Source organism: Quercus lobata, chromosome 4 (genome assembly GCF_001633185.2).
Source record: "Quercus lobata isolate SW786 chromosome 4, ValleyOak3.0 Primary Assembly, whole genome shotgun sequence".
NCBI lineage: Eukaryota > Viridiplantae > Streptophyta > Magnoliopsida > Fagales > Fagaceae > Quercus > Quercus lobata.
In genome coordinates this window covers 19,075,498-19,147,586 of record NC_044907.1, presented here as the reverse complement: position 1 = coordinate 19,147,586, position 72,089 = coordinate 19,075,498, and the positions used below count along the sequence as shown (strand labels likewise).

The window sequence follows — 72,089 nt, the reverse complement described above, 5'->3', positions numbered from 1 at the left end:
TATACTTAATCAATGTGGGACACTAGGATCATAACATACCACCACACTCCACAACCGATGTTCATGATGACTCACTCTAGCGACATTGACCTGTTGGTAGCCCTTTCTCTTTTTTGGTGGCTCCACTCAACTATCAGTAATTTTAATCTAGCCTCTAAGTCGCCCCTTCCAGGATCCGACTACAAAGCCGCAACCCATTTGATCTCATACTCAATGAGCTACACCTGATTAATAGGGGTGATGGATGGCTCTGATACCAAATGTTAAGGTTTTGCTAGTGAATTGGGGTAAAAATGGTGTTGTTCACTTCAAGGGGACCTGACCTCCACGGAAGATTAGAGAGAGATAGATAAAAGAATAAGCAATGTATTATTCATCAATCAATGAATGAATCTGTTATAATGGTTCATCTCTTATACCCGTGGGTCATCCTAACTAACTCACAGTGCAGTACAACTAACTCGCACTCTTAACCACCCATCACTCTATTAACTAGTGTGGTAATCTTAACCCAATAGCAACTAACTAGTAACTATCTATTTGTTACAAACGTTAAAGCTCACATGTGTAATTACAATGCAATTAGAATATAGATTCTTAACATTATAATACCACTAGGCATTATCATGGTGGATAGCTATTAGGGCTGTCCACGGGTTAGGTCAGATCAGGTTTGTGCCCAACCCACATCCGACCCAACCTAATCGGGTGGAGTAGCCATCAATTTGCCGTCGATTGAGAGACTGATCGAGTTGGGTGGATCAGACCAACAAGTGGTGGATGGGTCAGTTAATTTGCTGGGTAATTTGCTGGGCATTATTAGAATTTTAGGCCTAGTGATAAATCTTTATCTGAATAAGGTAGTAGTAGATTATTATTGTTATTTTCTTGTATTCAAATTGATCTTTATGTTTTAGGATAGGGATTAGTTCCTATGTTCTACGATTTGTTGATGGGGTTATCTCATACTTAGTTATTTATGTATGTTAAATGCACCAATGAGAATTAAGCAGAAAATTAATCAAAAATGTCTATTTCCTCTCTCTAGTTCAGGAGATTGGTCATCTCGAATTGATTAACTAACTTTTACATTCAGTAAATTTCTTGGTTCACAACATAAAAGGCCTGCTAGAGAGTCAAAGAAATTTGAAGAGTGAAAATACATTACAAAAATAAACAAACAAGAAGGATGACGGTTTGTGTTAATCTTGGGTTTTTGTTGGCCTAGTACTTCTGATTCAGTTATTAATGGAGTACAAGTGATGAACTAATGTATTTTGAGCAGTAATATAATGTTTGGGGCGTGTAATGTGACTTCTAATTTAAAGTGATCTGAACTAGTTTTATGAATTATGCAATGTTATGGTTTGTTGGCCTAAAGTTTTGAATTAACTAATATTTTGGTGCATGTAAATTGTAAACTTATGGATAGTGAAATGTGTACACAATAGGCTATAAGAAACTACAATTTAGCTAGACGTATTATTTGCTGATGAATGTAAATTCAAATGAAAATTTAATAGTAGATTGCCCTTTTAGCAAAAAAAAAAAAAAAATAGTAGATTGCCCTGGCTTAATAAATATTTTGTGATTATTTCTCGAATTTTATTGACCACACATCCTCGTCCCCTTCCTCTTCTACAACTATGTATGTTTAAGGGGACTTTACTTTTTGAGAATCTATAACAGTTCACAATGCAATTGGTAGAATTTTTAGGGCTTCTACCATCATTCTAAAAGAAAATAATCCAATGAGCAGTATTGTCTAACACGCAAATAATATGAAAACATAATATTAAGGAAGCATTCCGAATTCCACAACCAGGAACATAAACCAGCTGAACATAAATTGGGCATAATCATGAACATGAATTTCACAACATAATTTTAACAAACTGAATTTAGTTTCCACCTACTGATCAAAAACAAAAGCTGTGACCTACTGACATTGTTAAGTTAATGTTATATACAGAGAATTTGGTGTTATGGATTGTTCCCTGAATACATCACAAAACACATAACAGTTACTACATCCCATCCAGCCTTCAACTGAACACTTTTTTCTTTCCCTCTTTCTTTGTTGAAGTTGATGTTGTCCCATCCTTGGCACTCTCACCTTTCACTTGGCCTCACAAAGGCTGATGTCCCATTCTCTTTGCTTCTAAACTATCAAACCAGAAATAATAAAACAAAAAATTTAGCTATGAATATGAAGATACAAATTATGATCACATTTAGCTTACATTATTTACATTAAGTTTTCGCCTTTTGTTAGGAGCAATTGTTGATGGGTCATCAGTTTCAATTGGCTTCTTCTTTGCCTTCTTTTTATAAATTTTTCTTGTTGGGTTTTCTTGTTCTTTGCAGGTCATTGCATTATGACCCCATGCATAACAATTCCCACATCTTACTGCTAGCCCCTCCCTAATGATTCTATAAGGATGCTTGTAAAAGTCAATGTTGACTCATCAAAAATAATTATTGCTTTACTATATAACAAAACAGATAAAATATATATATAAAAAATAAAGCATAACAAACAAACATTGAACACACCAGAGTTAATAAGAGGCAAGATAAAGAAGAAATTGAGAGAAAGTCCAAGAGAGTTTACTGTGTCTAAACTACTAGCTGAATATTTTGTTGCAAAACCAACAAAAAGAAAAATACCAAACAAATATTATAAAAGAGATTAGAGGGGAAACTCAGAATTGAAAAATGCAACAAAAGAGTACTTAAAAATTACAAAAGCATAGTTGATTTGCAAAACTTAAGGCTCCATGCATGCATCAAAATGAAACCCAAGAGCATATACCTAAACAGTATTAAACTTTATAAATGATCAATAATTCTGGCTTCAAATCCATAACCAAATTTGAGGTCCAAAAAAAATCCCAAAGAAGAGTACAATAGCCAATTTGTACTTAATCCCACATACCTCTAACTACCTTAATCCCAATTGGTTACAATGCCACCTTATTGACCTCAGCACTAAAATGCTTTTGATGAAACAGATGCTGTGAAATTGCTTAAAATTTTGTAATAATTTACCTTTCCTTCACCATTTCCAAATCCACACAATCAACTATTTGAAGCAGAGAAAAAGGAAGTTATGAATATGGATGCAACTAAGTCGTCAAATTTCTTGCGGATTAAGCTGCTAAATTACAGACATATGAAGGGATGAGGTGGATGAGATTTTACCTCAGAATGAATTCAGAGGAAGAATCCACTAAATCTTGTGGGCATGAAGAAGATTCAAATTTAAGTGTGAATGACCTCATTTCAGTTAATGTAAATTCAGAGAGAGAATCCTCTTGATTCTTTTGGGCATGAAGAACCATCATATAGACACATTACCCCAGAAAAAAAGAAAAAAGAAAAAAAAAAAAGAGGTACAAAAACCTACTACAGAAAATAACTAGAAACCCAAACCCAAAAGGAAATACATCGCTCTATCATCAACTTAACAAATCTCAAAAACCCTATATAGCCAAGGAGAAGCAATTAATAAAAGAAGAAAGAAAACCTGGGGACCAAAGGTACCAAAAAAGCCCTAAGTGGCTAGTGAGAATCAAACCAAATCATAAAAAATAGAAAATAAAAACAACGCATGAATCAATAAACAAAATTTGGAAGAAACCATGTGAAATCAAAATTTAAAGAAAGAAAAGTGCAGATAATTGAGGGTGATAGATTGGCAGCTTCCGTACCTTTCTTTATGGGGTCCTAAAATTGAAACAAAGCAATTAGTAAAAGGTGCTATGCAACTGTTAAAGAGAGAAGAGTAAGATAAATTTTCTTGCTACGAAAGATGGTGGACAGATACAAAGTGTTAGAGAACAACGCAAAATAAATGAAGGTTATTACTGAAGTGATAGAGTGGGTTTTGAAGAAATGGAGCCCTATAATAACTTCAAGTCTGAGAAATCTTTGAATTCTTTTTATGTTGCTTTGATTCCAAGAAACTAAGTGGTGGCATCAATATCAAGGATTTTCTCCATGTTAGCTTGGCTGGAAACGTCTATATACTTATGGAAAGTGTAGGCTGATCTGTTAAATGTATGATAGGTGTCTTGTGTTAGACCCAAATGCTTACAATGAAGGTTGGTAAACCTTTATTTGGTGTTTATTGCCAATGAAAGTCTTGATAGAAAACTCGATAGCAGTGTTATTGTGGTAATTTGAAAGTTGAACACTGAAATGATATATGATCATGTTAACTAGGCAATTTCATATATGTAGACAACCTCAATTTTGGTGAAAATGGAGGAAGTGGGTTTGGTTTTTCTATTTGGACAATTGGTTCTCAGTCATAGTTAATAGAAGCAGAATTGGCTTTTCCAATAGTTCAAGAGAACTAAGTCAAGGAGACCCTATATCCATGCTTATTTTAATTTTGGTTATGAAAGTACATAATGGGACGTTACACAATGTTGTAGCCTGCATTTCAAGTTGGGGAAGAAAGTAAGAGGGTTATGGAAACTCTCCTCTTTTGTTTGTTTGTGATACAATACTAACAGTACATGGGTTGTTAAAGTCATTGAAAAGTACGAGTCCAAAAAAAGTCTATCTCCTATTTTCTTAATTTGACAGCTTCCACTTTACAGCTTTTCTCTACAACCATCCCACCTAAAATCTGTTGTTCTTATTCCCTGTATCTCACAATTTATATTTAGCATGCTTAGTTTCTCTAGATTTGTTATCTTCTTTACCCACACCCCTACATTAAAGTATGGGACCACTTGCCCATTTCTCACTGCACCTACGTCCAATGTTCATTCAGGAAGGAGGTTTGGGTTTTTGAAGCTTGGTTTGTTTCAATCAAGCCTTGCTTGGTAAGTGGCTTTGGTGACATTTGACTGAGAAGAATGCCTACTGGTGTGTAGTAATTGCTTCAAAATATGGTAGCATGTGGGGTAAGTGGATGATAGATGAGTCACTGGTGTCAGTGTCCCATGGGGTTAGCTTATAGAAATACATTCAAAACGGGTGGAATAGGCTGGTCCAGATTTTAAAGTTTGTCGTGGTGAGTGGTGCTAATATTCTTTTTTGGTTCGATTGTTGTTGTGAGGACATGATGCTTTCTGAACCTATTCCAGTTGGCCAGGGATAAAAATGCTGCTGTGGCAGATGTAATGCAGTCACAGAATGGGTCCGTTTTTTGAAATGACATATTTACAAGGCCCTCTGAAGACTGGGAGTTGGAATCTATGCGGTCTTTCTTCAACTATTGATATTCTGCAAAAATAGGAGCTGCAGAGGATCTTTTTAAGATGGTCCCACTGACCACAAGTGGAGGTTTTGAGGTTAAATCTTATTATAAAGCTCTATCTCCTACTGGTTATTATTCTTTTCCTTGGAAGCCTATATCGAAGGCAAAGGTCCCAAGGAAGATAAATTGCTCTACATGGACAACCACTGAGGGGAAAATTTTAACCATGGACAATCTCCATGTGCAAGGATTGTGTGTGGTAGATTGGTGTTCCGTGTGTAAACAAAGTGGTGAGTCTGCTGATCACCTGTTATTCCATTGTTGTTTTGCTATGATATATGGTCAATGGTGTTGGTATGTTTGGGTTAGTTTGGGTGATGCCTCCGAGTGCTCTGGCCTCCTGGAGTGTTGAACAGGGAGGTTTGGCCATCGTCAAAATACAGTTAGTTGGGGTTCTATACCGTTATGACTCTACCTACAGTTACATGGCTAATACAACTTTTAAATGTTTGGCATCATCCTATACTTTGTTTAATTTACATTGAAGCAAAACATTTCATGAACAAAACAGAGTATCAAAAGGCAAAGGCAGATCATATCAGAAAAATCTTAGCATGTCTAGTGAAATGGAAAGAGTAAAACACATTTGATGTGACAAGTTCAGTGTAAGAAAAAGGGATCAATCTTTCATTTATATTTACCAATTCCAGCATGCAAAACAAAAGAATTGTATTTTAAAATTCTGACCACTCTTTTGATAACAAATTAACATCCAAAAACAGTATATTGAGGTTTGGAACTTCATGTTTACTTATAACCACACAATAGTATCTAGTATACACCAAGAAGTAGATAAAACGGAGATAAGCAAATGCTGAAATTTTGAGTTAAATCAAGCTTATACCTGCATTTCCTCTTCCTGCTCACTCTGCTTTCGAAAACTGTCTCATTTGGTTTGTCGAGTAAGATAAGGTTCTCCATATAATTATCAACATGAAAATTGCATGAACTCCCACAAATCCCCAAATTCTTAACTTGTTCACTCTTAGGGTCATATGAAGAGAGCTCACAACGACATGGTCTTGATAATTTTGCCTCCACTAATATATTACCGTTCTTTTGGAGACCTAATACCCTTATAATTTTTCCTCCTCTGTTGAGATTAACAAGTAAACTGTTTAGTCCAAGAATCAACAACTCCATACCCTTTCATCACCCAAATGGCACAACACTTGTACTCTGCATAACTACCACAATAAAATAATATAGAAAGCGAACCCCCAATTACTGAGGTATGAACACTGTTAGTCCTGTTGGATATACCTTTTGGCAATGATATCACATGAAAAACCTCATCAAGCAAATTAAATGACAAAACCAATGGGCCACCGGGCTTGTATTCATATTCTGCTGCAAAATGGACAGCACCATTTAAAAAAGCTGCTGAATTATGGTGACAATAAGTAACCTTAATACCAGGAGGAAAAGAGGCACTAGGAATTCTCCAACACCCCTCATTGAGAGAGTAAACCTCAATTAGAGGTGGTTTGGCCTCTTCAGGCAAATGCAATCCTCACTACCTTATAATCATTAGTTCGCGGAACAAACCCGAATGCATGGCGACAAAACCCAGTGAATGGGCAAGGCTTTGGAAAGGTAATAAATTTTCTAATAGAGGGATTCCAAAGAATATAGCGCTCTTGATCATATAGGCTGAACAAGCCATTCACGGAACCAATTAACCAAAAGCGTTGGACACGGCGACTCCTGCGTGGGAGCTCAATGTTTTGAATTTGATCAAATGAGTCATTGTTATCGTCAATTAATTTGAAGTAATTTACACACGAATTATCGTCAAGGCAGTGCCTAACAATTAATTTGTTGGAAGGAAGTGAAAGTGATAGTGATCGAGTGAGATGGGAATTGATGAAGGCAGAGCTTGTAATTAGAGAGTTCCATGATTTTGAAACGCACCTGAATCGAATTAGAGATTTGACGGGAAGTCTGTGCAGAATTTCCAGCACCACTTCCTCTGGGAGATAGTCTGACATTCCTATTCCAATTTCAAGCTTTTTCTGATATTTTCAATTCGGAACACTTTAGACAGATGGAGATGAACGAGTGTTTTGAAAACGGTGTCGTCGTCTCTCTTTTATTTTTTACTAAAATGAATATTGAAACAAATTAGCGGGAAGATTTTTAATGTTTATCAAAAATAAAATAAAAAAAAGGGGGGAAGACTCCCACCATTGAAACCCTCCTCCAATATCACACTAATATTTAGGCACAGTTTGGATCCAACGTTTACTGCGTTTTAGGGCCTGTTTGGGTAAGGAATTTTCGTCACTCAATTTCCATCACTCAATTTCCATCACTTATCACTCATCACTCATCACTCATCACTCAATTTTTCACATCCGTTTGCCTTCATCACTCACTATTTTTCACACTATTTGGAGGGCCCACACCTGTCACGGTACAGTGTTTTTTTTTTTTTCACTAGCAGCTTCTTTTTTTTTTTTTTTTCCCCTCCTGGGTTGGCTGTTCGGTCTGGTTTTTTTTTTTTTTTTTTTTTTTTTTTTTTTTTTTTTTCACTAAGTTTGGTGAGTCTAGGTACTAAAAAAAAAAAAAAAAAAAAGCCAACGCCAACCAGAAAAGAAAAAAAAAAAAAAAAAAAAAAAAGGCCAACGCCAACCCAAAAAGAAAAAGAAAAAAAGAGACAGCCAACGCCAAAAAAAAAAAAAAAAAAAAAAAGCCAGCCAACGCAAACCCAGAAAAGAAAAGAAAAAAAAAAAAAAAAAAAAAACAACAGCCAACGCCAACCCAGAAAAAAAAAAAAAAAAAGTCAAAAGGTGGTCAAAAGTTGCGGCTGTGGGTCCCTCATGTGTGTTTATTTACGGAAATGCCATTGAGTTATGAGTTATGGAAACTGAAAACAGCCTTTTGTTGTTTTCAGTTTCCATAACTCATAACTCAAAAATCAGAGAATTGAGTGATGGAAACAGAGTTATGGAAACAGAGTTATCGTTTGGCCAAACAACCTTTTTGCTATGGGTCCCACCATTTTTGAGTTATGAGTTATGGAAACTGAGAATTGAGTTATCAAAAAACTCAATCCAAACGGCCCCTTAGTTTCTGCGTTTTTTTTTTTTTTTTTTTTTTTTTTTTTTTTTTTTCACGCCTTTTCCCCAACAAGCGTACTGTTTATGTACGGTACATAAACGGTAACCGCAATTTTTGATTAGCCTTTCATGAACAGTGCATCCGTGCACTGTTTATGGACCCACAAATTTCATTTTTTATCAAATTTTTCATTAAAAATAGGTCTCACAGTATTATTCACACATTTAAAAATTATTTTGCTATAGTCTTTTCAGTTTTCAGTTTCAGCAAAATAAGTTCTATCCAAACAGACCCTTAGTGTTTTTTTTTTTTTTAAACTTTGTTTTGTATTTTTTTCCCTCTCTAGAGCCTTATATTGGTGCTCGTGTGATACTTCACAATGTGTTGCTTTGTGAGCTAGGATGCATGGATACTAGCAATGGTATGGGTACAAGTGTAAGTACAATACGGTAACATAAGTAATTTTTTAAGATTATAATATAAAACAGCTACTACAACACCAATATGACATAGATACAACACGAGTACAACACCTTAAATGAAGTACATGTGCTTCTAAGTTCATCAGATTTGCTGGGGGTTGTGATTGCAACAATAATTGCTATAAGGATAGTTGATTGGAAGAGAATTTAAGGCTTCTATTATATATAAGAAGTGCATTGGCTTCAAGAGCAAATGAGTTAGTGGAGTGGTGTAGTTGAAAACCAATATGAGTTTGCTTGTAGATTTTGGAAGGAGGTAGCTAACCACTATGAGCGGTAACTTGATGTTTTGAATTTGATGAAACGAGTCATTGTTATCGTCAATTAATTTGTAGTGCTCTACATAGGGTTTATCAAGGCAATGCTTGAATCGAATTAGGGATTTGACGGGTAGTCTGTACAAGATTTTCAGCACCACTTCGTCTGGGAGATAGTCTGACATTCCTTACTTGAAAAAAATAACAATTGTTGCCTGTCTCTGTTTTTTGGCAAAATTTGCCAAACAGTATAATTTTGGAAACAATTTAAGCGGATGGCATGCGTTCAAAGTTAATTAGTTAGTTGGACTTTCTTTGGAAGTCGAGTATAGCAAAATTGACTTTCTGTGGAAGTCGAGTTTACTATACTCGACTTCCTATCGAAAATGGATTAAAAAAAGAGGAAAAACTGATTTTGGTTGGACGACGAGTTTACTATAATCAATTTTGGCTAGAAATCGAGTTTCTTGAAATTGACTTCCAAAAAACAGTCCAACTAACTAATTAACTTTGAACGCATGCCATTTGCCTAAAATTTTTCCAGAATTGTACTATAAATTTTGCCCTGTTTTTCTGCATAGTGGTTTGGTATTATTTATAACCGGCAAATCAATTACCATATCTTTTACTTTTACTTTCCCACTATTTTTTCTAGAAAATTTTACTTTCCCACTCAAAAGAAATAGTTTAGCACCATGATTTCGTTCTAAATATTTTTACAATAAATTGTAAGTGATATGTTATTATTATTCTAGTTTGAATCCAAAAATTAAATTAATTTTTTTTCTCACTCATTACAACCAATAAGTAATAGCATCCTACCACTTAAATTTTGTTCCCACTCATTATGAAATTATGAAGGGTCATGCTAACAAGTGCCCTTAGGATAATGGTTAACAATCTATTTTAGGAAAGTTTTGATACAATTTTTATGAAAAATGGAAAAAGTTGTCAAAACATTAATTGCTTTTTTTTTTTTTTTTTTTTCCTTTTCCTATAAAAAAATTCTTTAAATGGAATACAAATTATTCCTCTAAGGGCATCCGTTAACATTTCCTATGAAAATATTATGGATATAGCATTTTTCGTTTCACTTTAACCAATGCAATTCAAATAATCATTTAAGAAATACTGAATAGTTGAACTTGAAGTTATTATATCACATTTATTGTTACATTAATCTGTAAAATTAATGAAATAAAACTTGTAATATTTTTTACATTTTTCCAACAAAATTACTGAGAAGATTTCCAATTTTTTTTTTTTAATTTTAAATCTCCACCAATTAAACCATCCAATTCTTTTCAAATTTTAGTCATAAGACACTAATATAATTTATTTGATTTATTTGTGGTTTATATGAATTTTTTTAAGCCATTGATTTTTTTTTTTGAATTAAAATAGAAAGATTTGAATGGATGGGGATTCTTTCTAAGAAAATTAAATTGTGCTCTTCTTTTGCAGTGATTAATGTGCATTAATACTTATTAAATAATTTTTATATGATTGTTAAAAAATACGACAAATTCTGCACATATATCCATGAAAGTACGCATAAGTACAATAAATTTGTGTGTGTAAAATGAATTAGGAGAGGGAGAGAGTAAGATGATAATATTTATTTATTTGAGAGACCGAGAGAGAGCTAATAATAATATTAAATACTTATATATGAATTGTGTGGTTTTAAGTATGAATACACAAGACAATTAATTTTAAATTGTCAAGTATACAACCATTGGGCATTATCATGGTGGATAGCTATTAGGGTTGTCCACAGGTTGGGTGGGATCAGGTTTGGGCTCAACTTACATCCGACCCAACCTAATCAAGTAGAGTAGCCATCAACCCGCTGCCGATCGAGAGACTGATTGGGTTTGGCGGATCAAACCTCCAACAAGTGATGGGCGAGTCAGTCAGAGTTAGAGATTTGAGAAAATAGCAAAACGTTTGTGAGATTTCACCAGAACCAATCGAAATCTCATCAGATCTACCTGATATCTTGCTAGAATTTGGAAATTTTTGTGCAAGAATCTGGAAATTTTCATATGGAAATCTTAGTATGTCAGTCAGTTCGGGTTTTCGGGTTTTGGGGGAGGAAAACTGAAATCGACCTTTTGGGGTTGGTTTCTAGAGGTAAAGACCTACTGCCGACTACCAAAGTAGTTGGGTTAGCCAGCGTTAGATCAGATCCAGTTGGTTTCTTCATGTGGGGTGGGTCTTTGGAATTTGGATGGGTTGGACAACTCTAAATAGCAATTCCAAACTGACATAAAAAATTACTATTGCCCACTTGGTAAATTTATGAAAGCAAATTTTATAATTTGGTATCTACTAGGTAATATGCTGGGCATTATTATGGATAGCAATTTTAGAATTTAAAGGGCATTATTAGCAAACTTTAGAATTTTCTGGCAATATCATGGATACCAAGATTAATGTTGCCTACTTGAGATAAAGATCAGCAACTAATTATTTGACCTATTTTGTAAAAATAATTTTTGTGACATGTTCCTAAAGTTCTTAGATTGTGGTGTGAATTAAAAAAAAAAAAAAAAAAAAAAAAAAAAAAAAAAAAAAAAAAAAAACAAAAGAATGAACCTCTAAGACTGTTTAAGATTCTTTGTTTATTGTTCAAATTGTTTTTGGCTAATATAATCTGCAAATAATCTTAAGTTGGCAACTTGGCATGAACTTTACAAAGTAGCTTATGATGTTCTTATTAACTTTGTTATACCGGACAATTCTGCTTGCTCTTTTTTTTGCTTTGCGTGATGATGAACTCCATGTAGCATATTTGTTATAAATTGTTTTTTTTTTTTCAAAAAAAAAAAATTTATAATCTCTGTTATAAATTGTTATGACCCTAGATAATGTGCTGGATAAATTGTTATTTGAAGTATAAGTATTTAAATTTAGGCCTAGTGATAGATCTTTATCTGAATAAGGTAGTAGTAGATTATTATTGTTATTTTCTTGTATTCAAATTGATCCCTATGATTTAAGATAGGATTACTTCCTATGTTCTAAGATTTGTTGATGAGGTTATCTCATACTTAGTTATTCATGTACGTTAAATGCATTAATGAGAATTAAGCCGAAAATTAATCAAAAATGTCCATCTCATTTCTCTAGTTTAGGAGATTGGTCATCTCAAATTAACTAGCTTTTACATTCAGTAAATTTCTTGGTTCACAACATAAAAGGCCTACTAGAGAGTCAAAGAAATCTGAAGAGTGAAAATACATCACAAAATTAAAAAAACAAGGATGACGGTTTGTGTTCATCTTGGGTTTTTGTTGGCCTAGTACTTGTGATTCGGTTATTGATAGAGTACAAGTGATGAACTAATGTATTTTTAGCAGTAATATAATGTTTGAAGTGTGTAATGTGACTTCTAATTTAAAGTGATCTAAACTAGTTTTATGAATTATGCAATGTTATGGATTGTTGGCCTAAAGTTTTGAATTAACTAATATTTTGGTGAATGTAAATTGCAAACTTATGGATTGTGAAATATGTGTACAATAGGCTATAAGAAATTACGATTTAGTTATACGTATTATTTGATGATGAATGTAAATTCAAATGAAAAATTAATAGTAGATTGTCTTGGCTTAGTAAATATTGTTTGATTATTTTTCGAATTTTATTGACCACCCATTCTCTTCCTCTTCACTACAATATATGTTTAAGGGCACTACACAGGAGTCTTTCAGTGAGTTAAGAGTGATAATCACTTTGATAGTTCCAGTGGCAAAATTTAATCCGTAACAGTTCACAATGCAATTGGTAGAATTTTTAGGGCTTCTACCATTTCTAAAAGAATATAATCCAATAAGCATCTAACACGCAAATAAACACTGAATTTTTAATGAAATAAATAAGAAAATCCATGATATTGATGGCTGGGAAAAAAAAAAGTAAAAGATCTTTGTATGGGATGCATATTAGAAGGTTTAAAAGGTGGAGGAAAACATAATTGTTGAAGAATGAAACAAATTAGAAACCTATCAGAACAAATATATAAAATCATTTATTGATCAAACCAGCATTTCAGTGCACCAGCAGATGGACCTGGCAGAAACATATGAAAACATAATATTAAGGAAGCATTCTGAATTTCAAAACCATGAACATAAACCAGCTGAACAGAAATTGGGCATAATCATGAACATGAATTTCACAACATAATTTTAACTAACTGAATTTTAGTTTCCATGAACATGTACCTACTGATAAAAAAACAAAAGCTGTGACCTATTGACATTGTTCAGTTGTCAATGTCACATACAGAGAATTTGGTATTATGGATTGTTCGCTGAATGCATCACAAAACACATAAAAATCACTAAATCCCATCCAGACTTCAACTGAACACTTTTTGCTTCCCTTCTTCCTTTCTTGAAGTTGATGTTGTCCCATCCTGGCACTCTCACCTAGTCACCTTTCACTTGGCCTCACCTAGGCTGATGTCCCATTCTCTTTGCTTCTAAACTATCAAACCAGAAATAATTGAACAAAAAATTTAGTTATAAATATGAAGATACAAATTATGATCACATTTAGCATACATTATCTACATTTAGTTTTTGCCTTTTGTTAGGAGCAATTGTTGATGGGTCATCAGTTTCAATTGGCTTCTTCTTTGCCTTCTTTTTATAAATTTTTCTTGTTGGGTTTTCTGGTTCTTTGCAGGTCCTTGCATTATGACCCCATGCATAACAATTCCCATATCTTTCTGCTAGCCCCTTCCCAATGATTCCATAAGGATGCTTGTAAAAGTCAATGTTGACTAATCAAAAATAATTATTGCATTACTATAAAACGAAACAGATAAAAAAAAAAAAATATATATATATATATATATATCAAAATTAAAGCATAACAAACAAACATTGAAGACACCAGAGTTAATAAGAGGCAAGATAAAGAAGAAATTGAGAGAGTCCAAGAGAGTTTACTGTGTCTAAACTACTAGCCGAATATTTTGTTGCAAAACCAACAAAAAGAAAAATACCAAACAAATATTATGAAAGAGATTAGAGGGGAAACTCAGAATTGAAAAATGCAACAAAAGAGTACTTAAAAATTACAAAAGCATAGTTGATTGGCAAAACTTAAGGCTCCATGCATGCATCAAAATGAAACCCAAGAGCATATACCTGAACAATATTAAACTTTATAAATGATCAATAATTTTGCTTCAAATCCATAACCAAATTTGTGGTCCAAAAAAAAAAAAATCCCAAAGAGGAGTACAATAGCCAATTTGTACTTAATCCCACATACCTCTAACTACCTTAATCCTAATTGGTTACAATGCCACCTTATTGACCTTAGCACTAAAATGCTGATGAAACAGATGCAGTGAAATTGCTTAAAATTTAGTAATAATTTACCTTTCCTTCACCATTTCCAAATCCACACAATCAACTATTTAAAGCAGAGAAAAAGGAAGTTATGAATATGGATGCAACTAAGTTGTCAAATTTCTTGCGGATTAAGCTGCTAAATTACAGACGTATGAAGGGATGAGGTGGATGAGACTTGACCTCAGAATGAATTCAGAGGAAGAATCCTCTCAATCTTGTGGGCATGAAGAAGATTCAAATTTAAGTGTGAACGACCTCATTTCAGTTAATGTAAATTCTGAGAGAGAATCCTCTTGATTCTTTTGGGCATGAAGAACCATCATATAGACGCATTAACCCAGAAAGAAAAGAAAAAGAAAAAAGAATAAAAGAGGTACAAAAACCTACTTCAAAAAATAACTAGAAACCCAAACCCAAAAAGAAATACATCTCCCTATCATCAACTTAACAAATCTCAAAAACCCTATATAACCAAGTCAAAGCAATTAATAAAAGAAGAAAGAAACCTGGGGACAAAAGGTACCAAAAAAGCCCTAAGTGGCTAGTGAGAATCAATCCAAATCATAAAAAATAGAAAATAAAAACAATGCATGAATCAATAAATAAAATTTGGAAGAAAACCATGTGAAATCAAAATTTAAAGAAAGAAAAGTGTAGAAAATTGAGGGTGGTAGATTGGCGGCTTCCATACCTTTCTTTATGGGGACCTAAAATTGAAGCAAAGCAATTAGTAAAATGTGCAATGCAACTGTTAGAGAGAGAAGAGTAAGATAAATTGTCTTGCTACGAAAGATGGTGGACAGATACAAAGTGTTAAAGAACAATGCAAAATAAATGAAGGTTATTACTGAAGTGATAGAGTGGGTTTTGTAGAAATGGAGCCCTATAATAACTTCAAGTTCGAGAAATCTTTGAATTCTTTTTATGTCGCTTGGATTCCAAAAAACTAAGTGGTGGCATCAATATCAAGGATTTTCTCCATGTTAGCTTGGCTGGAAACGTCTATATGCTTATGGAAAGTGTACGTTGATCTGTTAAATGTATGATAGGTGTCTTGTGTTAGACCCAAATGCTTACAATGAAGGTTGGCAAACCCTTATTTGGTGTTTATTGCCAATGAAAGTCTAGATAGAAAACTCGATAGTAGTGTTTTTGGTGGGGTAATTTGAAAGTGGAACATTGAAATGATATATGATCATGTTAACTAGGCCATTTCATATACGTAGACAGACTAGATTTTGGTGAAAGTGGAGGAATTGGGTTTGGTTTTTCAATTTGGACAATTGGTTCTCAATCATGGTTAATAGAAGCAGAATTGGCTTTTCCAATAGTTCAAGAGAACTAAGTCAAGGAGACCCTATCCCCATGCTTATGTTAATTTTGGTTATGAAAGTACATAATGGGACATTACAGAATGTTGTAGCCTGCATTTCAAGTTGGGGAAGAAAGTAAAAGGGTTATGGAAACTCTCCTCTTTTGTTTGTTCATGATACAATACTATACAGTGCATGGGTTGTTAAAGTCATTGAAAAGTACGAGTCCAAAAAAATCTAGCATATTAGAAAATGAGACTGCTTAAAGCAGCTCATTTCTTATTTTATATCCCTGCCCTCCATGTACTCCCTCAATTCCCCACAATCTATCCCAACATGACCATTCAAGCCTCCTCCAATAAAAACCTTTATCCTTTTTGATATTACTCCAACTGAACGAACCATTTGGCAATGATATCAAGCGAAAAACCACATCACCCAAATCAAACGACAAAAATAATGGACAACTGCGATTGTCCTTATCATATACCACAAAATGGACAGCTCCACCTAAAGAAGCTGCAGGTTGATACCAATCAGAAAAACCAATACTCGGCAGAAAACAGGCACTAGTAATTCTCCAACACCCCTCATTAATAGAGTAAACCTCAATTAGAGGTGGTTTGGCCTCTTCAGACGTAGATGCAATGCTCACCAACTTATAATCATTAGTCCGCAGATCAAACCGAATGCTCGGCGACACAGAATGCGGCCTTGTGTCTTAATGCAAGGCTTTGGAAGGGGATTAAATTTTATAATAGAGGGATTCCAAAGAATATGGCGCTCTTGTTCATATAGACTGAACATGCCATTCGCGGTACCAATTAGCATAAAATGTTTGATACTGCGACTCGTGAATTGTAACTCGATGTTTTGAATTTGATGAAACGAGTCATTGTTATCGTCAATTAATGTAGTGCTCTACGTAGGATTTATAGAGGCAATGCCTAACAATTAATTTGTTGGAGTTGGAAGCAAGTGAATGTGATCGAGTGAGATGGGAATGGATGAAAGCAGGGGTTGTGATTAGAGAGTTCCATGATTTTGAAGCGCGCTTGAATCGAATTAGGGATTTCACGGGTAGTCTGTACAGGATTTCCAGCATAGTCTGACATTCTTTACATTTTTTTTTTATTTTTTATAAAACTGACATTCTTTACTTGAAAAAACAATTGTTGCTTTTGGTTCGACTGTCTCTGTTTTTCTACACAGCGGTTGTATTTGTAAATTGTAAGCGGCAAATCAATTACCATATCTTGTACTTCTACTTTTCCACTCTTTTTTCTAGAAAATTTTACTTTCCCACTCAAAAAAAAAAAAAAAAAAAAAAAAAAAAACTCTTCCACTCAAAAGAAATAGTTTAGCGCCTTGTTTTACTTTCTATGTTTTCAAAATATTTTTCAACAAATTATAGATGGTAAGATACTATTATTTTTAATTTGAATTTGTAACTTAAATTACTTTTTTGTCTATTTATTATATAAAAAAGTAATAGCACCCTACCACTTAAGTTATGCAAATAATATGGACATAGCATTTCTCATGTCACTTTGACCAATGCAATTCAAATATTCATTTAAGAAATACTAAAGTAGTTGAACTTGAAGTTATTATATCACATTTATTGTCGTATCAATTTGTAAATTTAATGAATTTAAACTTGTAATATTTTTAACATTTTCCCAACAAAATTATGGAAAAGATTTCCAATTATTATTTTTTAAATCTCCACGATTTAAACCATCCAAATCTTTTCCAAGTTTTAGTCAAAAGACACTAATAAAATTTATTTGATTTTTTTTTTTGTGGTTTATATGAATTTTTTAAAGCCATTGATTTTTTTTTTTTTTTTTTGGGAATTAAAATAGAAAGGTTTGAATGGAATGGGATTCTTTCTAAGAAAATTAATTTGTGCACCTCTTTTGCAGTGGTTAAGGTGCATTAATACTTTATTAAATTGAAATTTTTTTGAATAAAATAATATATATATTTTTTATTAAAGGTCTTCAAATCTCATACGCCTAACCCCCCCACACTTGATCGGTTCACAAATCTGCTTCCAATTGACTAGACAATAGCTGAAGTCATCATCCCCCAAACCTGCTCGCACAAAATCTCTTTGTATTTTCACAATATGTGATGCAATACTAGAAGGAATCGGAAATAGACACATAAATTACATTGGCATGCTGGATAACATACTGTAATCAATGTTCCATCCAGCCAATGTTCTTTCTACTATCTCAAGAATTGTTGCCCATATCTCTTTTGATTTAAATCCAGTACCTAGTGACAAACCAAGATATTTCATAGGAAGATTAGAAATCTTACATCTTAGAAAATTTGCTAAACCCTCCACACCAACAACCTCACCAACCGGCACCAACTCAAGACTTCCCTAGATTTATTTTAAGTCCCGAAACAGCTTCAAGGCATAACAAAATGCACCTTAAATACTGAACCTGATCTGGAACCTCCCCTACGCTGTGATTGCTAACACTTTAAAGGTCCATCTTATACTTTGTTGAATGAACATTGATGCAAAATAATATGTCATGTACAAAACACAAAATCAAAAGGCAATGGCTGATCAGATTGGAAAAATCTAAGCAAGTCTAATGAAACGGGAAATGTAAAAAATATTTTCATATTGAATATGGATTAGATGTGACAAGTTTAACATATACAAAAAGATAATAACATCAGTCTTTCATATACATTTACTGTTTTTCTGCTTGCAAATGTTTAATCCAATCATCAACCACAACCACAACCACAAGATTGTATTTAACAATTATGACATTTCTTTATAGGCATTCAAGAACAAACTACATAGCTGTTTAGTGAGGTTTGTAACTTGATCTCTACTTACAGCCACACAACAATATCTAATATATACCAAAAATAATGACAAAAATAAATGCTGAAATTTTTAGTTGAATAAAGGTTTACATGCATTTCTTCTTCCTACTCACTCTCCCTTTTGGAAACTGCATCATTTGGTTTGTCAAGTAAGACAAGGTTTTCCATGTAATCATCAATATGGAAAAAGTATGGATTCCCACATATCCCCAATTTCTTTACTTGTTGGCTCTCAAGGTCATACGAAGAGAGCTCCCAATCACATGGTAGTTTTGCCACTACAAATATATGTCCATTCTTCCGGAGACCTAATACCCTTATAATTTCTCTGTTGAGATCAACAGTGCACAGTTTAGTCCAAGAATCAACGATGCCATACTCTTTCATCATCCAAATGGAACAATGCTTGTTGAATGTATGCATAGCAGGGTCATGACATAATAGAGTAAGCGATCCCGCAATTACTGTGGTATGAACGTCATCATCTTCTTTAAATGTACTATCCGGCACTGGTATCATGCGAAAAACCTCATCACCCAAATCAAATGACAAAACTAATGGACTAAAGGCACTGCCCTTAACATTCGCTGCAAAATGTACAACCCCATTTAAAGAAGCTGCTGGTCGCCTCCAATAATTAAAACTAATACCCAGCGGATAAGAGGCGCCAGCACTAGTTATTCTCCAAGAGCCCTCATTAAGAGAGTAAATCTCAACCAGAGTTTGCTTGGGCCCTTTGTACATAAGTACACATTGAACTACAATCCTCACCACCTTATAATCATTAGTCCGCGGATCAAACCCAAATGCTGGATAACATATACCAAAGTCATGCGTCTTAATGCAAGGTTTGGGAAGGGTAATAGATTTCCCAATAGAGGGATTCCAAAGAATAAAGCGGTCTAGTTCATAAAGGCTGAACAATCCATTGATGGAACCAATTAATATAAAATGGTTAATATGAAGACACTTTACTGGGATCTCAAGTTGTTGAATTTGATCAAATGAGGCATTGTCATCATGAATTAATTTGTAGTGCTCTACATAGGGTCTATCAATGCGATATCTAACAATTAAATTGTTAGATTTGGAGGGAAGTGAAAGTGATCGAGCGAGGTGGGAATTTATTAAAGCAGAGCTTGTGATTAGAGAGTTCCATGATTTTGAAACGCACCTTAATTGAATTAGTGATTTCACGCTTAGTCTCTGAAGTATCTCCAGCAACACCTCATCTGGGAGATAGTCCGACATTCCTTCTTATCCTTCCTTCTCCTTCACCCAATCAACTGGAAAGAAAACACACTTTGGAATGGGTAAACATATGAGAGATGGATGAATATATAGAAGGATGCCATCTCAAAACCAAAATCTTTTGAAGCAAAAGTTGACTTTCATTCTTCTCTCTTTGCTGAGGTTTCACGCAATTGAAAACTTGAAAGAATTGAAAGTGACATTTTTATTTTCTTTAATGAAAAAACAGTGTCTCAGTAACACACTGTTGTTGTTTGTTATTAAATGAAATTGACAGTATTTTATTTCACTTCTTTTATTACTTATTAGAACAATGGGGGGTGTTGACTGAACAACATAGGAGCACCCAGGGAGTTATTCAATAGTAACGGGGAAATTGTAAGAGGAATGGGCCAGACCAAAAAGCCTAATGGTGAAGATCATGTAGTTATAAGCCCATTAAAAACAAAAACAATAGATGAATGTAGAGGAAGTGGAGAAGTGGTGCTCGGCCCAAACAAAGAAAACTTAGAGCCAGGAAAGGGTAAGTTAAAAAAGATTGAGAATGAGAGGCCAGTACAGTAAAAAATGGTGTGATTTTTCAGGCCAAAGCTAACGAGAAAGGAAAACAAATTATGGGTAAAGGCAGCCTGAAAAAAGTTGCTCGTGCGAAAGGAAAAACAAGCGATGAACAAACTCTCGCCCAGATGAAGGAGATAGGAACAAAGCGCTTGAGAGGGAAAGAAGTTTCAGAGGAAGAGAATACTCGGGCCCAAAAGCGTCTTTGTGAAACTGGCCTCTCAGGGTTAGCTGACTTTGTTATAGAGTCGGTTTAATAGGCTGCATAGTTCTGTGTTTATTTGGGATCCCTGGGCTTTTTCTGTTATTGTAGTTGTTGTGCACTTGAAAAGGGAGTTCAACAGGGTAGTTCATAAGCTTTCTTAGTTGGCTGGTGCGTGGAGGGTAAATCTTTTTTGGTTTGGGAGGGACTATCCTTGCTTGCTGTTCTTGCAATGGCAGGTTTGTAATTAGGTGTCTCTTTCCTTTGTTTTTTGTCTTACCCGTTGTACTTCAATTTCTTGTGGCAATGAATCTTTGATCCCATTAAAAAAAAAAAAAAAAAAAAAAAAAAAAAACAATGGGGGGTGTTGGCATGCATAGAGACGGAATTGAAAATTTGAAATCACATTTTTTTATGGAGTTCTTTGTCACCTGTGGCCTTTCAACACCTGTTATTTATTTTAAACTAGCATGTAACTTATGTAAAGGCATGATGCACTTAAAATTAAACATAATTTTTACTATAAAAATATAAATAATTAGTCAAATTATTATTATTTTTTAAATAGCATGTAACACATGTATACGTATAAATACATTTAAACTTAAACACATTTTTTATCATAAAAATATAAATAATTAGTCAAATTATTTTTTTTTAAGAAAGTAAATGTAATTAGTTACATATTAAAATTATTACTTAAATTTAATACTACTTATGATCATTTGTTTTTTCTAATTTTTAATAAGATAGAATGTGTGGTGATCTTTGTTGCGTAGTAATTTTTATTGAATATATGTGATTGGTTTTTTTAATTAAAAAAATGTATACTTCATTAATATTAAATTCTTAGTATTTTGCACTCATTAATTCACTTGGCACAAAGATTAAAAAACTTAAGTAAAAACATAGCACAAATTTAAGTGGATAATTGTTTCTCAAAAAAAAAAAAAAAAAAAAAACTTAAGTGGATAATTCTAGTGTGGTCTCTACATAAATTTAAACACATGACACAAAATTGGATTCTAATTCCAAATTTTAATTGAACTTTCTCTAAGCTTTACCTTGCCTATTAATATATACTAATATGTAACCTGTACATAAATTGTAGTAGTGCTATTGATGTTAGTTTAAATTATTAAACATATAGGACATAGTTCGACCAGGATATTTAGAGGTACTAAAATAGTTTTTTCATGATATTAGTTACGCTAAGTTTCTCAATACATTGCTATTACATATAAAATTTTGAAAATCAATATTGGATACTACATATAAAATATCAATTCACAATTATTGTCTGTGAAATTCCACTAAATAAAACACAAAATAAAATAATAAATTGATCAAATAGTATCTCCTAAATTGAATGAGTATAGGTGCATGAGATCGTTCAACTCAATTATAATTTGTTAAGTTCAATATCTTTGCATAAAAAATATATAAATAGAAATAGTATAAAACATATGCTCATTAATTAGTTTAGAGAAAAATAACATAAAAAAATCAAAACAATTTAATTTGTACGGAAAGCTAATAAAAACAAAATTAAATTTTGATTCCAATTGAATTTTCTCTAAACTTTTGTTTAAAAAAGCATATATATATATATATATATATATATATATTACCTAGTTAATAATGGACCATACATAGTCATGGTATACTACATAATTAACTTATAGATTTGAATTGTTTTTAGTTATACAAAAAAAAGACTCATAAATATAAAATCATTCAAATTCTCTTTTTCTCTAATTTTATATATAGATTAGATATATAATTATGTTTTTTTATGGTTTATTTATATTGTACTCATCGTTTTCTATACTAAATTAAGTCATTTGATACAAAAATTTAAAAACTTAGATTAGAACTGGTGCATAAAATTAAACTCTAATTAAAACCCAATTTTTACACTAAATTAACTCACTTGGCACAATAATTTAAAAACTTAGATTAAATGAGACATGTGGTAAAAAATTAGACTCTAATTGAATTCCAATCAATCAATCAATATCAATATCAATATATATAAAAGCAGAGACCTCATGCGGGAGTGCAAGAGGTCCTGCCATGTGGCGCTTTATTAGAGCAGTATTATTAGGTTAATTATTGAATTTGATCTTCTACCTCACCTCCTCTTAAAAATTAATTCCTATGTGCATTGAAAAATAAAAATGATGTAGGTTACTTAATCAGTTCATCTCTTTCTCTTTCTTAACTCTTCACTTCCCCCTTTATATTTAATGCACAATTGCACACTAACGTGTTTCTTTTGAAATCAATATCTATATCTATCTACAACCTTTACAACTTGCTGGACACTGAGGAAAATGAATCGGTGTAACACTTCTTTGGAGAATAACCAAAATCCTATTAGATACCTCTGCCCTTTCTTCCTCCATTGATGCCAATTTGCTTCAAGTGTTATATCTCCTTCTTAGAGCTATGCTTCAAATCCTAAATTGAATCGTAAGGTAATTCTTCCAATAAAAGATGGGTACATAATCTCTAGAATCTCTCTTAAATCTTTGCTTTATTATTTTGATCTCTTTAAGTTTTGCTTTATTATTTTGGTTTGGACTTACGCAACTACATTTTTGTTGCATGCACGCAAGTTGTTTGATAAAAAAGCTGAGTTTTTTGTTGTAGGCAACAATCAATGTAGAAGCGGCGATCTATTTTTCATGTGCTCACATTGTAAATTGCAGCAACACATAGTAAGTATGCTCTGTGCTAGAGGTAACATTGTAAATTGCTACAAATTGACACTATTTTGGTTTTGATTTCTTTTCTGCATTGTGTATGGTTTGCTTAACTTCGAGAATTTTGTCACTAGATCAAGAACAAAAAAAGAAAACATAATAAAAAACAAGACAAAGATATTAGTAGAAAGTTATGATAAATGATGCCCATTCTATAGCATTTTTATTGTGTATGTGGGATTGATATTAGTAGAATTCAAAGGATTTAACAGTAAATTGGTTGGTTTGTAAACTACAAAAAGGAATAGAGAGATCAATCATGGAATAAATTAAAGGGTCTTGAGTCAATTGCTGAACCTATGATCCGCATGCCTTTGATGGCCTTGATTGCTGCTGACCTTCCTGTAGGTCTCAATAGGGAAAAGTAAAGGTTCCACTTTGATTTTTGAATTAATATTTTAAATTATTATCAACACATTTGTTTTTTCCTTTTATTTTCTAATTTTAATTTTAATTTATGATTATATGTAGCTTAGACAAGTGGATAATATATGTTGGGAAATGGGTAATGTATAGTTGTTGCCTAGAAATGTCTTACGATAGACTATAGCAACACCATATGTATGAAATTATTGCTCTTCATAGTTTATACAAATATTGTCAAAATATTGTTGCAAACCACACAAATTGGTTTGCATTTGGCCAACTACAAGTTTTGGTATGAATTTAAAAAATGATCAGCTCATATAAATTCAATTTTAGGAATGTCAACTTTCCTAGAATTTCGTGCCCTCTTATGTTAATAGACTGTAATTTACATTTTAGACTAGAGGAAAATTAATCTTTAATTTCAATAATTTAGTTTATGTTGTCTTAAGTAGCATGGGCTCGATGAGGTTCTTAGAGGAATCCACACATTTTACAAGATTCCACTCAAAGGCATTATTTCAACTTAGCTGTTTGAACAATATTACGTATTATTTGCATTTCCTATTGCATACTAAAGTTAAGGACACTATGCTTTGCTGATGAAATTGACCACCTCATATGTTCTGAAAATAAAAACACAAGAACATGATTTGATTGTTATAGTTGCATTTATTAGTTTGAATTTTAAAGAGGATTCTCCTTGCTATTACTTTTTAGCTTTTATTATGCTTTTATAGAAGCTATTATATTCAACTGTAGTGACCTTGCTTGCTGTGGTGGGCGGTGGGCCTTTTACGCAATTGCAGTCTAGGCCGTCTCCTGTCACGTTATGGCCCAATGGTTCTGGGTAGGAGTTAGGATTAACTTGATTGCAACATACCCCAAGACAGCTTGTGCACAAGCTAGAGCCCCTTTGCTAAGGCCTTGGACACGTGCCCATGGCAGAGGAAACTATTACAAAAAAAGTTATGGCAGGTAGGTGTGATATGACAATAATAGGAAGAATGTGCTTACTGTCAGCCAGAAAACGGAAAATACTGAATCATGATCTTAATAAAGGAAGAAGTAATGCAGCAATATAAATGCAACATAAATAAGATGATAAAAATAAAGAAAAGGAAACCACACTAATGCTTGATCAATAAAATAAAAGGAAGAATGGTTAGTCTGCCATGCTTGATTTCTCTACGAAATTAAGTTGAGGAAGGGAACCACTCTTCAATGTGGGCAATCTCACAGGGAAATCTTGCTACAGAAATTACCCACTTTGAGAGAATGGGCCTAAATAGCTTATCCTCAAATTCCTTAATCCTTACTAGAGAATAGTCTTTTAGAGAGAGAGAAGGGAATAGCCTATTGGTGCATGCCCACTATCACGTTTTTGCTTACTCTCTGTTTTACTTTCTAATTCCCTTTTCTTTTCTAGGTTTTTTGTTTTCCCTCCTATCTTTCACTCCTTTTCTTACTTCCTTTTCTCTTTGTTCTCTCTTGTTCCCTTCTGTTGTCTCCATTGTGCACGGTTGACTCCTCTTTTATACTATCTGCCGTGACGGGTTTTTTACTATTTTACCCCTTAACCGCTTTTGTCCTGGTATGGGTGTCCTTGCTAGACCACCCACTGGTCTGTCGGCTGCCTAGCTGTCACCACTTACCTATGCTGGCCGTGCCACATCCCATTCCTAGACAAAAGAGTCTTATTTTATTTTCTTGCTCACCATGGCATTTCCATCCGGATAAGGGTGGGCATTCTCTCTCACTATCCCTCATGGTATGCACCTAGTGATTCCAACTCATCTTTCTCTCTTTTGGGTGGTATGTCATCTCAGCAGGACATTTCCTCCAAAAGAGCTTGAGTGGGAACCCCAGAATAGGCTTTCCCCTTCTTCCCACCGCCAGACCATACCCTCCCTTACCTCTGACCCATGGTTCACCTCTCTTGTATTGGCTAGGTACAAGTTTGTGGTGCTTGAGCCTTCTTGTACGTGCTCCATTTCCATGTGTGTCCATGGCTTGTCTACTGTTCATGCATTTGCCATGACCTAAGGGTTTGTCTGTATGTTCTACTACTCGTTCTTGACCTCTTGTGGCGTGGATGAATCTTTGAGCTTTCATTCCTTATGTCTTACTTCTTTCTTGGGCTGGGTCTTGCTTGATCGTGAGCCTTTCCTTCTTCAATCCATTCCTTACCCTCTTTTGCGAGTCAGTTAATACTCCTGCCATGCCATCCTATTGTTCCTGCCATGTTATTATTGGACTTGTGCTTGATGGGCCTTTTTTGGGCCTACTGTATGCTTTTCTTTTGCTCAATTCTAGTAGCTCAGCATTATCATTGAGCTTGTACTCATGCAATTTTAGGCTTCCTTGGCCCATTTCATCTCTTTCGGACTTCCTCGGCCCTTTTCATTTTCTTAGGCATCCTCGACCCATTCCAATTCCTCGTTCCCATGAATTTTTGCTAAGTCTTTTGGGGTTTCCCTACCCAAATTACCATATCCTTTACTTTCAGGGTTTATGGGCTTTTCCAACAACCCCTAGTTACTTAGTTCCCTCCTTTAGGCTCATTCAGCCCATTCTTGCTTGCTTTCCATTTCTCGTAATGCCCATGGGTTTACCACTTCTTTCTCTGGGCTTATTTGGGCCTGCTTGCTTCCTTTGAGGCTCTTTTGTTATTTTTTAGGCTTATGGTCCATTATTCCTGCCATTCGGGTTTAATGGTTTTCTTCTTAGTTTACTAACTTTTCTTCTCCCATATTGTTGGGCTTTTTTTCTATTATTGGGCCTTCTTGCCAAAGTGGGCATCAACACTTGCTAAATCTGGTACAAATATTTCAAATATGTGATAGAAATTATCATATACAAGGTACTTTCTCCGTTTCTTTTTTACTTTTTACAATTCAGTGCACATGTCAAGTCTTAATGATATTGATAGTTGCTATATATTGTCTTAGTTCATACTCTATTAAGAGCATACCCAACTACTTTTTTAAAAAAAAAAAAATGCATTGTCTCACCAAAAGGCCATTTGATTTATTTTACATTACTACTCTTACAAGAGTCCTTACATCACATTCTTTATTTTACAATACACCATATTAAAATAATATTTTTTTTTACACCTAACACAGGTCATGTGTGTTTGAGTGATAGAAAAAGAATAAAAAAGGATTATGCGTGTTTGAGATGAGAGATTGAGTAAGAGAGAGAATAAAAAAAAGGAAAAAAAAGAATGCATAGGCTATATAGTATAATCTAAAAATACATGATACTATAAGAATGTTTAAAATTTGCCACAGTTTTTTGTTTTTATTTTTATTTATTTACTTATTATTTATGAAAATCCTTACGTACTTTGCATTTCATCCAGTTTTAAAGGACCAGATGAGAATGCTCTAATATTCTCTCTATTAAACTATTATTGTATACTTGTAAGTGTGAAATTGTCATGTCTTATAGATTTCAATTTGAAATTATAATCATCCATCATTCTATACCAAATGCATAAACCAATTTAGTTCAAATTAGATAGATGAAAATTAGGATGATTATCTAGGAAAAAATAATTATTGATATGTTGCATTTGTCATGTCCTTATGGACATTTTTGAGCATGCAATATTGGCATAAAATATTGCATTTATATCTTTTTATCCTTACAGATATGTTAATATTTTTTTAAGGATGAAGCATTTCTTGAAAAGCCAAATGAAGAGTATAGTGCTTGGATTCTTGACTCATAGAAGTGGGGATGTTTGAGAGACTTTTGGTTCTTGATTGGGTAAGGCTTCATTGTCCATAAGATGTAACTGAAAGCATATGGGTTTAAATAGAAATAATAAATGTAGAAGGTGTGTAGAGGTTTATGCTTTTCTATGGACAAAGTGATGTCTGGTTTTGCTACAGGGCTTGAACGCCTTATATGAAATTCTTGGTTTAACTATATTATCTTGCAAGATATTCACACAATTATAAATTTAATTGTTCATGCCCATTTCAGTTAAGTTTTCTTTCTCCTTTGATTTTAATTTAGCTCTTTATCAATATTGATTCTTTTTCGTTTTTTAGGGACACGCCTTCGATTTCCAAAAAAGGGAGATATTAATCTTTTCATTCTTGATCAATTTTGAATGTTATTCGGATGTAGTTAAGCATCAGGGGAGTAGACCTCATTTTAGTTCATGTGGTTCTTAATGAACTTAGTGTAAGACAATGAGTTACAAGGTCTATGTTTAGATGTGCTGAAGAAGAAATCTATGCGATCTTCCTTAGTAGATGGAGCATTCAAACAATGACGCCATAATACTTTAAAGATTGAAAATTCCATTCCTATTTTCTAGCTAGAAGAGACTTTGCCTTTTTAATTAATAATAACGTATAGTTTTAAGGCATGTACATGCTTATATTTGGCAAGTTGCTATGTTAAAGTACAAAATGTTCTATGTATGACAAAAATTTGAAAGCTTTTTTGGGGCATCCAAATATATGTGTTTTGGAATCACTTTTCAACCATTGTGGATTCAGTTTGTTAAATGACTGCATATTGCAAAATTTCATACGGGAACCAAATTTCTTTTTGTTTCTTGTTTCTTTTCTTAATACATGTTGACAGTCAAACAGTAATATATTATAACATTATGTACAATTACTATTTCTTTAAGACAAAAAAAAAAAAAAAAATAACGACAAAGTCAATTTATTCAAGGGGAAAAGAAAAGGAATACAACCACAAAGATTCAAGAAAAAATATATATACAACCATATAGCTCAGTCTATCACCATGGATTAGGAGTAATCCAAAAAGGTGGCGGATCAAACTTCTCCAAATCAGAATGGTAAATTGGCCTAATCTCTTCATCATCTAAATTGAACAATCCAAAATCATGGCCACCATACAAGTAGTCCACGTCCATCTCAGACCATCGATCATCCGTGAAATAAATTGAATTTGATACGCACTCTGAAAAATCATGACTAGACAATGACATCGACTGATTTCCGCCCAAAAACACAACTTGATCCTTCAAAGACTCCACCTTTACCAACAGTTTCTTGCTCAAATCTAACTTGTAGACACAAAACAGCTTTGTACGGTATGGACAAACCAAAGGCTGTGTGTCACTGGAACTGAGTAAGTAAGATTCATCAACAACATCTCCTTCTGCATTTACAAAATTTCCAATGGTGCGTTGGATGATCAAGAAGTCACTTGATGTCTTCACCAAATACAACTGAGTTGAAACTTTGTCTCTGGGAAGATTACCATCAACATGTTGCAGTGTTGTTGTAGGTTCAATGCTCAAGATTTTCGTTGGAAGAGCACTCTGAAACTCCCACACTTCCACTGAACAGTTGTATCTTAATGCGTAAAGCCGATTATCATGGCATATAATGTCATAGTAGCCTCGATTTTCACCCTCAAAGTTGGTCCATGTTGTGTCTCCTTGCTTACAGAATGCAAGGCTTGAGAGAGTGCCATAGATCATCACCACCAACCCAAAGTTGTTGGAATGTGATGGGTCTGCAAACAAGATAGCTTTGCTGATAAAATCCTTCTTAATTTGGGCAAATTTGGACCTATCAATTGGGTTGAAGAATTCAACAGGAATCAATGGCAGTTGGATGTGAACTCTGGAGAAGGGATTAAAGATAACTGGGCTGGCTTCATCATCCAACATTACCAGCCAGCCGTGACAAGAACCCACGCACCAAACATCATCACCAAAAGCCGCAAACACATCCTTCATCTTGTAAACCTTCTTTTCTGCAAGATTAAAGAAGCAGCTTGTTGTAAAGTCACCTTCTTGGTCACTAGGAAGCATGAGCCATGGAGTACTTTGAATGGAATGAGACTGTGCTTGTGATTGTGTAGCTGCGGATCTCCAAGAAGAACAGACAGCTTTGCAGCGAATAGTGTCAACAAAGGGAACCTTTCTTAGGATGAGTCCTAAGAGTTCAGCAGGGAGATCTGACCATGAATATGACGATGATGATGAGTACTTTGCTTCAGTTTCAGCCTTCCATGCTTTGCTTGAAATTTTTCTTGAAACTTTTCTTCTTTTTCTAAAGCTCTCACCCATGATTGATTTTGTGTTCTAACGGCTCAGTATTTCCTATCTGGAGTTTTGCTTTTAATTTGTACTCAAGACTGACTTATTTATAATTGAAAACACTACTGAGCACCGACTTTGATTTTAGTGTTTTGATACACCGACTTTGATTCAAAAATTCTAAGTGGGAAGTTTTGTTTTTTACGGGTCTTTCCTAATCCGTTTAGGACTAGGATTGGGACTAATTTACTACTCCTTCTAGGACTAGGAGTAGTAATACTACTCCTTTTAGCAATAGGAGAAGATGGAGATAGCTTTTTCCGAACCAAAATGTTACGTGGGTATTGAGGACAATTGCTACAAACGTGTTCTATTAGAGTATTAGTTAATAGGTTTTATTTTTGAATAATTATCCTCTGTTTTGTATTTTCAAAACAGAGCATTAGTTTAGGATAGGTGATTATATTATCTCTTTATTTTAGGATTGTTTATACGTAAGCAGAAATTTAACCAGCAGTAATGCTATTTGGGAGGTTTGGTTTTTCTTTGTACTAAAACCATTTTTATTTTGGGTAAATCAAGGATTTGTTAATTTTCACCAATTTTACTTTTTCCTGATTGTGATAGATGAAATGCAGTGGCTTACTTTTCTGAAAATAAAAACTTGACTACTTTTTAGCCCAATGACTATTTTATTTATGAAATGTTCATACTTAATATCACTTAATTGAAATGAAATAGAAGTACATTTGCTTGCATCAAATTAGAATAATCAATTTGCATTATCACTTTATGTTAACCTATGGTTTCTACTTTATGTAATTGGTACAGGAGGAAAACGTTTGGAAAATTGAGTTTTTTTTTTTTTTTTTTTTGGAATTAATTATCATATATGTATTCCACTACTTGGAATAAATTTTTTTATATGCTTCTATGTCTAATGTCTTCAAGCTTTTCTAGCCCCTTCAAGCCACAATAATATTGGTTCTGCAAACCTTATTAAATACAATAATTATAGTATGCTGATATTAGATGTAGCTCAAGCTCTCCCCAAGTACTCTATGTCTTGTTTCAAGTTACCCATTGGATTATGCCAGGGCATCGAGTCTCTTATTCGACGTTTCTTTTGGGAACACGGGTAACAATAGAAAAATTCACTGGGCTAAGTGGCAAGAGCTGTGTAGGCCAAAATCCCAAGGAGGGATCGGCTTTAAGGACCTTTCAAGGTTTAACGACACACGTCTAGCAAAGCAGACATGGCGTCTTCTCCATGATACTAACTCTTTGTTTTGCAGGGTACTTAAAGCTAAATACTTCCCAAATTGTTCGGTTATGGAAGCTAAGAACCCAAGCTCTGCATCTTACGATTGGAAGAGTATTATCAAAGGTAGGGATGTGATTAGAAGGGGGGCCATTTGGAGGATTGGAGATGGACAATCTGTTCTGGTGTGGAGGGATAATTGGTTACCAGGAAAAAAATATGGCGAGGATCCTATCTCCTTGTAGGGACGAAGATGGAGATGCTAAGGTGAGCATGTTTATTGATTCTGAAAATTGCAGGTGGAAGGAGGAAATTCTGGATTACTACTCATTGGATTTCAAGGCAGATTCAATTATAGCAATTCCCTTGTGTCGAACTCAGCTGCAAGACACCCTGATGAGGCCCCATAATCCATCGAGTGAGTATACTGTAAAATGAGTTTCTGCAAAATGAGTACCAACAAGGGATACAAGTTTCTGCAAAATGAGTACCAACACCAGCAACCCGGTTCCTTAAATCCAGAAGCTGTGAAACACTTTTGGCAAGCTATCTGGAAACTTAATCTTCCTGCCAAAGTAAAAAATTTGGTGTGGAGAGGATGTTGGGACTCTCTCCCTTCGAAGACAAACCTTATCAAACGAAAGGTGATTACTGATGCTACCTGTGATTTTTGTAAATCGCACAAAGAGGATGTGGCCCATGCTATATAATTCTGCCTGAAGCTGATGGAACTTTGGAATAAAATTCCACAATGGAAAAACAGCAAACTGCAACATTGCGAGAACTTCATAGACATATGGCTTTTATCTTCACTGAAGATAGAAATCCTACTTTATTTTCAATGACCGTTTGGGCACTTTGGAATCGCGGTAATAATTTACTTCTCGGCAAAACAACTATTTCACTATCACAGCTCCTGGATCAAGCAAAAGATAGATTGCTGGGATTTTTCCAACACCTCAATCCTGCTCCTCCATCCACGGTGAGGACAGATTCATGTTGGAGACCTCCAGATAGCTCTAGCTTCAAGATAAATTTTGATGGTGCACTTTTCAGTCAGGAAAAACGTGCTGGTATCGGTGTGGTGATAAGAAACGAGGCTGGCCTGGTCATGGCCCCAAATTTTAAAAATACTTTAATACTATATATAAATATTTAACATTTTAATTATTAGTCTACAAAAATGGGACCCCCCCAAAATATTTGAGCTAGTCCAATGATGTTCTTAAAAAAATTTTCCAATTGATCTAGTAGTTATAGAGAATATATATATATATATATATATATATATTTTTTTTTTCCTCACATTTATTTTTTATTGTAAAATGTGTTTTTGTGTCTATTGAAGTCTTGGATCTTTCATATCTTTGAATACTTCATTAGTTCAATTGAAATTTTTTACTCACTTTGGTAGACAATTTGGTAACTTATATTAAAAATGAAAATTTTAAGGATTCACTATTAAAGATACTAAATTATATGTGTGTATAGATGTATGTGTTTATGCATGTTTATGAAAGTTTGTATAAACTAATAAATTAGTATCATAAGTTGGCCCCTCCCCCAAACAAAATTTTCTAGCTACGCCCCTAGTCATGGCCCCCCTCATGCAGCAAATTCCTTTGCCTTCAACTGTTCTAGAGGTCGAGACCCTAGCGGCACCAAGATCTCTGGAACTAGTAATTGAGATAGGAGTAAACAGAGTCATTCTTGAGGGGGGATTGTGCAATTCTCATCAACGCTCTCCAACGCAACAGCCACTTAGCAGAGGAATAAGACCAAATGGACCAATGTGGACCGAATAAGACTAAAAGGACCAAATAAGACCAAGTGGAAGGATGAGGACCCAATTGAACGTAATGGACCGTGAATGACCAAATTAAACAGAATGGACTGAAATGGATCGAATAAGACCAAATTTACCAAAGAGGACTAAATTGAACATAATGGACTAAATAGGACCAAAGTGAACGGAATAGGACCGAATAAAACCAAACGGACCGACGTGGACTGAATTGAACATAATTGACCAAGTAGGACCAAAGTGGATTGAATACGACCGAATTTGACCAAATGGACCGAATTGGACCATAGTGGACCAAGAATGACCAAATTAGACCGAATGGACTGGATAAGACCAAATGAACCAAAGTGGACTGGACCCAAAGTGGACTGAATAGGACCGAATAAGACCAGATGGAATGAAGTGGACCTAATATGACCAAAATTCTCATTACTAACAAAATTCTACCCCTTTTGCTTTTTGGGAAACCTTTTGAAACGATATTGTTTCATTCCAACTTCAAAAATTAAAACAATGCAGCGTTTATGTTTAGCAATTATTGCTTTAGCAAAAATCAATTCACTTATTTCTCTCTCCTAACTCTTCACTTCTTCTAGACAAAACAAAAAACAAAAAACTCTTTCACTTCCCCTTTCAAATTTAAATGCACACTACGGATAAGCTCCTGGCAAAGCAATGGTGGCTCTAAGAATTTTTTTTAGGATGGTCATTAAAAGTCTTAAATTAAACAAAATTTAATTAAATAAAACTTAAATATATTGACTTCACAAAAAAACAAAAGTGCAAATACATAAAGTTTAGGATTAAATCGATGCAATACTCCACTAATTTCTTTTTAAAGGAACTTATGGTCAAAAGGTTGAAAAAAGCCTCTTTGTAAATATACTAGTTTTATTTCATCTTGATCATTTATATGAAAAGATGAGACATTTTCTTATAGCTTAAGGTCTAAAAGAAAATTATTTAAGTAAATACAAATTTGTTTCGAAGGTGAATCTTGTAATATAAGTGACTTCTTTATAAGAAATTTGTCCATAGTGCTAGTAAAAGAATAAAAGATAAACTATAAATTCGTTCAACATATTCAATTTAGGCATTCAACCATTATATTGTTCAATATTGTATCCAAGTATTATTTTAGTGCATATGCATGTATCACATAAATCCAACAAACTTAACTAAAGATTAAAGCAAGCATTAATAGACTAGCTATTTGAAAATGTGCGTTTTAAAAAAATAGTGATTTTAAGATATGCCTTTAGAAAACACAATTTAAAAAATCAAAATTAAACATTTAATTTGGGCTTTTAGGCTAATTTGTTTGTTTGGATAATTTTTTATTAGTGCTACGTCCACAATATTTTCGTAACATTTTGACAATGAAGTTTAAATGACAAGTTGTTATTGGTTCTAATTTAATCCTATCACTGAAATTACTTTTTCTGCAGAGATGGACTTAGGATTTTAAGTTAGCGAGGGCCGGAGTATTAAAAAAAAAAAAACTCTAATAGGCATCCATATAGTATTACAAAGTTATAAATACACAAAATTGTTATTTCTAAGTACATTGAAATGTAACCATTTACCAACAAAGACAAAAAAACAAAAACAAAAAAAAATGTTTTTTTAATACTAGGTTGGCTAGGATTTTTTTTTTTTTTTTTGGGTCGAAGTTAGAGTATTCATGGTGGTATTGTAACAAATTTGAGCTTTTAATACCTCAAAAAGTTATTTTATTTATTTTACCACGTCACTTTAAAATATACCCAATATCAAATGTTTTTTATTTTTTATTTTTTTTATCACTTCATTCAAAATAATATAAACAAATCATTAAAATAATAAAGGAAGAGAGATAATTTGAGTTTTTTAATTGAAGGAATAGATATAATCTTAATAAAATATTTTATTTTTTTTAACAACTTGTTACAGTCAATTGGTATTTATACCAGTTTAAAATAATCTTAATAAATTATTTTCTTTTACCTATTGAGGGGTTAAGTATTATTCGGAAGCAAAGTTTTAAAATAATCACCACAATCTACACATATTCTGTCTTACTAAAAATATTGTTAAATATATTATACTGGTACACCTTTTTAAAAAATTTGTTAAATATGCTTAATCATGTCTAGCTCAACCATTATTGAAGCTGCTTGCTTTAGTTATTTATATATTTATTGGTCAAGTATTCTGTACAGCTGTACTCAAGAGCCTTGACAATATCAAAGTGTGTTTGTTGCTTTGCCTAGACATGAATCGCTATGCAACCTTAACAGTTAAAATACTATTGAAGATGCTTCATAAGATCAATGCCTTAGACATTTCGCATGACAAAGGATAGGTTCAAGGAGTTTGACATGCATAATGTATGCTTGCAATTAATTGGTTTATGATCAACTGATGGTAGGCAACAAAATATGCCTACACGCTTTGAAGTTTCTACTATAATTGTAGGTGATTTTGGCAATGAAAACATCTACCATTTATGCTATAATATATGTACAAAAATTTCCACAACCATTTTACATAAAAGCTTACAGCATTATCCACACACTGCGTGGGCAATCTTCTAGTTTGAAACCTTATATATATATAATCGGAAGTATATTATTGTACCTCTGTTATTAATTATTAGAAACAATGGAACAATGGAGAGCATGCTATGCATGTCTCCTGTGTGCATCGACAAAGGGATCAGAGAGGAGATGATCTTGAGGCCAGAGACACCTATCATTATTATATATATTCAGTTGTAAGACATGGATGATTTGGGAAGCTGAAATCAAAATTCTCCATGGTAACTGGATCCAAAGTGGCTACCATTATATCCTTTTTTAGTCAATAAGAACACTAGGCAAGATAAAGAATACTAAACGAGGTACTCGGTATCAAGAAGAGAATTCAAAATGAAAGAGGACAACTTTTTAGGCAACTATTGGGCCAAAATGGCCCATTAGCATTAATTTTTGAAATATTTAGCAACAGAGCACTGTTTCGGAAATAATTAGGGAAATACCACTTTTTTGGGCCCTATAGCGGCGTTTTCCTGCAAAATTTTTTTACAAGTCCCGTAACAGGTTCAAGGGGCCCTATAGTGGCGTTTTTAAGCCCTATAGTGACGTTTTTGGGTCCTATAGCGGCGTTTTCCTGCAAAATTTTTTTTACAAGTTCCATAACAGGTTCAAGGGGCCCTATAGTGGCGTTTTTAAGCCCTATAGTGATGTTTTTGGGCCCTATAGCGGCGTTTTCCTGCAAAATTTTTTTGTAAGTCCCCATAACAGGTTCAAGGGGCCCTATAGTGGCGTTTTTTAAGCCCTATAGTGACGTTTTCGGGCCCTATAGCGGCGTTTTCGGAAAAAGTGGTACTTCCCTAATTATTTCCGAAACAGTGCTCTGTTGCTAAATATTTCAAAAATTAATGCTAATGGGCCATTTTGGCCCAACTATTGAGGGTAAATTGTCAAGTTTCCTATATCATTATGAACCATAATTTTAGGCAATTTGTTCGGTCACAGAAAGTATCATTTTCTTCTTCTTTTTTCCCGATTTTACTAAAAATGAAAAACTTATCAAACCATCTAATAAATAATATCCTATCATAATACAAATTCCTCTAAATTCACTAAAGATTACTTCTAAACATTCAACAAACTACTTTTCATATCAATCACAAATTCCACCAGTGTCAAATTTAGACTCTACTTTTTTCCAAGTATAACAAAATTTCACATCAAAATCTCACTCCCACCGCAAGGTCACATTTCTTGACCTACAAAAGAGGATCTTTGTTTAACTTGTGTTGAACTTTGATCTGCAGCACCACTAAACGTGTGTTCAGCCTAAACGATACAGTGAATAACTTCAATTAACATTATAACACAACTCTAAATGCTGCATAAAACTATACATTTACGTTAAAAGAAAATAATATATTTATAATAAAAGCGTACAGAAGTAATAACCTGGCCACTTAGTTGTTGAATCAAAACTAGCAATCTTGATTTTACAGTGTCCGCTTCCTTCAAGCCTGATTTAAGCATTTCCTCCATATCCTGTTGTAGTATTGTCTCTTGTTGATGTTGTACTGGCTCTTGTACAGGCAATAGTATTTTCTCTTGATGTAGCATTGACTCCTGCAGATGGCGGAATTTCTCTTCATGTTGTATTGTCTTCTGTAGCATGCATCTTACCTCTTGTAGCATGCGTACTCTCTCTTTGTCTCTCTCTTTGTCAGCAGTCACCCTGGAAATTTGGAAGGAATAGATACACCAAAAGGCTTTAGATGGTTGAGATACGAAAAAAATTTGAACAACTACGTAATACCAACAAATATCATATTAGATCGCAACCCATTATAGAAAATCCACACAATCAACCATTTAAAACAGAGAAAAAGGAAGTCATGAAGTGAATTTCTTGCAGATTAAGTGCGACCAAAGAAAGAATCCTCTAAATCTTTTGGGAATGAAGAACAAATATAAGTATAAACCTCAACTCAGTTGAAGTGAATTCAGAGAGGGTCCTCTGAATCATTTGGGCATGAAGAAGCATCCAATAGGAGTATTACTAAAGAAAAAAAGAGATAAAAACCCAACTACAAAAATAACTAGAACCCCAAACCCAAAAATAAACACACATATTTCTATCATCAACTAAACGAATCTCAAAAACCCAATGAAATTCCGAAACTGAGTCAATGTAATTGATAAAAGAAATAAAGCCTGGAAAAAAAAAGGGTACCCAAAAGCACTAATAGATCTCAAATTGGTAAAAATAAAGCTCTAATTGCCAAGTGAGAATCAAACCTAATCATAAAAAGTGAAAGATAAGAATAATGCCTAAATTAATGAACAAAATTTAGAAGAAATCCATGTGAAAATCAAAATGTAAACAAAGAAAAATGCAGATCAATAAGAGTGGTGGATTGGGTTCCAATAACTTTCTTTTTGGGGACCTGAATTTGAAGCAAAGAAATAGAAAGAAAATGTGCAATGCAACTGTTAATGAGAAAAGGGTAAGAGATAAATTGTTTTCTACCAGAGATGGTGGCCAGAGATTAAGTGTTAGAGAATAGTGAAATTGAATGTTAATACTGAAGTGGATGTTGGCCAGAGATTAAGTTTTGGGGAAATGGAATTCTATAATCACAAGTTTGAGAACTCTTTAATGAACTCTTTAATGCTATTTATGTCACTTTGATTCCAAAAAAAAAAGTGGTGGTGTCAGTATTAATGATTTTCACCATATTACCTTGGAAATGTCTATGTGCCTATGGCAAAGATGTTGGCTAATCTCTTTACTTAACCAAAAAAAAAAAAAAAAAAGGTGTTCATGGATCACTTAAATGTTGAAGATTGGCAAATCCCTTATTTCATGTTTATTGCCAATGAATGTCTTGATAGAAAACTTGATAACAGTGTTTTTGGAGCAATTGCCTAATTGGTAAGCTGGACACAGAAATGATATACGATCATTTTAACCATCGATATTTCATATATCTATTAGAAAGACTTGATTTTGGTGAAAATGGGGGAAGTGGGTTTGGATTTCTATTAGGAAAATATGGCCAGAGATTAAGTGTTAGAGACTTGATTTTTCTCCCTTCTTCACCATATTGTATTTTGCATAAGCCTTCCTAATTTATGTGTGTAGTGAACTTAAATAATTATCTCTCTTTACGAAATTGTTGTCTAAACCTCTTCATTCTAACACCAAAACTTCTTGGATGATGGCATGCATCCTATAGATTCTACAAGTACCTCTTTGGCCACTCTTATAGTACAGCAAACCATTTCATTCCAAATTTTATAAACATTTTATTATATATGTATCCCAAATTTTATAAACATGTTCACCCAAGTCCTCATTGCCTTCTTAGACCATTCTGTTTTTATGCAGAACTAACTTATCTCCTTCAACTTCGAGCACCTAATTCTTGTGTTTCCCCCACCTTTATCCTTTCTTTTCTATCAATACAAACATCAAGCGTCACCAACCCATATTGTGTGGTTACGCCTTCTTTTGATATTACTTTAAAATATTTACAACATCCCCTATCAACCTTTGGAATAACAATTAAATTTACCTAACTAATGTTTGAATCCATGTTAAAGATAAGTGTGACTCCCTCCTCTTCAACCAAGTTTTCATCCATATGAAATCAAGATATATATATATATATATATATATTCAAGGGAGAAGAAAAGCAATGCAGTTTTTGTAATTTTTTAAGATACTTTTGTGTTCATCATAGTGAGTATTTTCATCAATAAAACTACTATTACTTATCTAAAAAAAAGCAAAACAAAACAAAAAAAACAATGCAACCACTGTTCACGGGTAGCGTTCAAGGTTCATGACAGAGTCATTGAAAAATACATTTGTCCAAGAAATCCAGCATAGTAGAGAATGAAGACTGCTTAAAGCACCTTATGTCTTATTTAATATCCCTGCCCTCCATGTACTCTTTCAATTCGCCAACCATCTATCACAACATGATCGTTAAAGCCACCTCCAATAAAATCCTTCTCCCTATTTGATGTCCTTTGAATAAACTCTTTCTTAATAAATTCTTCAAAACCTATTTACTGAAGTGGTTGAATGGGTTTTAAGGAATAATGGATGTTAAAGAAAGACTCAATTCACTCCAGTTCTCAATCATTAAATTGAAAACTAAAACTAATATTCCACAATGGACTTCCTCCTCCACTAGTTGTTCCAAACAAGAACTTACCAAGAGCTATAATTTACATTCCATCCATATCAAAGGGAAATGTTTTCTGAATTTTTTGATATTTTGGTATGGCAAAACACAAGTCAACAAAAAATAAGTCCAATAGTAGGGAAAATGTTTTCGACAATGTTACACGCTCAATAGACCACAAAAATAAACTTCACACCAACAGAAAAAATAATTTAAAAAAAAAAAAAAAAAACCTCTTCCAATGGGAACTTACCTCTCATCACCCCCATTCTCTCTCTCTAGAATTATTTTCATAAATGAAACTTTTTGTTCATAGAATTATTTGAAATTACAAGAAATATATACGATTTTCCATGCAAGCCAATTTCCTGGCTCATTTTCATGTTCACAACCAAACATAGTTAAATGAGTCAGTTTTCCACAAAAGGAGTAATTTTCCAAAAGACTTTCCATTGAAACAAATGAAGTGGCAGTGCTGGATTTCTAAGAAATCCTGAATTAAATTGGTATCAAAGCTCTCTACAAATTTTGTCCAATGGCATTGTCCTGACACAAAACTATATTGATTTTTCCAATACAATTGCCAACCCTTGGGGCCAAAACTTATCCAAAAAAAACTAATTAATGCCAATACTATTTTTTAACGTCTTAACAGATATTCAATCACTCTCCCAAAGTTTTATTGTGTGACTTAATATTACAATAATTCATATGGCTTTGGATATCTCTTTTGTTCTAATATGTGGGAATTAAAGTGCTTTTCCTCCACACTGTACATGGCTACACCCTTTATGTTTCATTAAAGAAATATTTACTTATGAAAAAAGTATTTTTCCTCCACTTGTCAGGCCTTTTTTAGCATTTAAAATCCTGATTAAAAATTAATCGACTATCCTATGCCCATACCACCCAAGACTTTAATAAAAATTCCAGTATTCCACCAAACCCGATAAATTTTCTGACTTTCATCTTCCTTAACCTGTCCAACCATTTTGATTCTTCATACAAATCTATGTTCTATCCTCAATAGAGTTATTGAGTTCTATGCATTACCTTGCATTAATTCCATTTCTTTTACCTATCAAAGAGATATTCAGTCATGCTGAATATTCAGTCATGCAAAACTTAGCTTTGTTATGTCACTCACCCTGATGCAACTCCCACAATCAAGACAACATAATTCATTAAATCAATCAAAACCCATGACAAACGTCATGACTCTACCAGTCTATCTGCAGTTACATGGTTACAACAACTTTAACATGCTTGGCCTGAACCAATACCTTGTTGAATTTGCATTGATGCAAAACAATATGACGAGTACAAAACAAAGTTCAGAAGGCAATGACAAACCATAACGGAAAAATCTCAGAAAGTCTAATGGAACAGGAAAAGTAAAACACATTTTCAGATTGAATATGGATTAGATGTGACGAGTTTAGCAGATACAGAAAGATAGTAACATCAGTCTTTCATTTATATTTACTGTTTCTAATTTGCAAATGCTAATCTCATAATCAAAATTATCACAAAAAAAATATTTAATAAATTTGACTAGTCTTTGTAGCCATTCAGGAACAAATTAGCACCCAAGAGCAGTATTATTGAGATTTGAAACTTAATATATACTTACAACCACACAATAACAAAAACGAGATAGAACTAACGAACATAACTGCTGAAATTTTGAGTAGAATGAAGATTTTACCTGCATTTCCTCTTCCTGCCCCTTCTGGAAACTACATCATTTGGTTTGTCAAGTAAGACAAGGTTCTCCATGTAATTATCAACACAAAAATAGTATTGCCTCCCACAAATCCCCAACTTCTTAACTTGTTGGCTCACAGGGTCATATGAAGAGAGCTCCCAATCACCTGGTACGTTTGTATGTACTAATATATGTCCATTCTTCCGCAGACCTAATACCCTCACAATTTCTCCGTTGAGATCAACAGTGAACAGTTTAGTCCAAGAATCAACGACGCCATACTCTTTCATCACCCAAATGGAACAACGCTTATTAACTGTATCCTTATGAGCATCATGACATAACAGCGAAAGCAATCCCCCAAGTACTGAGGTATGAACATCATCCCTCCCACTGAAAGCACCATTTGGCACCGAAATCACACGAAAAGCCTCGTCACCCAAATCAAACGATAAAACTAAAGGACTCAAGGTATTGCCATGATGGGCTGCAAAATGTACAGCCCCATTCAAAGAAGCTTCTGGAACCAAGTAATTGTTAAAACTAGTCCAAGGCGGAAATGAGTCGCCAGCATTAGTTATTCTCCAAGAGCCCTGACTTAGAGAGTAAACCTCAACCATAGGTATCTCTGGCAGGCGATGACTGCTACACGGAAAGGCAAGGCTCACCACTTTATAGTCATTGGTTTTCGGATCAAACCCCAATGCTAGATGAGTGGAAACATGGCCGTGAGTCTTGGCGCTAATGCGAGGCTTGGGAAGCGTAATGAATTTTCTAACAGAGGGATTCCAAAGAATAAAGCGGTCTTGTTCGTGGAAACTGAACAACCCATTCACGTAACCGACTAGCATAAAATGGTGGATACGACGAGTGGTTAGTGGGAACTCAAGCTGTTGAATTTGCTCAAATGAGGAGTCATTGTTATCGTGAAACAATTTGTAGTGCTCTATATTGGGTCTAGAAGTGCAGTGCCTAACAATTAATTTGTTGGAATTGGGGGAAAGTGAGAGTGATTGAGTGAGGTGGGAATTGATGAAATTAGGGTTTGTGATTAGGGAGTTCCATGATTTTGAAACGCACCTGAATCGAATTAGGGATTTGACAGGTACTCTGTGCAATATCTCCAGCACCACTTCCTCTGGGAGATAGTCTGACATAGCTATCCTTCTTTCTTTCTCCCTTTGCTGCTGCTTCACCCAAGTTTCAAGCTTTTTGGGAGATTTTCAATTTGAAAGAATGGCGTAATAGACGGAGATGAAATTGCATTGCTTTGCAGACATACAAGTTCGTTAATAAGAATTGCCAAATATTTTTTTTAAATTTTTTCCTTTTTTAATTTTCAATCTGCATCTGTTTGGACCAGAAATTTTTTTTTTCTTCAAAATACCCCGAATTTTTTCCAAGTTTAAATAGAGAAAAAACTAAAAGATAATTTAATAAAATCACATGTTTATCTTGCACTAAAATATTGCCTATAAAATAGGAACATTCTCCTACTAACTCACTTTTTCAAAGCAACTACATCTTTATTATTGGATTTTTTTTTGGTTTCAAAATTCCTCCATTTTTCTAAGTTTAAGTAGAGATAAAACTAAAAGATAATGTAGTAAAAATACATGTCTAACTTGCATTAAAATATTACCTACAAAATAGGAATATTCTCCCACTAACCCACTTATTCAAAGCAACTACACGTTTATTTTTTTTAATACTATTATTATTTTTAAAAAATACCCCACGTACTGATAATTATTAAAAAAAAAAAACTAAATAGTTATAAAAAAAAGAAGCTAACACACGTACTGATTAAAAAACTAATACAAGTTGTCAAGTATTGATAAAATGTGGGTGTTTAAACACATCTTTTTTTCTTTTCTATTTTGGGTAAACTGGAGTTTTATTAAAAGCAACTAAGCAGAGAAAACAGAAGTAGCAATGCTGCGATCATACAAAGTTTCAGCTGAATTTAAATTCAAAAGGACACCTCGGCGGAGGGTCAAGAAAAACTACAACTCCAAACTTCTACATTTATTGAAAAGTACACCCACATTTTAGTCACACACAACTCCAAACTTCTACCTAACAAATTTAAATCTCTCCATTATCATTAAGCAGTTATAATGTTATCAAATTAAATACTTCCCATCTCCACCCTCCACCCTCAAGTCCCTGCTTTTTATACTTAGAGGAACAATAGTAATAGGTGACTACGTGCTAGAGGAAGCCACTCAAAAAGGTATTTACTCATCATTTTCTTTCCATTCATGTCAAATAATTTATGAGTTCTATTTGAACTCAAATTTTCTTATATTCTCATTTCCAAATATGAGTTCTTATATCTATACTACTATTTAAGGAGCTGCTCCTGTTTGGACCGGATTTTTTTTTTTTTGGTTCCAAAATACCCCTATTCTCTAGGTTTAAGTTGGAACAAAACTAAAGGATACTCCGGTAAAAATACACTTCTAACTTTTACTAAAACATTGCCTACAAAATAGGACCACAATTTTTTTTTTTTTTTTTTACAATTTCAAGCAAAATAAATCCTAAATTTTAGGATTTTAGAATCCTCTACTAATAGCCATTGACCAACTATACTACTATTTAAGGGGTTACTCCTGTTTGGACTGGATTTTTTTTTTTGTTCCAAAATACCCCTATTCCCTAGGTTTAAGTTGGAATAAAACTAAAAGATAGTCTGGTAAAAATACGCTTCTAACTTTTACTAAAACATTGCCTACAAAATAGGACCACAATTTTTTTTTACAATTTCAAGCAAAATAAATCCTAAATTTTAGGATTTTAGAATCCTGTACTAATAGCCTATGACCAACACAGTTTTACATTTAAAAAAAAAAATGTTTTAGGTATTTTTATTCCTAAAAGTTTGCCTATTATTTAGAAGCAATTTCCTCCACAATTTTTTAATTTTATCTTTAAAGATAACTTCCCCAGTATCATTTTTCTCTTTCAAACTTTATGTATATAGCAATTGCTTACAAAGTCATCATATGAACGGTTGGTTTTTTTTTTTTTTCCTTCTCATTTTACTTTGTATTTTGCAATTATATTCTAACATGAGCATTTGGTACATTTTTTTTTCTTTCTCACTTTGCATTTTGCAACTATTTTCTAACAAAGTTGATTCTCTATTTTCTGTATAGGGAAGAAAGGGTGGAGTTGAAGTAAATGCAAAGGAATTTAAGACCCAAACAATTCATTGAAGATATGTTCTTAAATTCTTAGTAGAAAATTTCATTAAAATTTTGCATTCTAATTATAGGCTTTTCCTATTTCATATATTCAATTACCGTTTTTAAATATTTGTTTTGGTTTCTTATATTAAATGCCTCTCAAAGGTGTATTTGTGATAATGAGATGTTACTGTCACAACCATGCTCTTGATATCATGCTTCCATCAAATCAAGAAGGGCATAACATAGCCGCGATTATGTTTCAAGCCACTGGCTCATCCTGCTTTGTCAATATCTCACCAGCAACCAATTAACACCTATTTGGTGAAATCCTGACTTCACAATATGTATTTGGTTGTCTCCTGCCACATGACAATTTCTATTTGTTTGGTATTTATTTCTCTTCTTTAATGTCAAACTGCTCTTTCTTTTCTTTTCTTTTTTTCTTTTTCTTTTTTGAATTCAATAATTTTGCATCTAATATGACAAATGAGATCTTTCTTTTGGTTCCGTTTATTTATATTTCTTCAAATACCACATTCAATTAAACCCACGTTCAACTTCTATCAAAAAAAAAAAAAAAAAAACCACGTTCAAATTTATCCACCAAAAAAAAAAAAAAACCCTACTTTCAAATATTTAACGAAACTTTCGGATAACTACTACTAAAAAAACTTAAGTAAGTTAAAAATATGCAACACGTGTATATGTTTTGAAATTCAAATTCTTAAAAAAAAAATTAATAAAAAAAAAAAAAAGAAAACCCTACTTTCAAATATTTAACAAAACTTTTGGAAAACTACTACTAAAAAAACTTAAGTAAGTTAAAAATATGCAACACGTGTATATGTTTTGAAATTCAAATTCTTAAAAAAAACTAACCTCTGAGCACGTGCTCACATGCGTGCTCATAGTCTCTTTTATTTTTTGGGTAAGGGTTAATTTAGAGCATTTATTATATTTTGAGATTACTACATTTTCCAATCACAAAAAAAACTTAGGGGTGTGATGAGTATTATGTGTGGTGAAATAATTTTTTCATCACACCCTTAGGTTTTTTTTTGTGATTGGAAAATGTAGTAATCCAAAATTATAATAAATGCTCTAAATTAACCCCTTACTTAAAAAATAGAAGAGCCTCTGAGCACGTGTGTGAGTGCGTGCTCAGAGGCTAGTAAAAATGAAAAACTTTGTGAAAAATGTTTAGGGCCAAATTACAATAAACCCAGCCGTTTTCACTTTACCCACATGATTACCTCCATTATCCTACCTCTGTTTAAAGGTAAATGTCTTTTTGTTCAATTTTTATATCTCTCTTCTCCCAAAACATAAAAAACCAAGAGAAAACAAAAACATAAAAAATAAGGAGAAAACAATATCAAAAAATGCTTTTGCTATATGTTTTCATAGTCACCCTATAGTTTTTATTTTTTATTTTTAAAGAATTATAAAAAAAAAACCCTAGAAATTTTGAGATAAGAATGAGTAGTTTTTACGTGAGGTAGTGGTTTTTTTTTTTTTTTTTGAAGTAATATTGTATTTTTTTTAATGAAGATAATTAAAGTATTTGAATTCAAATAGATAACAAATATAGATAAGAACCAGATATTTAAATGCAAATGGGTGGTAAGAATTATAGTTTTTTTTTCCCTTTTGTACGTGAGATAGTATTATTGTTTTAACATTTTTTGTAGGAAAAAAAAATTAAACTAAAGAGTATGTTATTTCAAAATTTGTATAAGGATGTTTTGGTAAACCAAAAATTGGAGACGAAACAAGGGAAACCTCTTATTAATAGTAGAGAAGATAGATAACTATTGATCTTTGATTTTATTGAAATTTTGCAAGTATGAGATTATAATAAAAACATGTAATCCAACAGTTAGATTTTCAAAATTCTTATTCAACAAAAAGATATAGAAGTTTGAATGGTTTTTCTCCAAATTAGGTTTAAAAAAAAAAAAAAAGTAGAAACCTTTTCTCTTATCAAATTTGTAATTTTTAGATAGTTACAAACTCTTTTCCTCTTAAAACCCCAGGTATTTTGTGTAAAGGGAGGTATTAATTAAGTTACAAGACTCTTGACAAATTAGTTGAAATTTAAAAGGCCTTTTAACAAAAAATTGAGGCAAGCACAATGGGGGACACGTAAAAAGTATTTGTGTAGATGATAGTTTTGGTAAATAACTAAGCAATAAAAATTCACATTCCTATAGCACTTATTCTTTCTCTTATGGAACACACAAAATGAGAGAGATTGCATCACATAAGTTCTAACTATCTAATGGGGTAGAATGGGTACCATTAAGGGGAAGAGAGAAAATCATTAAACCTATCCAAGAAAACCATGAAAGGGCCATGCCAGGCTCTGTGGCAGGCTTGTTAAATTGTTGGAGTCACTGGCTTGGAAACTGTAGTTCAGATATTTGGATTTGATTCCAGGCTGTTTGTTTTGGACTTTATGGACGAAATGAAATTGTCACTCCTTTGAGGATACTAAGTAGAAGTTGGATGAGTTAAAAGATTTGTGCCAGCATAGTCTTTTTGATTGGTCTTGGTGCTGGGGTTTTACGGATTGTTCCTCTCTTATAGAGTTTTTTTTTTTTTTTCCTCTTAGAATAGCCTCTTGATTTCTTTTCTGTTTTTGCTTTTCTGTGTTCATCATCATGAACACTTTATATTTTCCTTTATTTTTTTTTTCATCAATTACTCTTATTACCCATCAAAAAACAGGAAACATAACAACAGTTCGCAAACATGGTTCAAGAAAACATAAAAATATAATCTATAAGACATATACTACATCTCCATCATATCAGTTCTCTAACATGGTTAAGGAAACATAAAAATACAATCTATAAGATATATACTACATCTCCATCATATCAATAGGTTTTTTTTTTTTTTTTTGACAAGTAAAAAAAAAATAAATTGTATACTTGTGTTTGATCAGTTTGTGTGTTATAGTAGTTTCCAGAATCTTTTTATTAAAAAAATTAATTAAATTGCTTTCCTTTTTGGCACAGAATTCCAATTCCTCTAGAAGTTGAATGAAAGAGTCCAATCTCCAATAGCTTTGGTTCTTTTTGAGGATGTGGTTACTTTCTTTAATTATGTCCAATTGCCTAAAGAAACCTATGTTGTGATTGCTTACACTTACATCATCTTCCTTCTTTCTATCTAATATACCATAAAGGGCTCCCAATTACAATCCTATTCTATATTTATAATTCTATTCCAAAGTCTTCTCTGCAAAACCATAATCAATTTTCCATTGAAAAGCCAAAAAAATTATTGTAGAAGTAATACAAGGTCCAATTTACCCTCTTTGCCCCCATTAATGTCAATAATCTTTCCACATCAACAAACAACCAAAGTCAATCAATAGACTGCAGTCTACTTCATATAATTCAGCTAAACAAAATTATACTTAATTTTTGGCAAACAGCACTTGAGCACTCACAGCAGTGGTGCTATATTGCTATAATGCTATAATTTAGCTCCATTGATACTAAAATTACGCTCGAGCAGTGGAGCTATATCCATATTTTTTAGCTCCACATGAACAGTACACATCTATAAATAGATGTGTACTGTTCATCTAAGCTAAACAAAAATAATATTATTTAATTCTTACCGGGATTAAAATATACCGTTCCCTTTTATTTTATTTTATTTCTTTCATCTCTTTCTCACTTTGTGCCTCTCTCTCTCACTCTTCTGAATTCTCTTCCTCTCCCCAGAACTCCCTCAAGCTCTCATCTTCTTTCTCACTTCGGCCCGACCAGCCGTTCTCAAGCTTTCATCCTCTTTCTCACTCCGGCCCGACCAGCTATCCTCAAGCTCTCATCTTCTTTCTCACTTTGGCCCGACCAGCCGTCCTGACAAGCTCTCAAAACTCACCGTCACTCTCCTCTCTCACCATCACTCTCTCAAGATCCCTCATTCCCCGCCGCCGGCCCAACCCAGCCGTCCCAAGCCGCCGATCTCAGACCCACGCCGCCAATCACAGAACCACGCTGCCGATCGCCTATTACAGAGATTTGGGTTTTTTTTTTTTTTTTTTTTTTTTTTTTTTTTTTTTTTTTTTTTTCTTTTCTGGTGGTGGTGGTGGTTGTGGTTGTGGCGGTGGCTGAGGAAAAAGATTTGATATTTGGGTTTATTTATTTATTCATCTTTTTCCTGCTGCGGTGGTGGTGGTGGTGGTGGTGGTTGTGGTTGGCTGTGGTAGGTACTGTGAATGTTTTTTTTGTTAGTAGAATATATTATTTTATTGTAGTGATTATAATATTTTATTGTGAAGTTTATATTATTTTATTGTGTTGAAAGTTAAAATAGATCCATTGCTGTAGCGTATGCATGCATATGTATAGGTAAAATAGATAAAGTAAGTTTTAGTGGAGCTAAATAGCTAAATATTTAGCTCCACTGCTGTGGATGCTCAAACGGTCCTTAAAGTTTCTCCTAGTTTTCAGTTTCGACCTTAGATTTTTAAAATAATTAAAAATTTGACAAATAATCCAATTTGGTCATTAAAATTTTCTCCATTATTCCATTTTCTTTCTTTTTATTATCCTTGTATTTTCCCAACATAAGAACAGAGAACTATACAACAAATTCAAGTTCAGAAAAGTTGACAATCTTATCCTCTTGTTTTGTTCCATGTCAATACCATGAAGCAATTATAAGCCATCATGATAGTCACATGGCACTTGTAATCCACCTAGACTAACAGTTTATAATTTTTAAACTGTTTTAGAATTTTTTTTTTTTTAATCATAAACATGCCCAATCACATGAAATGTCAGTGTCCAGATTAGCATGTAGACCAAATTATTTCATTCTAAAAAATTTAAGGATTCTATTACTATTTTAAGAACTCTAGCTAAATAGGAAAAATGAGGCAAAATTTAATGACCAAAAGTGGCTTTTGCTCATTAATTTTTATTTATTTATTAATTTTTTACATTTTAAAAATATACCCTAAGGTTGTCACGAGGGTCACCTCAGATCAATGCAAGTCCCACACTCAATACTACATAACACATTTAATCCATAAAATACACTAACAAAACACGACTCTACCTACAGTTACATGGTTACAGCAGCTTATGTTTGGCCTAATCCTTTACTTTATTGACTTTACGTTGATGCAAAACAATATGTTATGTACACAACACAGTATCAGAAGGCAAGTAGGCAACGGCTGATCATAGCAGAAATATTTTAGCGTGCCTAATGAAATGGAAAGTGAAACAATTTTTCATACAAAATATGAATTGGCTGCGACAGTTTCAGAATACAGAAAAAAATAATAAATTCAGTCTTCATTTACATTTACCATTTCGTTCTTGCAAATGACTCATCCCATCATCAACCAAAACCACAAAATCGAATTTAACAATTTTGACCACTCTTTAGAGCATCTTCTTCCACCACAATGGGGATTTTGGCTACAATCAGTCCTCTGTTATTCGGGGGGCTATCTCTCAATCTCTAATGTGGACTATTTGGCAATAAATAGGGGTACTTTTGAAGGACAGAAAGTACATCATTCTAGTTGAAATTGTTTTTGCTGTGATTGTTGTATGATTGGATGGCTACCTTGAGTAGGCTGTCTTTTCCCTCTTTCGAGGAGTTTGTGGACTAATGTTATTTTTGTTAAGACTCTAAGACAGGGACGTAGCTATGCTTGGACTCTCGCCGGGGGTGGGGCCAAGCCCCCTAGCCCAATGAAAAAAATCAAAATATAAAATGTGATTTTGAATTTTCATTCTCTATTTTTTTCAATACTTTCCTGTTTTCACAAAAAAATACACTTTTTTTAATTCAAATTTTTATTAAATTTTGATTCTTTCTGTGAGTTTCTATTCTGGGTTCTAAATGATTTATGAAATTTATCTTAAAGCATTAGTAAGGGATAATTACAGCTTAAGTGTTTGATGAAGTTCCCCAAAGAAGCTTGGAATAAACACACACTATATATATATATATATATATATATATTCTTTTATAAGTAACTTCGATAAAAAAAAAAACATGGTTGTCTTTGGGTTAATCTATAGCTACAATATGAAGGTTTAGGCTATAACAAATTTTTTAAGCATTTGGGTTTGAGTTTATCTCACCCCCCTTACTCGAAATCCTAACTCCGTCCCTGCTCTAAGACTCTCTCTTGTATACTATCTGTGTACATGGGGTCTTTTTTTTTTTTCCTCTCACTAAAATGATACAATTTTGCTAAGTTACCTATAAAAAAAAAAAGTTAAAAAATTATGACTACTCTTTATATCCATTCAAGAACAAATTAAAATCCAAAAGCCATGTATTGAGGTTTGAAACTTAATATTTAAGTATAGCAACACAAAAATATCTAGCACATACCAAGAATAAAATAGAATTTAGGAATGTAAATGCTGAAATTTTGAGTTGAATACTGGAGCCTTTTTATCTGCACTTTCTCTTCTTGCTCACATTCCACTTGGAAACTGCATCATTTGATTTGTCAAGTAAGAAAAGATTCTCCACATAATTATCAGCAAAAGAATAACATGAGCTTCTACAAAACCCCAACTTCTTCACTTGTTGGCTCTCAGGGACATATGAACAGAGCTCCCAACCAAGTAATACTTCTTTCTGCACTAATAAATGACCATTCTTCCGGAAACCTAACACTCTACAGAATTGCCTATTGAGGTCAATAGTGAACAGTTTAGTCCAAGAATCAACAACGCCATACTCTTTCATCACAAAAACAGAACAACGCTCACTCATATACTCATGGCATATTAGAGAAAGCAATCCCTTGAATACCAAGATATGAATACCATGCTCAAATTTGAAATTACCATTTGGCAAGGATATCACGCGGAAAACCTCATCACCCAAATCAAATGACAAAACTATTGAACTCCAGGCATCACACCGATTTGCAGCAAAAAAAACAGCTCCATTTAAAGAAACTGCTGTTGACATGGAACAATCACTGATATCAACCCCAGGCGGATACGAGTCCCTACCACTCGTTATTCTCCAAGATCCCTCGTTAACAGAGTAAACCTCAACCAGAGGTTTTTTGGCTCGTTTTTTGTTGCTAAGATTTTTATATTGAAATGCAATTCTCACCAGCTTATAATCATTGGTACTCGGATCAAACCCAAACGCTAGATAACATGCAAAGGAGGAGGCCGTAACGGAAGGGTTGGGAAGGACAATAAATTTTCTAATACAGGGATTCCAAACAATATAGCGGCCTGATTCAAGGCAAAACAATCCATTAACGTAACCGACTGATATAAAATTGCGACCAAAACTATTCTGCAACTCAAGTTCTTGAATTTGTTCAGATGACAAGTCATTATTGTCATTGTCTTCTTCGTGAATTAGTTCGTAAACCATGTTGAGATCCGAATACTTGACAATTAATTTGTTGGAATAGGAGTGTGATCGAGTGAGATTGGAATTGATGAAGGCAGGACTTGTGATTAGAGAGTTCCATGATTTGGATATGCACCTGAATCGGATGAGGGATTTCGCGGGTAGTCTATGCAGGATCTCCAGCAACACATCGCATGGCAGATACTCCGTCATTCTGTGTCTTTCTTTTTTCTCTTTTTTTCTCGGCTTTACCGAATTTAGAGTGTCGAGAAAATTTTCAATTTGAAGCACTTGTTGTGTGCCTTGTGGGTTGTTGTGCATGTGGCTTTTATTTGGATGGCTGAAGTCGGTTTGGCTTTATCCTAGTGATAGTAGAAAACAAAGTTCTACTTGGTTTTGGTTTCTTGCACAGTAATATAGGAATTCAAGTTCTTGTTCGTTTTGCACTGTTATATATATATATATATATATATATTTATATAAATAAGACTAGTGCAAATACAATAGGGTGCTTTTTATTTGTGTGTAAGAGTCAATGGCGTATTTAGGGCTTGGGTCTTGTGAGAGTGCTTGTATGCTACTATTGTAATCTCCTTATTTTATTGTAGAACTTTCTTTGTTGCCGCCTATAGATGCAGGCAAGTGTCGAACCATGTAAATCCTTATGTCCATTATTTTCTTCTCTCTTCTTTAATCTTGCGTTTAGTGGGTGTATTTTCACAATAGTCTTGTGAAAGACAATTAAATTTCACTAACAAAAATTATATTTTTTTCCCTAAAAAAAAAAAATTTGAAATAGTATGTGTGTTGTAGGCCCTACAAGTTCTTTAGTAAATATCCTTATTTTTCTATTCTATTCTTTTTCAATTTCAATAAAAATGAAAATCTTATTTCATTAAAAAAAAAAAAAAAGGTCCTATCAAATCAATATTTAACTATATATATAAATTTAAAAATTGAAATGTAGCATTTTTTAATGTTTCTATGCTCACGCTGACCACATTAGTAGCCATGTCATTACTATCATTTTTCTTGAATTTTTCCTACAATTCAAAAATTATTTTCCTCAACTTTAAATACTAAGAAAAAGACAATAATTCCCAGCTCTATCTCCACTGCAAAACCTAATTTTTATGGTTTTAATTCCACCATAAAGCTCAAACCCAAGCCAGTGTTTCAAGGCTTCAATTTTTTAACGGAAACCTTTATGTGTTTCACAGTTTCAACTTTCTTACTCCTTACCTTTTGGTTTATAGAGTTTATGGTTTCAACCTTCAGTGTTTCAATTTTGCAACAACCCTTCAGCTTGCTAACACCAGCCTCTTTATCTTACCTCCTTCCTCTTTTCCTCCCCTCACAATATATACTTACTGATAGAAGTTGGATGATTTAGTTCAGGTATCCTCGCATAATAATTCAATGTAAGGATTAGAATAATAGTATTGTTCCTTTTGATTGATGTCTTTTTTTTTTTTTTTTTTTTTCCCTTTTTAAGTTTTGTTAGCGCCACTTTTCCTCTGTCATTTAATCAAGCTCTTGATATCTTGGTTTTTTATTTGTCAAGAGTTTTGTTAATTCTTTTTTTTGCTGAATGGCCAATATGTTTTTTTTTTTAAAATTTTTTTTAAAACTTTTTTGAAGAATGGTCAATACGTCTTTCGTTGAACTGTAAAGAAAATGTGCTTCTAGCTTTCTGCCTATCTTCTAATTTAGCTGGCGCAAAGGGTGAGTAAAATAGCTAGCCTAATGGGCTTTCGGCTTTCCTACTACGTTCACATTAAGTAGCCGAATGGGTCAACTTTAATTTGTAGTCATCCTTCAATAATGAAAGTTTCGACTGGCATTCTTCTAGGAGGTAGCTCAGTTATCACATTTGTTTGGAGTCATCCTAAACACATGCAAACATACAAAATAGCATACATGCAAAATCTATATCTATATAGTAACTAATAGTCAAAATGTTTGATTTTTTGTTGACCACTTCTCGTTGTGCCACATGATTACATAAATTAATGTCATGTATACATTTAAAAACGCCAAACATTAGGCACATTTTCGGCCAATAGGTACATTTTTGATCAATAGACACATTTTCAGTCAATATGCACATTTTCATTCAATGGACACTTTTCCTATCAATAGACACCTTTTGGTGTATATATATATATATATATATATATATATATATATTGAGAATCACCTTTTGGTATATTCAAATATGAAGGATTATGATCTTTCAATAGACACTTTTTGGTATATAAAATTTAAAGGGTTATGACTTTTCAATAGATACCTTTTGGTATATATATTATAACATATCTTATATAAATAAGGTTTTACAACCTATTTAAGTGAAAATCCTATCTACATAAAGTGACATCATTTAGATAAGCACGTGATAGTTTTTTAATTTTTATTTTATAAACACCAGCCTTCAAAATCACACTACCGCATGCAACCAAAAAAAAAAAAAAAAATTCGAAACAAAAATAATAATCGTCAAAATTTAGAAACCCGATCAATGATTGAAGGATGTGCAGCATCACATATTCACAGTGTAAGTATTATATAAAGGTCATTATGCATACTGCGTGTTTGGTTCATGCATAAGGAACATCAATTTTAGGGTCTTGGAGATCAAATTGGCTTCATAGATTGCTTTTATGAATTTTAATTTGCTTATGTAAAATAACATGTCTTTGATGACTTTATTAAACCCATGGGATGCTCCTTATAGAAGTTGACTGGGTACTCAAATATGAAAGATATTTGTATTAACTTTCATGAAAGTCAATGAAAGTTTAGTGAGCACGAAGAAGAGAAGCATGCTAACACCAATGGGAGAATTGACCACGAAATCTTGGTGCCATGGGAATTATTAGAAAATTTTGGATTTAAAAAATTGTATTAGATTGTGATTTTAATAAATAGTACATGTTTATTTCTTTATTTTTACCATACAATCAAAACAATTATAAAAATTATATTTTTTTTTAAAAAAAGCAACAACAAGACAAAACATTATAAGATAAAACACACAATATGAAGAAAAGTAATTAATATGGCGTTATGTAAGACTTTTATTTCTTCCCACAAAAAACTAATAAATCAAACAATATTGCTATCTTCTATCTAATTAATAAAACTTTGTGTTATTTATTTCAATATCATTTTTTTTTTATAAATTTCATGCATTTTTGCTTACTACTCCAACTAAAAAAAAATGGTTTTGTTTTGTTTTGTTTTGTTTTTTTGTTCTTTGTCTTGTTTTGTTTGTTTGTTTTTTTGTTTTTTGTTTTGTACGTTTTTAGATTCCTTAAACACAATCAGATTAATCTAGTTATTTAGCCAAGTGATTAACTTAGGTAAATTATGTAGATCTAGGTTAACACATATAAATCATATCATTGACAAGTGCGGAAAATAAACACAACAATATGATAACACAGGAAAACCAAACCAGTAAAAAACTTAGGGATGATTTAACCTAACTATCCTCAAGGTAAAACTGAATCCACTATGAAAGAATTGAAGTTTATACAATAGCGACTTAGACTACTAACATCCTATTACTACCTCGAGTAGGAAACTTACTACCACGACCACGTGATAGCTCCAAGTCCACGGACTACTTCTTTCTTGGATTCCCAGCAAGTACAAGCACTCTCGCTTGTGTAACTTTAAGCTCTTGAATCTGCAACTGAATTGATCACCAAGCTCTAGACATCAATCTTGAGATTGGAAACCCTAAGTGTATGTGAAGGCAAACTCCTCTAGATCTCACAGAAGATTCACATACAGAGCATAAAGAGCAACCTCAAAACATGGCTAGGGTTTTCCTTTTTATACTTAAGGCAAAACATAAAACCCTATATGTCAAATGGGATTTGGCTGAGTTGGAAATTCTACAGAAAAAACAATCTGCACGACTTTCGATCGATCGAGCCAGGCAAATTTACACAGTAAATCCTACAGTAACTCTATTCCAAATTTACATAAAAAAACATACTTTGAGCAGGTCTAAACAAGTCTAAATAAGAATAAAACGTTTTGATCATGGTTTGCCAACATTACAAAATGAAGTTATAATACATTAGTTCCTAATTCCTTAGAACCTAACAATTTTTTTTTTTTTCTTCTGAAACTCATTCTATAACTATTTTCGTGCATTGCACAGGTTAACAACTAGTAAATCTAAAATCTGAAACGTAGCATTTAATGTTGCTATGCTCACCTTGACACATCAGTAGCCATGTCATTACCATCATTTTTCCCGAAATTTTTTCTACAATTCATAAATTATTTTTCTCAATTTTAAAATACTAATAAAAAGAAAATAATTCCCAGCCATATCTCCACAATAAAGCTCAATTTTTATGGCTTTAATTCCACCATAAAGCTCAAACCCAAGCATGTGTTTCACGGTTTCAATTTTTCAACGAAAACCCTTTTATGTTTCATGGTTTCAACTTTCTTACTCCCCACCTTTTAATTTATTGTGTTTTAACCCTTCAATGTTTCAATTTTGCAATGGTTCAATTTCTCAATGGCAACCCTTTAGCTTGCCAGCCTCTCTCCCTTCTAAAGCAGTTTCAAATCTTCAGAGTTCGGCTTTCTATCGGCATTCTCTTTGTCATCCCTCCTCCCTCTCTTCATCTCCTCACAGTATATAAATACTGACAGAAGTTGAATGATTCAATTCAAGTATCCCCGCTTAATAATTCAATGTAAGGATTAGATTAATATTATTGTTCCTTTTGATTGATTTTTTTTTTTCCATTATAAATTTTGTTATTGCCTCTTTCGTGCTATGGTGTGGATGATTGTTATTTTGATTTTGATTGCTGGGTTTATTTGCCTCTCTCATTTAATGAAAATCTTGATATCTTGGCTCTTTTATTGGTCAAGAATTTCGTTCATTTTTTTGGGTTGAATGGTCAATATATATATATTTTTTGAAGTATGGTCAATGCATCTTTTTTGAACTGTAAAGAAAATGTGCTTCTAGCTTTCTGCCTACCTTCTAATTTAGCTGGCGCAAATGATGAGTAAAATAGCTGGTCTAAGGGGCTTTCGGCTTTCCTACTACGTTCACATGAAGCAGCCAAATGGGTCAGCTTTCTGCCTATATAATGTGTTTGTAGTCATCCTTCGATAAAGAAAGTTTCAACTGGTATTCTTCCAGGAGGTAGCACAGTTATCACTGCTGTTTGTAGTCATCCTAAACATATGCAAACACATAAAATAGCATACAAGCAAAATGGTTTCAATAAAATCACTGTCCTATTGCTAGAGTTGGTGATGAACCTTACACTAACTTCAAGGCAACCTTCCTAACCTAAGGCCACATAAAGACAATATGGGTTTGTTCATTTTTAAGTATTACCTAGTGTGACTCTAATTTCTTCATGTAGTGTTGTGGTGTACGTGGATACCTCAACAATTTTGTTTGGTTAACATGTGGGGAAGTTCTAGGTAGGGATACACCAAAAAGAGTGTGAAAATCATGTAGTGTAAGATTATAACTTTTGTTTTGTCATTACTGATTTCTACAATGTATGGCGTGGATACTGAAATTCATTACTATACTTAAAACATGCTACTTTTCCTTTTCTCTTGGTCTTTTCATTTAAGTGAATCTGTCCTTCATCATTGGAATTGTTGGGTTAAGATATCTGGATCCCAATTAATTAATTCAATTACCTAAGTTAATTAATAAATTCAAATGACATGCAAATCGTGGAGGTACCAACAAATCACCAAATAAACTAAATGCAGCTGAAAATAAATTTAACACAATGATTTGTTGACAAATGGAGAAAACCTCTCATAAGGCAAAAGCCCCACAGAGTGAATTTAAGGTTACCACTCCCAAGAATCTATTAATCAACAATCAAGCGATTACAAATATAAAGAATCTTACAATTACCCTGGCCTATTCCAAAATACCAACCTACAGTCGTACCTTTACTCTAATACCCAATTGGACTAACTTTTTTGCACGGATCTTAGTACGTGACTAATTCCAGCAACTTGAATGGCTATTATTGATTGCAAAGTTCTTCACTTCATCAACCATGAAGATTAGGAAGCACTTGGTTACAAAATCCTATGGCGTACAAACGCAGTAACTTCTTATAGAGAAAAATAAACTCTTGGTCTTTGTTTCCGTGTTTAATGGCTCTTAAAATAAGCCTTATATATGTCTAGGGTTGTGAGAAAAGAAATCCTAAACAAATAAACAAGCTTGGGTAGAATTTTTGATTTGGAAATCGTAATTCTTGATAGATTTAGCATGTGTCAAGCATCTATCGAGTTTCCCATTTAATCTCAATAGCAGTATTTGTCGAGCTATATGTCGAGACTTAATGAAACAGCTTTTCTTCACTTGTTTCTTGGATCAATCTTCATGACTTTAATACTAACACTTGATATATTTGTTTAAACAACATATTTCTTGATGTATTGAACCCAACTTAGATCTACTCAATTACAAGTAAAGTGTATTTTGTCAAGGATTAGCAAATTACATAAAATATGACCTTAACAGGAATCAATTAAAAATCCCTTATATTAGCTTTGATTGTATTAGATTGTACTCTTGGCCATCACATGGACATAAATAAAGCAATTACACGCCTATTGCTTTGGAAGGAGATTCCATTGTTGGCCAAATAGTTTAGGTAACCAAAAGAATATTTGGCTCTAAAGTGGATGATATGTAGAGTATCCTTGACATTGGAAAAGAATTGGAAGCAGAAATGATAAGTGAGAGAGTCTGAACAGTTTATGTAGATATTGTTTAATGAGAGGGGCTGAATAGTTCATGTAGAGTATTGTTGACATAAGAAAAGAATTATGGCCCAACAGTTTCTGTAACCAAAAGAATATTTGTCTCTGGCAGTTTTTGGAAAGCTAAATTTAACCAAAAGAATTTAGGCGTGTAATCCCGTTATACGGAAAGCTCTATTTAATAAACTGTCGATTATAATTTCTGCTTCAGCAGTCTCTAACAGTTTCAACCTCCAAAAAGTTCTACCTGTAGATTATAAATTTCAATATATTGTTTGATCATTCTTCTTCTTCTTCGTCTTCTTATTTATTTTCCAAATTTGGTTAATGTAGTTGATGTGGTATAACTAAACCCATATTAGACGCTAAATAAATACAAGCTTTCTCAGCCTTTTGTTATTTGGCCCAACCATAGGTGGGAAAATTATAATTTGCCCATATATATATATATATATATATATATATATAAAGGCCAAAAGTTTTATATATTTAATTATGATTATTCATAAATGTAACCGAGCAATGTGATGAGAAACTTGCTGTAACCAATATCATTAAAATTGCAAAGGAAAACCATTAAAATACCTTCAAATGTCCTGATTGAACTAATATTCAATATATTTAATAGCCCAAGCTAATAATAATAGCACAATTACTTTTTTTTATTTGAAAAACATAATAGTACAATTACAATTGACTATTCTCAAGTATAAGCACGGGTTACATACTAGTTTCTATATAATATACCATAAATATAGATCTAGTTTTTTTCCCTACAGCAAACAGGACCATTTAATAATAAAATAATACTGCCCTATATTTGTTTGATCAATAAAACTTTTAAAGATTAAAAAGGGGTCCCAATTAGAAACCTATTCTATATTCATAATTCTATTCCAAAGTCTTCTCTGCCAAACCATAATCAATTTTCCATTGAAAAGCCAAAAAAATATTGGGGAAGTAATACAAGGTCCAATTTATCCTCCTTGCCCCATTAATGTCGATAATGTTAATTTCCACATCAACAAACAACCAAAGTGAATCAATAGACTACAGTCTACTTCAAATAATTCAGCAAAGCAAAACTAAATTTTTGGGCAAACACCACTTATGGTCCTTAAAGATTCTCCTAGTTTTCAGTTTTGACCTTAGTGTTTTAAAATAGTTAAAAATTTGTAAAATAATCCAATTTGGTCATTAAAGTTTTCCCCATTACTCCATTTTCTTCCTTTTTATATCCTTGTATTTTCCCAACATTAGAATAGAAAACTATACAACAAATTCAATTTCAGAAAGGTGGAAAATCTTATCCTCTTTTTTCGTTCCATGTCAATACCGCGAAACAATTACAAACCATCATGGTAGTCACATGGCACTTGTAATCCACCTAGACTACCAATGTATAATTTTTAAATCGTTTAGAACCCTCTTTTTGTAATCATAAACGTGGCCAATCACATGAAATTGTCAGTGTCCAAATTAACATGTAGACCAAATTATCTCATTCTGGGCTAGAACCCCTGAGCTTAAAGTCACTTAGTTGACTAGATACCACTTGGGCCAGCAGGCCCGGTGGTGACCAAAAGTGGCTTTTGCTCATTATTATTATTATTATTTTTACATTTTTAAAATAAACCCTAAGGTTGTCACTAGGGTAACCTCAAATCAATGCTACTCCCACACTTAATACAACATAACACATTTAGTCCATAAAAACCCCTAACAAAACACGACTCTACCTACAGTTACATGATTACAGTAGCTTATGTTTGGCATAATCCTATAGGCTATTGACTTTACATTGATGCAAAACAATATGTCATGTACACAACACAGTATCAGAAGGTAACGGCTGATCATAGCAGAAAATTTTTTGCAAGCCTAATGAAATGGAAAGTGAAACAAATTTTCATACCAAATATGAATTGGATGTGACAATTTCAGAATACAAAAAAAGATAATAACATCAGTCTCCATCTATGTAGCACGGGTGCGTTTCGGGACTCGGGTGCGGGTGCGGGACTCGGCAATTTTTGAAAAAGGTGGGTGCGGGTGCGGCGGGACTCGGCGATTAAAAAATTATTAAAAATATTTTTATTTATATTTTTAATATATTACTAAGCATACTTTTTTACATTATACAAATATATACCAAATTTAAGAGGCAGAGACAGAGGCAGAGTCGCAGAGATCAGAGCAAGAGAGAGTGAGACGGAATGAGAGAGAGGTAGTGATGAGAGAACTAATGAAAAAGAGGCAGAGAGCTAATGAGAGTGAGAAACGAGTGAGTAGGGTTTAGTATTTAGATTAAACGGTGCGTTCTGTGTGTGTGTGTGTGTTTTTTTTTTTTTTAAATTTCGGCCGTTTCGGCCTGAATCGGCAGATATCGGCCTGAATCGGCCGTTTCGGCCGATATCTGCCGATACGGCCCGAGTCGGCCCGATTCAGCCCGAATCGGCCCGAGTCGGAGCCGCATCGGCGCGAGTCGGCTAAGATCCCGAGCCTGCCACGTGGCAGGACTCGGTCGGACGCGGCCGGACGCGCGGGCAACGGCGTCCCTCGCGCGTCGCCGCGTCCGGCCGCATCCGACGCGGGTGTGGCACCTCCGGTGCCGCGTCCGTGCTTCATAGGTCTCCATTTATATTTACCATTTCGTTCTTGGAAATGACTCATCCCCTCAACAACCGAAACCACAAAATCGTATTTAACAATTTTGACCACTCTTAAGAGCATCTTCTTCCACCACAATGGAGATTTTTGGCTATCATCAATCCCTGTTATTGGGTGGGGGGGGGGGGGGGGGGGGGCTATCACCCAATGTTTAATGTGGATCATTTGGCAAGAAATAGGATTATTTTTTACGGGACAGAGAGTACATCATTCTAGTTGAAATTGTTTTTCTGTGATTGTTGTATGATTGGATGGCTGCCTTGAGTAGGCTGTCTTTTTCCTTTTTGGAGGATTTTGTGGACTTCATGTTGTTTTTGTTAGACTCTAAGACTCTCTTGTATACTACCTGTGTACATGAGGTCTTTTTTTTTTTTTTTTTTTTTTTTTTTTTTTTTTCAGTTTTCTCTAAAATGATACAATTTTGCTAAGTTACCTATAAAAAAAGTTAAAAAATTATTACCACTCTTTATATCCGTTCAAGTACAAATTAAAATCCAAAAGCCATGTATTGAGGTTTGACACTTAATATTTAAGTATAGCAACACAAAAATATCTAGTATATGCCAAGAATAAAATAGAATTTAGGAATGTAAATGCTGAATTTTGAGTTGAATTCTTGAATCGAGCCTTTTTATTTCCACTTTCTCTTCTTGCTCACTTTTCACTTGGAAACTGCATCATTTGGTTTGTCAAGTAAGAAAAGATTCTCCACATAATTATCAGCACAAGAATAACCTGGGCTCCTCCTTCTAGAATACCCCAAATTCTTCACTCGTTGGCTCTCAAGGTCATATGAACAGAGCTCCCAACCAAGTAATAGTTCGTACTGCACTAATAAAAGACCATTCTTCCGGAAAGCTAACACTCTACAGGATTGCGTCTTGAGGTCAATAGTGAACAGTTTAGTCCAAGAATCAACAACGCCATACTCTTTCATCACAAAAAAAGAACAACGCTCACCCATATACTCATGGCATATTAGAGAAATCAATCCCTTGAATACCAAGATATCAATATCAGCCTCAAATTTAAAATTACCATTTGGCAAGGATATCACGTGGAAAACCTCATCACCCAAATCAAATGACAAAACTATTGAACCTCGGGCATCACTATGATACGCGGCAAAATAAACAGCTCCATTTAAAGAAACGGCTGTTGATAGGGACCGATTACTACTATAAACTCCAGGCGGATACGAGTCTCCACCACTCGTTATTCTCCAAGATCCCTCGTTAACAGAGTAAACCTCAACCAGAGGTTTTGTGGCGCTAATATTTATAGGTTGAAATGCAATTCTCAACAGCTTATAATCATTGATCCTAGAATCAAACCCAAACGCTAGATAAGAAAGAATGGAGGTCGTATCGGAAGGATTGGGAAGGCCAATATCAAACCCAAACGCTAGATAAAAAAGAAAGGAGATCGTAACGGAAGGATTGGGAAGGGCAATAGATTTTCTAATGCAGGGATTCCAAACGATATAACGGCTTTGATCATAAAGGCAAAACAATCCATTAACGAAACCGACTACTTGAAAATTGCGACGAAAATTATTCGGGAACTCAAGTTGTTGAATTTGTTCAGATGACGAGTCATTATTGTCATTGTCTTCTTCGTGAATTAATTTGTAACCCGTGTTGACATCAGAATACGTAACAATTAATTTGTTGGAATTGGAGTGTGATCGAGTGAGATTGGAATTGATGAAGGCAGGACTTGTGATTAGAGAGTTCCATGATTTGGATATGCACCTGAATCGGATTAGGGATTTCACGGGTAGTCTATGCAGGATCTCCAGGAACACATCGCATGGCAGATACTCCGTCATTCCGTATCTTTCTTTTTTCTCTTTTTTTCTCGGCTTTGCCGAATTTAGAGTGTCGAGAAAATTTTCAATTTGAAGCACTTGTTGTGTGCCTTGTGGGTTGTTGTGCATGTGGCTTTTATTTGGATGGCTAAAGTCGGTTTGGCTTTATCCTAGTGATAGTAGAAAACTAAGTTCTACTTGGCTTTGGTTTCTTGCACAGTAATATAGGAATTCAAGTCCTTGTTCGTTTAGTACTGTTATATATATATATATATATATATATATATATATATATATAAATAAATAAATAAGACTTGTGCAAATACAATAGGGTGCTTTATTATTTGTGTGAAAGAGTCAATGGTGTATTTAGGGCTTGGGTCTTGTGAGAGTGCTTGTGTGCTACTATTGTAATCTCTTTATTTTATTATAGAACTTTCTTTGTTGCCGCCTATAGATGCAGGCAAGTGTCGAACCACGTAAATCCTTATGTCCATTATTTTCTTCTCTCTCCTTTAATCTTGCGTTTAGTGGGTGTATTTTCACAGTAGTCTTGTGACAGACAATTAAATTTCACCAACAAAAATTATATTTTTTTCCCTTTAAAAAAATTGAGATAGTATGTGTGTTGCACGACCTGCAAGTTCTTTAGTAAATATCCTTATTTTTCTATTCTTTTCTTTTTCAATTTCAATAAAAATGAACATCTTATTTCATAAAAAAAAAAGTCATATCAAATCAATATCTAACTATATAAATCTAAAATTTGAAGCATGGAATTTTTTAATGTTTCTATGCTCACGCTGACCACAATAGTAGCCATGTCATTACTATCATTTTTCCTGAATATTTCCTACAATTCAAAAATCATTTTCCTCAACTTTAAATACTAAGAAAAAGACAATAATTCCCAGCCCTATCTCCACTGTAAAACCTAATTTTTATGGTTTTAATTCCATCGTAAAGCTCAAACCTGGCCGCCTATGTTTCAAGGCTTCAATTTTTTAACGGAAACCTTTTTGTGTTTCATGGTTTCAACTTTCTTACTCCTTACCTTTTGGTTTATAGAGTTTACGGTTTCAACCTTCAGCGTTTCAATTTTGCAACGGTTTCAATTTCTCAACGACAACCCTTCAGCTCGCTAACACCAGCCTCTTTGTCTTACCTCCTTCCTCTCTTCCTCCCCTCACAGTATATACTTACTGACAGAAGTTGGATGATTTAGTTCAGGTATCCTCGCATAATAATTCAATGTAAGGATTAGAATAATAGTATTGTTCCTTTTGATTGATGTCTTTTTTTTTTTCCTTTTTAAATTTTGTTAGCGCCACTTTCGTGTTGTGGTGTGGATGATTGTTATGTTGATTTTGATTGTTGGGTTTTTTTCCCTCTGTCATTTAATCAAGCTCTTGATATCTTGGCTTTTTTATTTGTCAAGATTTTTGTTAATTCTTTTTTTTGCTAAATGGTCAATATGTTTTTTTTTTTTTTGAAAAATGGTCAATACGTCTTTCGTTGAACTGTAAAGAAAATGTGCTTCTAGCTTTCTGCCTATCTTCTAATTTAGCTGGCGCAAAGGGTGAGTAAAATAGCTAGCCCAATGGGCTTTCGGCTTTCCTACTACGTTCACATAGTAGCCGAATGGGTCAACTTTAATTTGTAGTCATCCTTCAATAATGAAAGTTTCGACTTGCATTCTTCTAGGAGGTATGTAGCTCAGTTATCACAGTTGTTTGGAGTCATCCTAAACACATGCAAACACACAAAATAGCATACATGCAAAATCTATATCTATATAGTAACTAATAGTCAGAATGTTTGATTTTTTGTTGACCACTTCTTGTTGCGCCACGTGACTACATAAATTAATGTCACGTATACATTTAAAAACAACATTAGGCATGTTTTCGGCCAATAGGTACATTTTCGGTCAATAGACACATTTTCAGTCAATATGCACCTTTCATTCAATGGACACTTTTCCTGTCAATAGACACCTTTTGGTGTGTATATATATATATATATATATATATATATTTTTTTTTTTTTTTTTTTGAGAATCACCTTTTGGTATATTCAAATATGAAGGATTATGATCTTTCAGTAGACACCTTTTGGTATATAAAATTTAAAGGGTTATGATTTTTCAATAGATACCTTTTGGTATATATTATAACATATCTTATATAAATAAGGTTTTACAACCTATTTAAGTGAAAATCCTCTCTACATAAAGTGACATCATTTAGATAAGCATGTGACAGTTTTTTTATTTTTATTTTATAAACACCAGCCTTCAAAACCACACTACCACATACCAAAAAAAAAAAAAAACCTTTCATCACCAATCCATTCTTATCAATTAAAAAAAAAAAAAACACATTCTAAACAAAAATAATAATCGTCAAAATTTAGAAATCCGATCAATGATTGAAGGATGTGCAGCATCACAGATTCACAGTGTAAGTATTATACTAAGGTCATTATGCATACTGCGTATTCAGTTCATGCATAAGGAACATCAATTTTAGGGTCTTGGAGATCCAATTGGCTTCATAGATTGTTTTTATGAATTTTAATTTGCTTATGTAAAATAACATGTCTTTGATGACTTTATTAAACCCATGGGATGCTCCTTATAGAAGTTGACTGGGTACTCAAATATGAAAGATATTTGTATTAACTTTCATGAAAGTTAATGAAAGTTCTGTGAGCACGAAGAAGAGAAGCATGCTAACACCAATGGGAGAATTGACCAAGGAATCTTGGTGCCATGGGAATTATTAGAAAATTTTGGATTTAAAAAATTGTATTAGATTGTGATTTTAATAAATAGTACATGTTTATTTCTTTATTTTTACCATACAATCAAAACAATTATAAAAATTATATTTTAAAAAAAAAAGCAACAACAAGATAAAACGTTATAAGAAAAAACACACAATATGAAGAAAAGTAATTAATCTGGCGTTATGTAAGACTTTTATTACTTCCCACAAAAAACTAATAAATCAAACAATATTGCTATCTTCTATCTAATTAATAAAACTTTGTGTTATTTATTTCAATATCATTTTTTTTTAATTTCATGCATTTTTGCTTACTACTCCAACTAAAAAAAATGGTTTTTTTTTTTGTTTTGTTTTGTTTTTTTGTTCTTTGTCTTGTTTTGTTTGTTTGTTTGTTTTTTTTTTTTTTTTTTTTTTTTTTGTGTACGTTTTTAGACCCCTTAAACATAACCAGATTAACCTAGTTATTTAGTCAAGTGATTAACTTAGATAAATTATGTAGATCTAGGTTAACACATATAAATCATATCATTGACAAGTGCGGAAAATAAAGAATACAACAATATGATAACCCAGGAAAACCAAACCGGTAAAAAACTTAGGGAGGATTTAACCTAGCTATCCTTAAGGTAAACTAAATCCACTATGAAAGAATTGAAGTTTACATAATAGCGAGTTAGACCACTAACATCCTATTGCTACATCGAGTAGGAAACTTACTACCACGACCACGTGACAGCTCTGAGTCCACAGACTACTTCTTTCTTGGATTCCCAGCAAGTACAAGCACTCCTGCTTGTGTATCTTTAAGCTCTTGAATTTGCAACTGAATTAATCACCAAGCTCTCGACATCAATCTTGAGATTGGAAACCCTAAGTATATGTGAAGACAAACACCTCTAGATCTCACAGAAGATTCACACACACAGCATAAAGAGCAACCTTAAAACGTGGCTATGGTTTTCTCTTTTATACTTAAGGCAAAACATAAAACCCTACACATTAAACGGGCTTGGGAAAAGTTGGAAATTCTGCGGAAAAAAAAATCTGCACGACTTTCGATCGATTGAGTCTAATTCTCGATTGATCAAGCCAAACAAATTTACACAGTAAATCCTGCAGTAACTCGATTCCAACTTTACATAAAAACACATACTTTGAGAAAGTCTAAACAATACTAAAACGTTTTGATTATGGTTTGCTAACATTACAAAATGAAGTTCTAATACATTAGTTCCTAATTCCTTAGAACCTAACAAACTCCCCCTTTGGCAATCCGTGACAAAACACAAACGAAACAAATTGCTCAAAGTTACATAAAAACAACCATTACAAAAATATTGCCCAACACAACAAATTCAACCTAACTACTATCTATCAGTTGCAAGTGCAGACAGCAACATGACTGAATCAACCTGTATATTCTTGAAACACTCAACAAAACACATAAACGCATGTGTGGAAAATACAAGTAAAATAAAGTAACTTTTTGATTTCACATAACATAAAAACAAAGACATATATCATGAATAACCTCATAAATAAAAATCAATAAACAATGTGAAACAAGAAACATATATCATCAATGTATCTCCCCCTATCATGGACAACCCAATAAAAAAAAACAAAAATACATCATGAGCCAAAAATGTAGATATAGAATGAAGCACCTAGATACAATTTAAAAGCTCCACAGCTCCAAAGAAAATCTCCCCTTAACAACAAAATCTCCCCTACATATGTACTCCCTTTTTTTGTGACGAATTGCCAAAGGGTACTCACTCATCATCAAAAGGAGGTGGAGGAGGTGACCATCTAATATGCTCCAAATCTGCTTGCAAGGCACGAAGCTCATCAAGCATGTCCACCAAAAGCTGACCATAAGCCGCCTAAATGGTCATGACAGTCTCCAACATACGTCGAATGTTTGAATCATTCGAGGTAGAAGGTGGAGCAACAGCAGCAGCAACAGCAGGATCAATAGACTCCTTAGCCATAGTATCACCTGTAGAAGAGGGAGGAGGAGGTGTGACACCATAAGACTCAACCCTCGGACGTTTAAAGCTAGCTCTCATCCGAGCAATCCTTTACCTAAGAAAGGTGGCATCGATAGGAGCAACGATATGAACAAGCTTAGACGTAGGAAACTGCCTTAATCCTAAATGCAAAAGAATCCGATGAATGAAAACTGGAAAGAAAAGAGCATGAGCAGTAGAACTACTCCTATGAACCTTAATCAAAGAACGAATAAAAATATGAGGAAAACTTATAGGAGTGTTCATGACAAGGGCATATAAAAATGCACAACGCTTGATAGGGATGGTGTGCAAATGAAAGATGGGCCAGATGGAATGGCAAGAAATCCGAAAAAAAAGATAATGAGTCTCGGTCAACTCGTGAGAGGTGATCCAAGGATCAGAACCCCACTGGATAGTAGTACCAATGATAAATGACATAATGTCATCAAGGGGCGGAGACTCATCGTACGGATGGATAGGATGCTAGACCAGAGGTACCCCAAGAGCAGCAGCCACTACTGAAGGAGTAATGGTGTACTCATCACCCTGTGTCCAACTTCTCACAAGAGTGTTGCAATCATAGGAGTGGACAGAGAGGTTCGAGTAGAACTCTATGATCAAGGTAGCCAGAGGAGGATGATCAATATCCAACAAGGGTAACTAGCCCCTAGGTTCAAAGTTTCTCCTAATCTCACCATCTAGCTCGTCTAACAAAACTTTCCTCTCAACCTAAATGTTCCTATGCAGGTTCAGCTTCTCATAAGCGTCCTGGTTTTTCTCACTCAAGAACCTCTCACTATCAAAAGTGGGGGAAGGAGTAAAGGTGGAGGTCTTATGGGCTTTAGTTTTCCTAACCATGATGCTAAGGACCAAAGGAACAAACACAAAAGAGATAGAGAGAAAAAAAATAGAAAAACCAAGGGCAGACTGCAAGTTAGCACAAAACAATATAGAAATAACAATTCTATATGATGCATGAACAATATCAACACATGATGCATGCTCTAATGCAGTGAGAATAAGTTCAATTACACTTTAAAATAACAAAATTGGCTTGAGCATAGAGTTTAAATAAAAAAACCCCAAATTTGAAAAACCACTTTCAAATTGACCAAATTGATCATTACACAAGATGGATAACATAAAATAATGATCAAAGCAATCAATCTAACAAGCCAATTTCATCAAATTAAGCTCAATTGAACAAAATCTCCAAATCGGGTAGTTTCAAGCCCTAGAGATTTAAATTTTTCCCAAAACACCAAATTGATCAAATTAAACCGCAAGGATCATGTTTATAGTATCCCACAACAAAAACCGAATGATCAATTTAGAAAGAAAGTATCAAAAACACCAAAAACCCCAAATTTTTCATAGGTCTGAAAATATCCCTAAATGCATGAAAAAATGCATGAAAAATGAAAATAAATGGAAAAATAAGGGTAAAAGGGTCTTACCGGTGTATGAAGACAAAAACCTTGCAAAAGAATCAGAGGAAACGACAAAAAATTGATTGGAAGCCTTGACCGATCGAAGAGAGAGAGAGAGAGAAAAGTTTTTGAAAAAGTTTGAAAGTGACAGAACACGTGAAAACTCAAGGTTTTAAAAAACTCTCTATGCGATTTTCGATTGATTGAAAATTAGATTCGATCGAAATGGTCAGGTTCAAACCAAAATTTTAATCTCATTTTCGATCGGTCGAGCAACAGGTTCGATCGATCGAAAATCTAGAAAACACAATTTTTTGAAAAACAGAGCAATTTTATGCAGAAACTCCTCAAAGTATAGTATTTTATGAATAGAATGCATGAGTATGAGATGAAATGCTCTTCAAAAACACTTGTATTGAACCCAGATTTCCCAAAAATAAGATTTTTCAATCAATTTTCCTTAAATTCTTAAACAGCAAACATGTTTTGTATAAAACTCAAGGAATTTTCAAATTTGGTTGTTCAATCCAAAATCACACACAATAACATGTACAAGGTTTAGCAAAGAGTAACTTGAGTAGTGTGTGCAACTAGCAAAAGCTTGAGATACATGTGAGGTGATATGTAAATAAAAATCAATCACAATTTCTACAAAATTCATCACGTAATTTGAGAGAGACTATCACCTAAAGAGTTACATCATATAACTCTCACATCTCCTAGAATAAAAGCTTGCAATCATGTAAGTTTCTTGATTTGCCTCATAATGTACACACCAATTTTATTTGATTAGAAACTTATTAAAATAGTCAGGATAATGTACACACCAATTTTATTTGATTGTGAAGTTATTAAAGCCCAATAATGTACACACCAATTTTAGCATTTAAACCAAGGCTACACCTTATGTTCTTTTTGTGCATGTGCTACATTTTCTCGAGCACAAAATCATATGATATGCACTAAGATGTTCATGATTGGCTAGTAAACAATGGTGAGATGGTTCTTTATGTCTTTCTCAATAAGTTCAAGTCCAACAATAAAAGGCATGTGACTTCAAAATCAAGACAAAATGATCAAAAACTATGAACATCTTCCCACACAACATGCACTACAAAGCTCAAACTAGTAAAGTGCAATAAATAAGCTTATCAAAGCTAAACAAGGTACATACACATGTTATGTAAAAATAAATTGGCCAACTTGATTTCAAATCCAAGACAAATAATGCAAAACATATTTTGCTTCCCTTTTCCTTTTTTTTTTTTTTTTTTGAAAGAAATAACAAAAACAACCTAGAATGAAATGCATGAATGTTATGCAATGCAAATCCTAGAAAAGCAAAGAAAACAAAAGCAACAAAGAAGAATAGTCACAAAGAGTAGAGCAATGAAACATAAGGACCATGTCAGAAAGACTCAATTAGATTGAGCCTTTTGCATCCAAAACTTTTTAGATGCAACACGAGCATTGGAGTTATTCTTCAAATTAGAATTCTGAGCAACTCCAGGATTGGAATAAAGGTTTAAAACCTTTACCAACTCACCAATAAGTACCATAGGATCTTGTGCTTGAGGCACCAGTACTTTTGGTTTATTTGCTCGCTTAGCAGCTTGCAACTTGAAACAGTTTGGACGAATGTGCCCAGACTTTCCACAAAAATGAGGATTAGGAGTCTTATGTTTAGATTCTTGAAGGTCAACCCTAATTTTCCTAGGAGGTGAAACTTCAACAGGTTTGACAACCTCACTCACAGGAGACTTAGAAGAAGGAACAAAATTTGTGGAATTGGATTCAGGCACATAAATGCTTTCTACAAAACCTAAGCCAGTTTTGTCAGAGGGAGACTTTTGAACACTCAGCATGTGATCAAGTTTGGAGCTTGCAGACCTATTAGTTTGTTCTCTAGCAACAGATAATTCAAGTTCCAAATTCTTAACTTTATCAAGTAAAAGCATTTTTTGAGTTTTCACATTAATCAGCAATTCATTAGCATCAAATAGTTTCACAAGCAAATTCTTCTTATCAAGTTCAAGAGATGCAATTTTCTTTAAGCCTAAATCAACACTCATATTATCCTTTACAACAACTTTGCAAAGTTTATTATAGGTTTCTTGTAAATCTGCATCCTCAAAGAGTTCCTCATCAGAAGGGTTCTCTTCAATAGCAACACTTTCGTTAACTATGGCAGTAGCAGTGAAAGCAATGAAGTTTCCATCCTCATCACTACCAGACTCATTGTCAGAAACTTCATCATCTCTAAGGGTTACAGCCATAACCTTACCCTTAGACCTCAAGAATGTTGGACATTCAGATTTCACATGACCATACCCTTGACATCCAAAACATTGTTGACCCATAGAATTATTAGAAGGTTGACTTACTTTCTCTTTAGGTTTTTCAGTGTTATTAGCCTTAGTGGGATCATTCCTCCTAAAATTTTTAGGTTCAGCATTGTTTTTATCTCTTGCCCTTCTGTTATTGTTCCTAAGAAAGTTTCTAAAATTCTTGGCAAGATAGGCAATCTCTGTAGTAGAGAGCTCATCATCAAATCCACTCACATCAACATCATCGACTGACTTAAAAGCCATTGATTTGGATTCGCTTGTCTTAGGTAGGTCCAATTCATAGGACTAAAGAGATCCTATAAGTTCATCAACAAGGATAGAGTCCACATCCTTGCTTTCAGTGATGGCAATCACTTTGGGTCAA

At 33.5% G+C, this 72,089-nt stretch overlaps 5 protein-coding genes and 3 long non-coding RNA genes across 12 annotated transcripts; 1 reads left to right on the top strand and 7 right to left on the bottom strand.

The window, feature by feature from the left end:
* Positions 1-1,832: 1,832 nt before the first annotated feature.
* On the bottom strand, positions 1,833-7,357 carry LOC115987858. Of its 2 annotated transcripts, XR_004091235.1 has the most exons (3): positions 7,190-7,357; positions 6,120-6,502; positions 1,833-2,161 (listed from the first exon to the last, which is right to left on the bottom strand). It is a non-coding gene; the product is annotated as an uncharacterized LOC115987858 (long non-coding RNA). The 2 variants fall into 2 exon arrangements; XR_004091234.1 differs by lacking the exon at positions 7,190-7,357 and having other exon boundaries at positions 6,120-7,174.
* Positions 7,358-13,242: 5,885 nt separating this feature from the next.
* LOC115987860 lies at positions 13,243-15,079 on the bottom strand. The gene is made up of 2 exons (XR_004091238.1): positions 14,633-15,079; positions 13,243-13,574 (listed from the first exon to the last, which is right to left on the bottom strand). It is a non-coding gene; the product is annotated as an uncharacterized LOC115987860 (long non-coding RNA).
* A 3,348-nt stretch (positions 15,080-18,427) lies between these two features.
* LOC115987855 (F-box/kelch-repeat protein At3g23880-like) lies at positions 18,428-20,001 on the bottom strand. Its single transcript, XM_031111465.1, has one exon. The coding sequence runs from the start codon at positions 19,876-19,878 to the stop codon at positions 18,733-18,735; it is 1,146 nt and encodes a 381-aa protein (XP_030967325.1). The 5' UTR covers positions 19,879-20,001; the 3' UTR covers positions 18,428-18,732.
* Positions 20,002-22,814: 2,813 nt separating this feature from the next.
* On the top strand, positions 22,815-28,161 carry LOC115987859. Of its 2 annotated transcripts, XR_004091237.1 has the most exons (4): positions 22,815-23,118; positions 23,294-23,361; positions 27,452-27,549; positions 27,837-28,161. It is a non-coding gene; the product is annotated as an uncharacterized LOC115987859 (long non-coding RNA). The 2 variants fall into 2 exon arrangements; XR_004091236.1 differs by lacking the exon at positions 27,837-28,161 and having other exon boundaries at positions 27,452-27,749.
* Positions 28,162-28,543: 382 nt separating this feature from the next.
* On the bottom strand, positions 28,544-29,848 carry LOC115984751 (probable F-box protein At4g22060). Its single transcript, XM_031107763.1, has one exon. It carries the CDS (start codon positions 29,846-29,848, stop codon positions 28,544-28,546), a length of 1,305 nt encoding a protein of 434 aa, XP_030963623.1.
* Positions 29,849-36,332: 6,484 nt separating this feature from the next.
* LOC115987852 (F-box/kelch-repeat protein At3g23880-like) lies at positions 36,333-42,615 on the bottom strand. 3 transcript variants are annotated; one of them, XM_031111459.1, is made up of 3 exons: positions 41,298-42,615; positions 36,849-37,128; positions 36,333-36,697 (listed from the first exon to the last, which is right to left on the bottom strand). In XM_031111459.1, the coding sequence occupies exons 1-3, from the start codon at positions 42,452-42,454 to the stop codon at positions 36,656-36,658; spliced, it is 1,479 nt and encodes a 492-aa protein (XP_030967319.1). In that variant the 5' UTR covers positions 42,455-42,615; the 3' UTR covers positions 36,333-36,655. The 3 variants fall into 3 exon arrangements, with proteins under 3 accessions (XP_030967319.1, XP_030967318.1, XP_030967320.1); XM_031111458.1 differs by having other exon boundaries at positions 36,333-36,725; positions 41,298-42,614; XM_031111460.1 differs by having other exon boundaries at positions 36,687-36,777.
* Positions 42,616-50,938: 8,323 nt separating this feature from the next.
* On the bottom strand, positions 50,939-52,081 carry LOC115984750 (F-box/kelch-repeat protein At3g23880-like). Its single transcript, XM_031107762.1, has one exon. It carries the CDS (start codon positions 52,079-52,081, stop codon positions 50,939-50,941), a length of 1,143 nt encoding a protein of 380 aa, XP_030963622.1.
* A 9,910-nt stretch (positions 52,082-61,991) lies between these two features.
* LOC115984749 (F-box/kelch-repeat protein At3g23880-like) lies at positions 61,992-63,161 on the bottom strand. The gene has a single exon (XM_031107761.1). It carries the CDS (start codon positions 63,159-63,161, stop codon positions 61,992-61,994), a length of 1,170 nt encoding a protein of 389 aa, XP_030963621.1.
* Between the last annotated feature and the right edge of the window lie 8,928 nt (positions 63,162-72,089).

Coding starts and splice junctions, on each gene's coding strand:
- LOC115984749 (XM_031107761.1), bottom strand. CDS start 63,161: ATGACGGAGTATCTGCCATGCGATGTGTTCCTGGAGATCCTGCATAGA.
- LOC115984751 (XM_031107763.1), bottom strand. CDS start 29,848: ATGGGTGAGAGCTTTAGAAAAAGAAGAAAAGTTTCAAGAAAAATTTCA.
- LOC115987852 (XM_031111458.1), bottom strand. CDS start 42,454: ATGTCAGACTATCTCCCAGAGGAAGTGGTGCTGGAGATATTGCACAGA. Junction 37,129..41,297: donor GGCAGGAAGAGGAAATGCAG/GTAAAATCTTCA, acceptor CCAAATTTCCAG/GGTGACTGCTGACAAAGAGA. Junction 36,726..36,848: donor TTCAACAACTAAGTGGCCAG/GTTATTACTTCT, acceptor TGTATCGTTTAG/GCTGAACACACGTTTAGTGG.
- LOC115987855 (XM_031111465.1), bottom strand. CDS start 19,878: ATGTCGGACTATCTCCCAGATGAGGTGTTGCTGGAGATACTTCAGAGA.
- LOC115984750 (XM_031107762.1), bottom strand. CDS start 52,081: ATGACGGAGTATCTGCCATGCGATGTGTTGCTGGAGATCCTGCATAGA.